The sequence below is a fragment of the Castor canadensis genome, chromosome 10, assembly GCF_047511655.1.
Source record: "Castor canadensis chromosome 10, mCasCan1.hap1v2, whole genome shotgun sequence".
Taxonomy (NCBI): Eukaryota; Metazoa; Chordata; class Mammalia; order Rodentia; family Castoridae; genus Castor; species Castor canadensis.
This window is the reverse complement of record NC_133395.1, coordinates 59,645,756-59,710,627: the sequence shown is the minus strand read 5'-3', so window position 1 is coordinate 59,710,627 and position 64,872 is coordinate 59,645,756. Positions and strand designations below refer to the sequence as shown.

The following is a 64,872-nucleotide window of genomic DNA, read 5'->3' as shown; positions in this document are numbered from 1 at the left end:
CCCACCCAGTAAGCTGCTGGAGAGCAGCATGCATGCCTGTGTGTGAATGTGTGTGTATTTCAACACCCAGCACTTGCCTACACATAACAAAACCTGAAGAAATACTTGCTAAGTGGGTAAACAAATAAATGAGCAAGTCACCTATCAGCTGGCATAGGTTACTTAGCCTGGGAAAATCAAGGAGAAGATGGTCTGAGCTGAACCTTTCATCATTTGATTCTTCAGTCCTTGAATATTGGTCCTGAATCCAATTGCAAGACGTAATGCTTAATGTATTATTTTCTTTTAACCTAGAAATGGAGTTTGGAGAACAAATCAATATTCACATTCGTGCAAAATAATACAAAAATATATGTATACAATTTTATTCATGAACAGAGATAAATGTTAAACAGTTAGGGCTTGCTCCCTTGGACTGTAACCTCTGTATTTTGTGCTTTGCAAGACCCAGGGGCCACTTTTTTTTTTTTTTTAAGTTAAAAAAGTGAAGTCTGGTGCCCTCTTGTGGTCTTTCATTTTTAAAAGACAAAAATGCAATGATGTTTGGTAATCTTGGGACATTGGTGTCCAGTAACTAGTGTCTTGGTAGGTGCCCTAAGAAGGTGCTTCACTGAACCCTGCAAGGGTCCTCAATCACTCTGTGATTTTCCTGTGTCCCTGTTGTAGAGAAACCGAGGCCTTAGGCGCTCAGATAGTGGAGGGTTGGTCCCACCTGTCTGTAATTCCAGCACTTAGGAGACAGACCCAGAGGCAGGAAGATTTGGAGCTCAAGGTCACCCGGGCTATGTAGTGAGACCCTGTCTCAAAACAAACAAACAAAAAGGTTGGGAGCAACTAAATTTGATGGCTACCGATTTGATAACAAGCCTTAATGAAGTGAAAAGAGAAAACCTTGAAATAGGCACAAGTCAGTACCCACGGGTATGACTCTTCTCAGGAGCGACAGTTGTAACTCAGGTGTTTAGACAGAAGCTTGGGCTGCTGTCTCCTTGTTCTGCACTTCAAGGTCTGGTAAAGCTACAGAGCCACAATCTCAGAGATTTCTTCTCTTAGAGAAACTCAAACCACATGGACTGACTTATTAAATAAATATGTGTCATAAGATAGTTGGGTAACTATTGGAAGCTAAAAATAAGCTGGGCACAAATCTCATAAAAACTGCTCTGCTCAGTAGTTGTCTGGTAAGAGAGTGTGCCCTTCTGAAAAGGCAGTAGTTTGTGTATGAGCAGAAGCCAGATTTGAGGGCTTAAAAAAAAGTTGTTCATGCCAAGTGCTGGTGTTTCACACCTGTAATCCTGGCTTCTTGGGAGGCTGAGATCAGGAGGATCATGATTTGAGACCAGGCCCAACAAAAAGTTTGAGATACTCCATCTCAACCAATAGCAGGGTGTAATGGCACATGTCTGTCTTCTCAGTGACGGTGGGAAGCACAATATAGGAGGATCACGGTCCAGACTGGACCCTAGCTCCAAAATAACCAGAGCCATGCTTCAAGCAGTAGAGCACCTGCCTCGTAAGCACAATCCTGAGTTCAAATTCCAGCACTGACAAAAAAAAGTCACTTTTCTCTCCTAAGCAGGGTGAAGATGAGGCTGGCATCAAGCCAGAGACCCTTGCCTGCCCTGCACCCAAGGAGGCTGAGGCCCAGCCAGCTTCTGCCTCCCTGCCAGACATTTCTGAGTGATGGGTGAAAAGCCAGACTGTCCACGTGGGAAACTGGGCCCCATTTGTTGGCTCCCTGCAGCACTGGGAGCCCAAGAAGGCTGCCAGGTTCACTGAGGAATCTTCTGCCTTTTCTTAATTGTGGTTCCTTATTCTTGAGGGGTAGCATTTACACATGCAAAAGCCCCAAGCCCCTAAGCACACTTCTGGTGTCACACGGGCCAGGAAATACAACAGCATTTATGGAGACACTTGGATGCTTGGGATTGATTAGAAGTTTTCCTGCTTTTCCTTGTTTCAGTTGCTGAAGATGATGATAGACAGATAGGTCTGTCAACTTAAAATTCACGGACAGGAATTCTCGTCTATTCTCTTCAGCTGATGCTGTCCTCTCTTACTGTTTATACAGTAGAGCAGGAAGAGACTCCACGAGGGAGGGCCTGAAGGGGAAGGTTTCAAAGAGACATCACCAGTTTTCCCAGATACTCTGGATGAATCAAGCAAATGTGGGACTTAAACATATGCATGGGATTTTAAAAACTGCTTCAGTGCAGTACAGTTGATACACAAAAAGGTATTGAAATACACATATTTAAACTGTGTAGTTTGGTAAGTTTCGGGGATGTGTACACACCCTCAAACCATCACCACAATCAAGATAACTAAACCAGGCACTGGTGGCTCATGCCTATAATCCTAGCTACTTGGGAGGCCTGGGGAAATAGCTCATGAGACCCCATCTCCAAAATAATCAGAGCAAAATGGACTAAAGGTGTGGCTCAAATGGTAGAGCACCTGCTTTGCAAGAATGTGAAGCCCTGAGTTCAAACCCCAATTTGACCAAAAAAAGAAAACTAACACCCGTGTCACCCTAAAAGTTTTCTCCTGCTCCTTTATATCTTTCCTGCCCACCTCTCCCTCACCTCTATTCCTAAGCAAGGACCAATCTTCTTTCTGTCACTGTATGGTATTTTGCATTTTCTAGAATTTTACTTAAATGAAATTGCACACTGTGTACATTTTTTAAAATGTTTTGATCTGACTGGGTGCTGTAATCCTAGCTACTCAGGAGGCAGAGATCAGAAGGGTCAAGGGAATATAGTTCTTGAGACCCTATCTTGCAAATATCCAACACAAAACAAGGCTGGCAGAGTGTCTGAAGTGATAGAGTGCCTGCTTAGCAAGCCTGAGGCCCTGAGTTCAAGCCCCAGTACCACCAAAAATGTTTTGGTCTGGCTTCTTTCACATGGACTTGATCTAGTTATTTTGAGACTGAGACTTATTCATGTTAGAGCATTTATAAATAGCACATTCATTCTTTGTTTCTGTAACATTCTGTTGTGTGGACATAATACAGTGTGTTTCTGCAATGTCACCTATTGGTGGAAATTTGGGTTGTTTCCAGTTGGGGCTATTACAAATAAAGTTGCTTTGAACACTTATGTTGTTCATGCCTTGGTATGAACATTTGTGCCATGCACTAAATGTTTGTCTCTCCCACAAAAGCATAGGTTAAAGTCCGGTCCCCCAAGGTGATGATACCAAGAGGGAAATAATTAGGTCATGAGGGTGAAGTCCTCTGGAATCAAATCAATGTTCTTGTAACATAGACCTAGAGGGCATCTTTCTCTCTGTACACAGATGACCATCTATGAACCAGAACATGGACCCTTATTCAATATTGAATTTTCTGGCACCTTGATTGTGGATTCTAGCTTTCAGAACTGTGAGAAGTAGACAAAATGCTCTCTTTTCTCTTGGGTAAATGCCTAGGAGTAAAATGGCTGAATCATGCAGCGTGCATATGTCCAAGTCTTTAAAGAAACTGTCAAAATGTTTTTCACAATAGTCATGCCATTTTATATTCCCATCAGTGTTTGAGAGTTCCAGTTCTTCCATATCTTTGCCAGAGCTGATTTGGTTGGTCTTTTTAATTTAAGCTATTCTACCAGATGTTGTCCATGAAATTTGACTGTCAGAATGTTCTGACAGGGTGAGTCATGGCGATACACACCTATAATCCCAGCTACCTGGAGATCAGGAGAATCTTGATTTGAAGTCAATGCAGGCAAAAACTTATCAAGACCCCATTCTCAACCAAAAAGATGGGTGTAGTGGTGCATATCCATAATCCCAGATGCATGGGAGGCATGGGTAGGAGTATAGCAGTCTTAGATGGGCCCTGGCAAAAATCTTGAGACCCTATCTGAAAAACAAGGGTCTGGGGGAGTGGCTCAAGTGGTAGCATGCCTGCCTAGCAAGCGCAAGACCATGAGTTCAAACCACAGTACTGCCAAAAAAAAAAAAAAAAACACAGACCCCAGAATGTTCTGACAATCTGCTGTGGATGTGGGGACACAAGCTTGGCTGTGTCAGGAGGAGGAGCAGGAGCCAGGCATGGAGGCAGAGAGTAGAAGCTCTTCTTATATACCTTTGGCCTTGAGAGATACTCCAAGTTCATGGGAAAGTCGAGGGCCTATATTCAAAATATGCCACCCTTCGCAGTTCACAATTCCAGTGGTTGGGTGGGGCTTTACAGAACAAAAATATTTCTTTTGAATTTTACCAAATTGCGAGGGCACATTGCTTCTTGAGTAATACTCAGTGTTTTAAGGTTGGGAAAAATAGCTGGAATGTCTCACAGCTCTTTTACAAAGCTTTAAATATGTCACAAGCATCTTTTTCCTCTTCTGACAGGGACACCCAAACAGAAGACGAGCAAGGAGGCTGGCAAGGACAATCAGAAACAGTGAGAAACAGATAGGGTGACCATCTGTGCCGGTTTGACAATAACGTCCCAGTTTTAGCACTGACGTGCATCCTGCATCTGTGAGGATGTGGGAACTTGGTCGACTGCAGTCAAAGTTGGAGAAAGAGTCAAATCAATAAAGCCTGAGGACTTGGATGGAGGAAAGAAGATACCACATGCCCTTTAACTGAGCAAGACTATTTCTCATTTCTCCCTAAAAATGAGAAGTGTAACTTCACAATGAATAATCTGGTACATGTGGAGAAATCATACAAAAACTCTGTGTCAGAACCCCTCACTAAATCAAAGAGTCAGTGAGAGCAGGAATGAGGCCAGGGAGAGTTTGGGGACCCTGTCCCTGCCCACCTCTCTCCATCCTTTGGTCTCTTATCCCTTTGAATACTATTGTGGATTGAATTGCAACCCCCCTAACACACACAGCTACCTTATTTGGAAATAATCTTTACTGATGTCATCAAGTTATGATAAGTTCATTCTAAACTAAGGTGGGCCCTAACCCAATGACAGCTGTCTGTAGAAAATGAGGGAAAGTTGAAGCCAATGTGGTAGTGCACACCAGTAATGCCAGCACCTGGGAGACTGAGGTAGGAGGATGGAGAATTCTAGGCCAGTCTGGGCTACATAGTAAGACCACGTCCCAAAAACAACAACAACAATGGGGAAACGTGAACAGAGAAATGCACAGAGAAGGCCATGTGAAAACAGAGGCAGAACCAGGAGAGATGCTTCCAAAGTCAAGGAATGCCAAGGATTGTTGGCAACCACTAGAAGCTGGGGGAGAGGCATGGAGCAGATTCTTAGTCGGACCTCCCCAAAGAAACCAGCCCTGCCCAGCGCCTGGATCTCAGGCCTTTGCCCTCCAGAAGCAGGAGAGAAGACATTTCTGTTGCTTCAAGTCACCCTTTGTCATGGTAGCCCTAGGAAACTAGCACAGAGGCTTCCACATTTGCAAGGGACTACCTAGGGCTGAACATTTACTTCAGAAAAGTATGCTCAGGCCGTATGTGACCACACGAGAGAAGCAAGCCAGAGGTGCGTTACAGGGACCAGTCTACTGGACTATGGCAGCCCAAATGGATCAAGACAATGAGCTTTCTTTTCTCCTGGGTAAATACCAGGTTATATGGTATCTGCATGTCCACCTTACTAAGAAAATGCCAAACTGCTTTTTCAAAGTAGTTGGACCAGTTTACATTCCCAGCTGCAGGTGGATTGCCTGGGGACAATCCAAGCCTCTGCTCAGCTGTTGCCCCTGTGGACAGCCTTCCTCATTGTAACTGCTAGGTGACTTCCGATGGGTCTCAACCACCTCAGCATCAGAGGCACCTAGTATGTGTGGGTGCTTAAAGCAACTGAGGCCAATAGGAAAAGGGGACCAGGAACTAGAGAAAAGGTTAGATCAAAAAGAATTAACCTAGAAGGTAATACCCACGCACAGGAAATCAATGTGAGTCAATGCCCTGTATAGCTATCCTTATCTCAACCAGCAAAACCCCTTGTTCCTTCCTATTATTGCTTATACTCTCTCTACAACAAAATTAGAGATAAGGGCAAAATAGTTTCTGCTGGGTATTGAGGGGGGGAGCGGGAGGGGGTGGAGTAGGTGGTAAGGGAGGGGGTGGGGGCAGGGGGGAGAAATGAACCAAGCCTTGTATGCACATATGAATAATAAAAGAAAAATGAAAAAAAAAAAAATAAAGAACACCTACTGTCCTACAGAGCTGAGGTTCTACATCTGTTATTTTGGAGTGGAGCCATTCTGCAGGTGACTAGCAGGCAGGGTTGAGGTTCTCTGAGCGGTGCTTCTTCTAAGAGTTTTCATAGTCCTGCAGCTACTTCACCCACAGCACCCTCAGTATTGTACTGAAATACAGTGCTTTTTTCTCCTTCCTCTCCAACTTCTCTTCTTCTAGAACAACCTTCCTCAACTTTGGCTGTACAATGGAATCACCCGGGGAATTAAAATTCCTGAAGTCCCTGAGCAATCCCAGCCAATCCCGGTAGAGCCTTTCCAGGTGACTGCAATTTCCAGCCAAGTTTTCCAGCTCCTTCACTAGATCTGAAACTCTTCCTGGACAGGAATGTAGCCTTACTGACCTGGGTACCTCCATGCCAATACACTGCTGATGTGTGGGGCTGGTATAGACACACTGATAAATGTTTCTTAAGTTAACACTAGTGCTATACTCCAGTGTGAGTGTATAAACCCAGAAGGGAGGCTAAAACAATCAAGTAATTTGCCATTTTTAATGTTGTAATAAATAACTTAAAACAGGTACAATGGCATTGCATATTCTTTGGGAACTAATGGGCAAAGATAAAAAAAAATTGAAGTAAATTGAGCAATAACTCTTGAAAAGCCTATAGGAAAATGCCTTGGTAATCCAACAAGGCTGGTTTTCCCAAGATCATGGAAATGAAGATTGTTTCTTCAGTGGGACACCAGATGAAGATAAGCTTGCTTTTAGGAGTCATGCTGATGAGAAGACCTGTCTCCCTGAACACTAGAATCACACTTATTTGGAGAGGACCCTCTAGAAAGGTCACTGTGAGCACCACAGACCCCCAGGAGTGGTGGGAGGGGGTCTGTTTACCAGCTGGAAACTAGAAGTCAGCTCTGCTTTCTTGTAGAATCAAATGTGAGAGGAGTCTCCCTCACTATTTAAATTGTATGCCTCCCTTTTTTGGCCAGGAACATATATTTTAACTTTTAAATGTGTACGTAATTCTATTCCTGTGAATCAATAAAATACTTCAGTTTTTAAAAAAACCCACATTGTGAGATATGGGAATGCTTTTGGAATGGGGAAAGTTCTAGAGCTACCCTTATGGTCAAATAGAATCAGGGATGGAAACAAAGATTCCTGTGGTTGTATATTGACTGCTCTTGTTTAGGTTTCTCTATACATTAGGGTTTTCAATAATCAGAAGTTTAGGACCCACATTTATAATTCCACTTCACAACTATAGTGAACACAAAATTCTTTTGATGAAACCTGCCAAGGAAGGATTCTGTCTGACAAATGAGATCCCATGGCTGCACCAGCTGAGAGATGCATTCTACGGTAGCAGCCTCCTATCTAGGCACAGGATTGGGACAAGAGAAAGAGCCACACAAAAGAGAGAGGTCATTAAAGCTGGAATGGCACTGGTGTTCATGAGGACAAAATAGAGAAACTCAGCACCTAAGTGGTTGGGTTAATAGAGAAAGGAAAGCCTTAAAAAGTGACTTGAGAGTTCAAGCCTTAGTGGCTGGAAGAGTTATAGTGCATCAAAGAGAAATGGAGACTTTAAAGAGGGAGGACCGAATGTGCTAGAATGTGCTGTCTAAACTGATGTTCCTATACAGTGAGTGAAATGTGAGGTTGGTGTTCAAGAGAAAAGTGGGCTCTTCATAAGTAGTCAGAGTTGGGATCTGCACAGAGAGAATAAATAAGAGAATGGATGGCAACATTCAAAGAGAAAGAATGGAAAGAAAAAAGAAGCAAGAAATGGCCGAACCTTGAGGGAGCACCTATGTGAAGAGGCAGAAGAGAAAGAAACATGCAATGAAAGAGCAAGAAGAAGAACCATGGGGTTCTGAATACCCACTGAGGTGCTACTAAGACTTGAACCCTGAAAGGACTGCCCAGGAAAAGGGTGTGGTAGGAGTCATAGACTTCAACTGAGCAGAAGGATGTGATATGGAGATGTTGACAGGCACTATGTCTTCTTCCCCTAGGTTCTCAAGCTTTTCCCACACCTTCCCCCATCCTCTCTGACCCTATTGCTCCTTCCCCCTGCCACAGGAGCCAGCAGATGTCAGGAGGATGGGATACAGGTCACACATGGATGCCTCAGCTGCAATTATCCTGTCTCTGACTCACTTCCTCTCATACTTACCAGCAACCTAACAGAGATCATTGAACATAATCTGTTACAGCATCATTATATTTGGAACCAGTCCTCATAAAAAAGTAGGCATCTATAGAGGTGGGATTTCCAGTGATCCATGTGACTTGTAGCAGACACCTGATATTCCATTATCAAACACCTTCATCTTGTTTGCCTAACAGGAAACAAGGACAGGATCTCACTGCAAGAACAAATACGAGTCTGCTCTGAGTACGTGATTTTGTTGCCCTATTTACACACCATCTTCTGGTTCTTTACTGGTCCATCTCCTCAGCTGAACCATGCCTTGGTCTATGAGGCTACAAACTGTGGGGTTTTTCTTTTTACCTCTGAGACCCCAGTTCTTACATGGCCAATACAGACATACAGCTGGTGAGCACCAGCTTCTAGTGTAAAATGTGCTCATTTCTTCCCAATTCTAATGTAGGTGGTATATCACCTTAGTAGCTTACTATCAACCACGAAGGGAATATTTACACCAAAGAAACTGGTAGGCACTGCAAATCAAGCCTTTTCCTCCTGACCACCACTGCACACCTTTGAAAATTTAAGCAGTTTATTTTCCTACTCATTGTACTTGTGGGTCTATATTAGATTTTAAAGTGATCTTAATATAATAGTAATGATCTCTTAAATTCCCACACTGCTTTACAGCTTTCTTCATTTGACCATCCAATAAACTTGTGAGGTGATCCAGGAAAATTAATGGAGCCATCTGTTTTCATGGTGACCTTGCCAAGGAAATGCTCAAGGAAATCTCCAGGGTGGTGTGGTAGGAGAAACAGGGAGGAATTTCTCCCTGTCTCACATAGAGCAGCTTTGACTGTTCTTGAATCCAACTCTTTCCCCTTTTCTGAGTTACATTTGGCTTTTGAAGACTAAGGAGTTGGAACTGGCTACATTGATAGACCAAGTGGCCTTCTCAGGTGCATCCATGAACAGCTAAGGGCTTAACAGGTTAAAAGATAGACCAGAAGAAAAAATGGCTACAAAGGATCACTAACCATAACTTGCTTGATTCCAAGTCTCTCAATGATCAATATTTTAGAAGATCTTATCTTACCAGGAGATTCTAAAAGTGAGGCTACCAACAAAGAGACTGTGCTCTAGACTTCCTCTGAAGGCCGAGGGGGTTCTGTCCACATGGTCTGCCTTTGTGTACTAACAAACCCCTGGACTATCGGAACATGGCAGCGTCCTCAGCCAAGATGAGCAAATCCAGCAGCATCCCCAGGAAGAAGTATGCTTTGATGTGCTTCAAGTGGTATGTGTACTTCATGGTGAAAGGTCCGCACCAGAGATCTGAGGCTTCTTTGGAGAGAAAGCAACTGGCTCAGGAAACAGAATCATGTGTCATAAATGGAGAGTTTTCTGGCTTTTCCCCCTAGCTCTGACTTATGAGATGGTCTTAAAACCAAGCCTCAGATTTCCCCCCCTTGCAGCCATGTTCCCTGATGGGCTCTGGCAAGCTTGGGCCATGGGATTGGATTAAGGTACTTCTCCAATCTTCCCAGGTAGCTGGAATCCTGGTCCTAAGCTGTGATGAGCAGCTGGACCTTAATCACAGGCCTCACTGCTGGTTCTTTTCCACCCTTGACAACTCCTTTCAGAAAGCCAGTAGCATCTCTCCATTGGTCTTTCTGCTTGCTCCTCTAAAAGAACATTTCTCATCCATCCCCAGGACTTCCCCTCTGCCTTCAAGCCATTCTCAATTATCCTGTCTTTTTTCTTTTCTTTTTTTGGTGGTAGTGGGGTTAGAACTCAGGACTTCATGCTCTATGTCTTGAACCATGCCTCAGTCTTTTTTTTTTTTTCTTGATAGTACCGTGTGGATTTACCCTTTTAGTTGTATAATTATTTACTTACCATCTGTCTTTTCTACTCCTTTGCTGCCTCCTAGAATAAAAACTCCAGGAAGACAAGGACCGTTTTGTTCACACTGGATGCCTGATATCTAGCATAGTATCCAGCTCACAGTAGGCTCTCTGGTAGGTATTGAATGAAATGAATGCATGCATGAATCCTTAGGATCATGTCTGTCCTTACTTTGTCATTTCTGAGCTGCCTTTACTTAGGTCCCCAGTACTTCTTCCATCACAGTACATATGAGTCATTTCTATTCCCACCTGTCTCTACTCTTCCCAGTCCAGGGGGAGACTCACTGTCAGGTCTCCAGAGCTCTAAGTTTCCATTCTGAAAACTTGCCAGTAGCTGTAGCTGTCTAGACCTCTGCTCCCTGCATCACCTTGACACAGCCTTGCTCTTACTGCCAGTAGCTCTGCCTATTTGACCCTTGGCTCCCACTATGACATCTGGTCTCCCTGCCTTGCTCTGTGTCTTCTTCTTCCCTTATTTTGCTCTCCCAACATTCACCTGGCCTTCCTTGTTCCACCTGTTGCCCTTGTTGCTGTAGTCCCTGGACTGCCAATCAGAAGCCAGCATCAAGACCAATGGCTCTCTTAGTCTCCATCTAAATCTGAAGGACCTTTGGGGATATCAAAGTGAGACTCTCACTTGGGTGAGCCTCGAAATGTGTCAGTCACAATATGCACTGGTCGGCATGGATCAAGTTGTAGAGCACTTGCCCTGCAAGTGGAAGGCCCTGGGTTCAATCCCTAAGACCACAAAAAAGAAAAAAAATCCAATGGTGTCCAGTCTCAGCCTTGAGAGAACGTCTGTCTTCCTAGGATGATTAAGGTCACTGTCTACTTCATATTCTCTTTTTAAATTGTGAAACAAGACCTGAAAAAAAGCATGTGTGTATCATTTAATAAATAATTCCACTGCAAATACTTTGTCTTAGTCTGTTTCATACTGCTATAATAGAATACCTGGGACCAGATAATTTATAAAGAACAGAAACTTGTTTTTCACAGCTCTGGAAACTGAGAATTCCAAAATAAAAGTGCCGGCACCTGGCTTCTGATGAGAGCCTTCTTTGCTTTATCATGCTCCAGGATAGTCCAGAAGAGAGCAAACCCACTCCTGCAGGGAGTAGGCCCCACAGATCAACACCATTGCATTAGAAGTTAGGTTTCCACACATGCATTTTGAGGGACACATGCAGACCATAGAACACCTATTTAACTACCCCCCAGCTTAAACATTACCAGCAATCCCAAACCTCCCCCATGCTCCACCCAGTCACAGCCTGTCCCCACCCCACCTCTAGTGGGAACCACTACTCTGGCTTTTTGTTTTGATGTCTTTGGTTTTTTTAATAGTGGTGCCACTTATTTCTGTCTCTCTAAAACATAGAGTTGTGTATTACCTATTTGAATTTTATATCAATAAAAGCAAACACTATCTTTTTATGTCTTCCTATAAATAAATAAAAACACAATCTTTTCATTCCTTCCATGGCAGCTCTGATTATTTTTTATTAGAATATTTTCTCAAAACGCATTCTTTGTTTGTTTCTGTCATTCTACCTGTACAACCACAGTCTAGCAAAGGTCATTATCATTGAATTTACCCTTTTCTCATTCCAGGTTTTCTTAAAGTGTAACTTGCAGTCCCTGTCAAGGCTTATGGCTGTGTTTTTCTAGGCTGCTATGTGATAGACTCACCTCTGGTGTGAAAGCCCTAATTCCCTCCCCACTATCTGGCATCACCCCTGTCACCGAAGAAGAAACACAAGATGCTTTCACATGAATAACAGAGATCAAATGCTCAGTGACTAGCTTTGGAACCCAGTATATAAGTGTGGAAGTTTTTGCTCTGTAGAAAAATAGGAGAACTACTTAGGCCTTTGCCCTGAAATAGCAAATGAATGCGGAAGTGTTGTCCAATCTTGGATAAACATGATTGGTGTGGAACAGCAAACCACCAGCTCCTTGCAAAGCAAGGTCTTTATGTAGGGCTTTCAAAAGGCGCAAACTAACTCATTTTAAAGCGCTCCAATTCTAGAGTGCATTTATATCACTTAAAACAATATTGAGATGGTCTAATTCTAGGGTTTTAAAAACTAGTGTATGAATGTGTCTTTTGATTCAAGCTAAATCTTTTGGTTCTATTTGTGCAGTTCTATTTATGTCATGTGACTGTGGTTATAGGACCTGCATGTCTTCTCTAGGTTGAAAATGTCATGCTTCGTGTTGCTACTGTTCCACAGTTGTCTTTCCAAGTGAGTGAGTTGACTAGAAATGATTTGTATACTGGGGATAATCATTCTGAGGCAAAGAATGAAAGAAACAAAAAAAAAAAAGAAAACAGGAGCAAGACAAAACAAACAAAAACTTCTCTTTTGGCAACCAGATCAGAAGCTTTCATTGTGGTGCTGAGAAGCTGCTTGAATCCACCTGCTGTTCTGAGCTCATTCACACTCTGCACTGGGGTAGACTGCACATTGTGTAGTAACCAAGGGCAGCATCTGCAGGTTCTGTTTCTTATCTGGGCCCTCCCTTGTCTGTTAGAGTCTGAAGAGCACGACGTGTGTGTGTGTGTGTGTGTGTGTGTGTGTGTGTTATTTTTGTATAAAGTCACTGGAGTCTTTTTTATTAGCAGAAATTAATTGTACAAAGGAATTTCATTTGTGATATTACCATATGTGCATATATTTTCTCTCTGATCAAATTCACCCCCTCTATTACTCCTTCTTAGCCCTTACCTCCTCCCTTCCCTTTTAAAAACAATTTTAGTAGGGCTCATTATGTTATTTTCGTACACACACACACACACACACACATACACATATAATGTACTTCAATTATATTCACCCCGTCATCCTCTCCTTTCCCCCTCCCCACTTATTTATTTATTTTTTAATAAAATAGAACTTCATTAGTGCATTCAGATACTCACTTTTACTGTCAGGAGTAAATGCCTGAAACTCAGGACACACAGACACACCTCATGCTCCTATTGCATATGTGTTTGTTGCAAGATAAGTACTTTCTCAACAATGAGACAGAGGAGGAACATACAAGGTTAACTTTCACATAGCCATTTGAGGAATATCAAATTTAGGAGGAAATCAAACATGAAGTTTATGACAACCTCATGGTGCTCAGGCCAATCTCATGTCAGGACCTCTCTTTCCTGGACAGCGGGCCCTTGGAGTGACTTCATGGCTAGGGAGTTGCATGGCTACAAAAAGCAGCTGAAATTTGTCCAGGGAAGCCACCCAGGGACAGGGTCCCATGGCTTTTGGAAAGAATTTAGTGTAAAAGTACCTTTCAAAGCATCAGTTCAGAGGAGTTCAATTTCCGAGCTGATTTCATGTGTGCAACTTGGGAACGTGTCATGTGGGGCTGTCAAGCATGTTCTCCTCTGTCTTCTCTTGACTGTCACCATATTAAAACGGGAATATACTAGTACCAAGTTGGGTAACTAGATGGCCTTTCTTCTCCCCTCCTGACCCCTTCTTAACCTTCTTCCCCAAATAGTTCTACTTCACCTCCTTTCCATGCACCTCCCCACCACACTGGAATGTAGCAAGCCTGGGTGTTTCTGATAAGGATACTGAGTTATGCAATTCATATTGTATGGGCAGTTATTTTCATTGTCAACCTGCTGTAGTCTGTTCCTGCTGATATAACAAAAGTACCTTCAGCTGGGTAATTTATGAACAATAGGAAATTATTGCTTAAAGGCTTGGAAACCTAAGATCAAGGCACCAACAGATCTGGTGTCTGGTGAAGTCTCACTCTTACGTTTCAAAGATGTCGCCTTGTTGATATCTTTTAAATTCTCCTACCTTAGTCTTCCCAGCAACTGGAATTACACCATTCTCCCCATGCCCAGCTCCAGACCTTTTCTCTTTGTAAATTAGTTGTCACTGGTAGAAGCAACAAGAAGCTGACTAATACACATATTTTATTTAAAATCAGGAATTTTATTGGCAGTACTGGTGTTTGAACTCAGGGCCTCATGCTTGCTAGGGGCAGATGCTCTATCACTTGAGCCACACTCCTGGCTTTTTTGCTTCAGCTTATAACTTAGCTAGGATCTTACATTCTTTTTTACCTAGGGCTAGCCTTAGACATTGATCCTCCTACCTATGGCCTCCCTTATAGCTGGGATGACAGGTGGACTTCATCACACCCAGCAAATTGATTGAGATGGAGTCTTGCTAACTTTTTTTTGCTGGCACTAGCCTCCTGAGAAGCTGGGATAACAAACATGATCACCATGCTTGGCCTGTTTGGAACATTTTAAAGAATTATTCTAATTCCCAAAGTGCCTAATCTATTTTCTGAGCCATTTACAATAGTGATAAAAGCAGATGTTGATAGGACCAGGAAGATAAGGTCGACTATTTTACAAACTATATCGTTCAAATCCTTGACCACATGCTACCCCAGATCTGCACAGCTGTCTCTAAAATAAGTCACTGATAACTGCTAAAGAAGCGGCCTGGAGTCCTTGTCCTTAAGGGGTCAATTGCCTCACCTTCTATGAAAGACAACAGTGGTAATGTTGGTTCCATGGTTAAGACATGGCAACTATGTGGGGAAATAGAAAGACTTCCTGTCAGTTGTTTAAAGCAAAACCCTACCATATTAAATATTCATATTTGTCTGTTTATTTTCATAATCATCCTACTGAACTACATGCTCTAATTCAGAGTTTACAGATATGCAAATGGAGGCTCAGCAATCTTAAGCACTTCCCTGTACTATCTATGGCTTTGTATATTTGACAGAGTGCACAGTTCCTCTGCTCAGAGTATATGAAGGGAGAAAATGGATTGAGCAATTTCTATATTTAGCCACATACACAGAAATCTTTTTGTCTAAAAAAAGGTTTATTGGGGCACATGACCAAGCTACTCATATAGCTAAGTATGAAAGTCAGTAAAAAAAAAGATGACATTGTCTGATTCACCAAGATTGATGAGCTGAGAGGGGTTAGGAGGAACCCCGTCTGATGCGGTGCGGTGCAGATGGCGGGTAAGGAGCGTCTTATGACAATGCTGGGGGGAAGAGAGCAGCACTACAAATGCATCTTTGTGGCACAAACAGATTATGTCATTTAGAATTCCCATTTGGATTAGGACACAGGATAAGGGGAAACTGCTTTTATTTTCCTCAAGCAGAATTTTCGTTCAAGCTAAAAGAAACATTTAAAAGAATACTCATTTTAATCTAGACCGTAAATTTGATGGTGCAAATCTATGACTGGACCTGAGGCTTTTCTGAAACCTCAAATGCTGTGGAGGTTTGTGAAACAACACGTACATTTTCCTTCTTCTTCCCTGGTATCAGCACTGATCTAGGGCTATTGCACGTGTGTGTGCACACACACGGGTGCACGTGAGGCTAGAGAAACAGACAACTACAGATACTTTTTAAAAAGAAGAAACTAATGTTCTTTAAGCTCTTATGATTTGTCAAAAATTGCACCACACAGAATTTAAGTATTATCTCACATAATCCTCATAAAAATCTATGAGAAGGTATTTTTATTTTCTTTTACAGATAAGGAACAAGCAGCATTGTTGATAGACCATATGCCTCAAGTGTTTACCTATTATTTGTTGGACTAAATGTTTATATTTTCTATTTTTTGAGTGTCACTAGGGTTTGAACTCAGGGTCTTGCATTTAAGCAATGCCCCCAACCCTTTTTGCCTTTTAGGTTATTTTCAGTCTTGCAAATTTTGTCTGGGCTGGTGTTAGACCTTGATCCTCTTACTTACGCTTCCAGCATAGATGAAATGGCAGACCTGTGCCACCACGCTTAGCTTGCTTATTGAAATAGGTTCTTCCTAACTTTTTGCCTGAGCTGGTTGCCAACTACAATCCTCCCAGTCTGTACCTCCTGAGTAGCTGGGATGACAGATGTGAACCATCTTTCCTGGCCTCCTATTATCTATTTTAATCTTCAGAATTGCCCTTTTGAAGTAGATACTCTTATCATGCACACTTTACGTATATGCAAACTGAGGCTTAGAGACCTTAAATATCTTGTCCGATGTCAAATAAACATACATCACCTATGCTATCTGTTGCTTTGAGTCCTTAACATGGTGCAAAAATTATTTCCCACTAGTGCTAAGCATATCTTTGAGATCTACATATCAATTCTAGATAGAAAAATTTTGGCCAGTCACTTTTTCATTTATGATAACCAGCAAGCATCTGAAATAAAGAGAATTCCCTATCTTCAAACCTGCATCTCAGTTTTTCCTTTACTTCCACAATAATTTGATGTTCACCAGTGTTTGCACAGGACAGCATAGGTGTTGGGGTCTGGAAGTGTCTGGTTGAACACCGTGCATTTGGAGTTTGGTCCTTGACAAGCATGTGTGGAGTGCAGCAGTAGACTGTGACTCTATTGCACAAGAGAGCTATGATTGGCACATGAATGTTAACATCTTCTCCATGCTGGGACCTGTGCTAAGATCTAGACTTCTAGCACACATTTCATAATGCTAATGCATGTCCATTTTACAAACAAGGGAATGAAATCTCAGCGAGAACATAACCTGAGGCAGGTGGCTGGAAGCATCGCTAGGAGGAAGACTGGTACTGAGCCTCAGCACCAAGTATTCAGCTCTGCTACACCTTAGAAAACGGGACTTAGGGAAGACTGTTGGCCAAGAAAGAGCCTGGGGTTACATATCAGTCTGCTTCAGATTGTTTTCATTGTCTTTTCAAAGATTTAAGGAAGGAGCCAAAATCAGAGGAAGATGAGGATTTGTAGAATAAATCAAAATGGATAAGAAACTATAAAGAAGAGAAGTCAACGCACCAAATGTGTTACGAAAACTTTAGCTAGGAATGTATCAGTTGAGGAGCATATAAAATAAGAATCCTGAAGTCACAGGGCTTCTAGAAACTATCTTCCTTATCATCCTCCTTTCTCACAGAACAATGCAAGGTACAATTATACCAATGAAGACATTCCTGGATTCAACAACCTTTAATGCTGCTAACTTTGCCATTGAGTCTAATGGACAATTGCCTGCTGAAAAAGATTTGAGAAAGACAAGGTCATTTCTCCTGTAGCTGGGAGGGTCATACAACCAAAGAAATGCTGACAACTTAGTAAGGAGGGCTGTACACTAAGAACAGTTTTATTTCTACCTCATTGTCTTTTTAGGGAAGTTCTTAAAAGCACAACAGACTTCTCTTTTCTGGTCCTATTTTATAAATCATTAGCTGGGAAAGTGTCTGTTTTTTTGCAACTGGCATGTACTCACTAAATCAGTTAGGAATGATGGACTAAATCCTCTGAAAGTGAGAGCCAAAAGGAATCCTTCCTCCTTTAAGTTGTCAGGTAGTATGATCACAGCCATGCAAAATTAACTAATACCTGGGAACATTTCATATGCAAACTACAATATTCCTGAAGAACCAGGCCATGAGTTTTGGGGGAAGAACATCTCACAGCATCTAAGAGAGAGTTTGAGGCACTCCAGAACTGAAGAGAAACACACTTGGATTCAGGGGTCCTCCCTTGTCACTGACTTAAGATAATAGGGAAGAGGAGGGAAGCCAAAGGGAAGGGGTATGTGTCATGTCCTTTCTTTAAGAAGATGTCACATCTGTGTGAGAAGGATGAGCTTGGCAGTGACAGAAGTGACTGAGGTTGAACTTATTTTTTTTAAGAAAAAGTCATTTACTCTAGCATTTTTGAAGTTAAGAACTCTGTGTACTGTCAAAATTCTGTTCAATTTCACAAATGTTTGCTGAGCTCTCACTGTGTGGGAAGCTCTGTGTTTGGTGCTATGGAAGATATAGACATACACATGATAGAAACCACCAGAATTGAGTAACTGGATGAAAGAAGCAGCACTTGGAGACAACGTGGGTGTCAATGAATCCATGAAGAAGGGAGAAGGAATGCATTGACGTGGGTGAAAAGTTATGAATGTGAAAAGGAAGGGTTTTTGTTCTGTTATAGTCACTCTTGGTGGTTGAAATCTGTTTAAGTAAATTACTTTACTGCCTTAATCCCCTGCCCCTGAGGTCTTATCATGGGAAGGTAGTTTTATTGACAAAAGAGGAAACAGAAGCCTATCTGGGTTCAATACATTGCCAAAAATACAGCCAAGACTTGATGTAAGATTTCCAATCTCATATTTCTGCCCCAACCACTGAGAAACAGGAAAAGATCTTAACACAACTATAATCAAATCTGAGACATATGAGAGCTGAGAATACAGGTGACAGGCACATGATGGGGGGGTAGTTTTATTCTTCTTGGTAAGGGCTTGGGGAAGTTTCTGACTTCTAGACAGCTTGGAAGAGCACAGACCAGGGATTAGTGACTGCCAAGAGAAGCTGACCACCGACTGATTGCCTGCTCACACTAGGGAGAGCTCAGCAAAGATGACCAACTGAAAGTTGGGTCCTCAGAGACATTTAGTGAGACACTGTGCTTAGGACCGGCAAACTTAAGAAGGCAGTCTGATAATGGATAAGGAAAAAGACAGAGTTGGTTAGAACCTGAAGGACATGGTGAGGAGCTTGACGAGGATTGTTTAAATTTTAATGATTTGACTTCTTTTTTCTAGCTTAATTCCAAACAAGATTATCGTAAGAATACACTCAGTGTCTTTGGTCATTTAAACTAATTAAAGTACAAAATTTACTTCAATTTCACCAGTTTCATAATTAATGCTATTTTAAAGATATTTTATAGTAGTAAAGCATACATAACAAAAATTGACCATTCCAATGGTAAGTACACACTCAGTATTAATGGAAGAATAACAGTCGCTGCCATTGGCAGAAATGAAGAGTGACCCCCAAAGCTTTGTGTGCTCCTGTCATACCAACTCACACCTCACATTCATGCTCTTCTCACCACAATCAGCCTTGGGACACTTGGACTAATCTCACCTTACTCTTTCTCCAGGGGTGTGCTGAGTCAGGCATTTACTAGCAACCACTATGGCTGCCCCCGCCGAAGTCCAGATTTACATCTCTCTTCCTTTCAACTCTGCACCAACAGCACCTCATTCTCTTCTTCCTCATTATCCTCCTCTCCCTGACCTTCTCCTGCTTACCTTCTTTTTCTTCTCATCCTCTCCTCTCCTCATCATCACTCACCACCATCATCATCATCATGAAAGCTACGGAGTATTTAGCATCCACCATGTGCCAGGCACTCAGTGCTCTGAACACTAACTTACTTAGCTCCCACAACATGTCTATAAAGTACGTGTTTTGATGATCCTGGTTGCCATAGGCTGAAAGTTCCTGTGTGCAAATACTGTGCTGAGTGCTTTACATTTTGGTCTCATTTATATGCTAAGGTACGTGTGTATGCTTCCCTGATCCAAAACAAAGGCTAGAGGAGCCCTGCGTTTCTTTCTCTGCAGTAGCAATTTAAAAAAATCTAATTTATCTATCAGCAACTTCTCTTTGTACCCTAAACTATCTTAGTCAAGGCACAGTGATCACATTTGTAGAATCTGACGTTCGTGGTTTGAAGTCAACTTCAAGAAATGAGGAAATCAGTGTCTCTGCAGACAACAGGAAAAGGAAGTTTTGAAGCCCATTTGGTAAATGAGCGCACAGAGAGCAAGACGAGACAGAAAGTTCTGAACCAAAAGTGCAGTGAGTCTAAGTAATGGTCCACAACAAATGAAGTGCTCAGAATAAATGACCTAATGACATTGCCACAATGTTCTCTGCCTGGGTAAATAGGCCATTCCAAGAAAACACACAGCTATTTGAGGGTGGAAAAGAGCTTTTTGCATGCCTTCCAGCTGATCCCTTCCCTTCTTGCAGCTCTGAAAAAGTCAGTGGTGGATGTTCACAAGTGATTCTGTCTAAGACTTTGCTCCTTGATACACAGTCCATGATTCAGCAACCCAGGCAGCCTCGGGAGTCCCACTGAGATCTACTAAGTCAGAATCTACATCTCACGATGGTGTCAGGGAATTCCTATGCACTCTGATGCTTAAGAAGAGCACTGCCCTAAGGAATGTCATATCACCAAGGAAGGAAACACAAATATCTGTATAACAGTCCATAGTTCAAGGCCTGCCAGCAGCTCCACCGCCCTTAGGACAAGGCCCCAGTTCCCTGGCTCTATGGCCTGGGCTTCTCATCTCCAGCCCAGCCAAGCTCAACACAAAGTAGCAATCCAAGCTAGCCAGCTTCTTTTTTGCTCTATGTGCTCACACTTCTGCTAACTGATATGCTTTTCATAGCTTTAATAAATAAGGCTGCTCGAAAGTCACAGAAATATAGCACTATCGAAACAATGGGCATTAGAAAGAAACAAATCCCTTCCCCACATGGTCCAGTGAGTGTGGCTTGTCACTGCACAGCTCAGGCCATAGGGAGCTCACAACTCAACACAAGCAGCACAACAGCTCCCCAGGAGGGTTCCTGAGCCAGGAGACTTCCACTGGTGGAACTTTTAAAGGCACATTTTCATTTTCACTTGGTTTGACTCCAACAGCAGCTTCAACACCAAAGCATGACAACAGGCCTCTGGGGAGCCCTTCTTTGCCGACCAGATGTTGTAATGGTTTGTTGATATGCTTACTTGCCTTTCCTTCTTTACATAGGACTAGTGTTTAGTGTTATCTGTGATATGGGTGTCAGATCTGTCAACCAGAATAGCACAAGCTCTTTCACCAGCCAGCCTATAAAGAACAATGGAAATGAAATGTCCTCTTGTATGAGGAAGTCATTAGTCATTACTGCCTGCCAAGATTGGGCATTGGTTTGTAAACTGAGTCCTCATTTACCTGTAAGTAGAAAATACTGCTGGATATTACCATCACAAGTTCACTTTCATTTTAAGTTCATATAATTTCATTTTCATTTTTTAAATTTTTAGGGTACTGTAGAGAAACAAAACCAATAGGTTATATATGCTTTCATCAATTCAGATTTTGCTAAGAAGCAGTAAGAACAAGAATGAATTTTCAATGAATTAAATTTCCACAGAGGTTCAAAAACTCCTAATACACCAGGAGGATGAAAAACAAAAAAAGCAGAGAGATTTTAAGTAACTGACTGTGGAGACCGTGACAGAGTGACAGAATTGGCTCATACAACTATACAGGCTGAGAAGTCCTGTGATCTGCTGTCTGCAAGTTGGAGACCCAGGACAAGCAGTGGTAATAATACAGTTCATGTCTGAAAATCTGAGAACCATGGGGGGTGATGATGCAAATCCCAGGTCAAGGGCAGGAAAAGATGAAGTGTTCTACCTCAAGTAGAGAGATGGGAAAAGGGGATGATGTCTTCTTTCCTCTGTCTTTGATTCTAATTGGGTCCTCAAAGGGTTGCGGGGGCCCACCCACACTGGGGACTTTACTGCTTCAGATAGTAGTAGCATTTTAGTAACATTTTACCAGATGCACTGGTAACAATGTTTAGCCAGATATCCAGTCATCCCCTGATCTGATCAAGTTGACATTTAGATAAAATTCACTACCACATTGGTGTTAAAGGTATTAATTAGCCAGGTTGGTGGTTCATGACTGTAATCCAGCTGCTTGGCAGGCTGAGATCAAGAGGATTGCAGTTCCACGTCAGCTGGGGCAAAAAAGTTAGTGAGACCCCATCTCTACCAACAAGCTGAGCAGGGTGGCATGCACTTGTGATCTCAACTACAAATAAGGCATAGGTAAGAGGATTGTCATCCAGGCTGGACAAGGCAAAATGATGAGGCCCGATTCAAAAAACATCTAAAATAGAAAAGGGCAGGAGGTGTGGCTCAAGTAGTTGAGCACCTGCCTAGCAAGTGCAAGGTCCTGAGCTTAAACCCTAGTACTACCAAAAAAATTTAATAATAATTAGAACAGACTCAATAAGGATGAATACATAAGCGTGAACAGAAATGTACTATTATTCATTATGAAACTGAATCGGAGAGTGGAGTAGGTGAGAATGCCCTTGCTGCTGGTCAGTGCCTTCTGTCTCTGCAGGCAAACTGACAAAAAATCTATTTCTAAGTAGAGAACTGCTTGGTAAGCATGAGATCAGAGCATCGAATCAAGCAGAATGACTTTGACAGTTGATGAAATGAATCGAGGGGACAGAAGCTTGTGGTTGAATCCATGTACCTTTATAGAGAGATGCAACTTCTATTCAGCCTAGAGACCAGTATCTGTCTGTGCTGGTACATCAGCATTTTGGAACCACTGTGGCAATTTAATTTATGAAGGAATTCATTTGTATTATATTTATTGATTTGTAGCAGTCTCTGATTCAAGAAAACCACTTGTCTCTCACCTCTCTAAGGAAGGTCAGCAGGCCCCAGGACAGTTAAGAGATGTTTGGATTTAGTTTGGGTGTGACCGTATGGTATGGTAAACAGAGGGGCAAGGGTTGGCTGAGTGGGAGGTAGCTTCCTCAAGTAGGAGCTAAGGAGAAGGAATTTTGCTTGTGTTTTGATGGAAAGAGAGCATAAGGCCTGTGAGTGAGGTACAGATTATCTGAAGGGTAAGCATTTGGATGCTGACTGACTGAACCCCCAAAGTCGTAGCAATGTATGCAGTGACACAACTTCCCACATTAATCCAGACACTGAAAATGGGGATTTCTGCAGTGATTATGATGGAACAGAGACTGGAAATCTTTCCCCAGATGTTACATAGGTGCCTGAGGGGCTCTTGGGAAGTGACAGGGAAGGGGAGTTCTCTAACACAACGAGGATTTAATTTCTCGTCATTTATTTTAGCAGGGATAGCAACTCAATTTAATTTGATTTAGAAAAAATTTTAGAAAAATTATGTGGTGCGACTTTGGATTTTGTTTCAGAGCTACAAAATAAATTTCATAGCAGCCTCAGAAGATTTCAAAAATGTTTCAGCCTTTCCTCACCAAATAGTCCACATGGAAATGATTGGGAGGCTGTCTATCCTGGCTCTTGTGCAATGAGTAAGACGTCAGGTATGAGGCACTGAAGTATAAGGGTCAGCACCAGGAGGGAAATGTGAAAGACAGAAAACACGGTCAATGACCTCAGGTGTAATCATAGGAAAATGTACAGAATGTTCCTAGGGCAACTTGTGGCCTCTGTGGATCTTAGGGTAATTGAGGCAGGGGTGAGAGAAGAGACCAAAAATTAGGCTGAGATCACATCAAAGAAGACCTCAAATGTTAGAGTAAGATAATGAACTTTGGACATTTTAACTGTTCCAGGCATGGAATAATCTTAGCTCACCGTCTTTCTGTTTTGTAGGATGGCCTTCACATCATACCCCACAAGCCATGTGAGGAGTTACAAACATTCATGGGACACCTAAAACATGTAAAGTATAAGAGGTAGGTGCTGGGGGAGGAGGGGATTTAGGAAAAATAACTTGGAAGTAAGTAGGGTTCTCTTAGTTCTGCAATCCAGTGAAAGAGAAAGAATATAAACAATTTAATATTGTTCTCTCTCTCTTTTTTTCTCTCTCTCTCTCCTATACACACAGTGCTGGGAGTTGAACCCAGGGCCTCACAAATGCCAGGAAAATGCTGTACTGCATATCCTAGCTCAATATTTTTAGTACCAATGGCAGAGTATGGTTGCATTCATGCAGTATGCCATTTTTTCTGCAGTACTGGGGTTTGAATTCAGGACTTCATACTTGCTAGGTAGGTGCTCTGCCACTTGAGCCATGCTCCCATCTTTTTTTTGCTTTACTTATTTCTTAAAGTTAAGGTTTTGTGCCTTTTGCCCATCCAGTCTGCATTCTACCATTTGAACCATACCTTTAGCTCTTGCTAAGATCCCCCTCGCCCCCTGGGCTGACCTGGAATCATGATCCTCCCAATCTCTGCCTCCTAAATAGCTGGGACTGCAGGTATGAGCCACTATGCCTGGCCTTCATGCTACATTTTTAATCATGAAAATAGGCCACAAACAGGTGCAGCCTCTGGCTCTGCTGGTCTAGAACAGCAGAAACCACACAATGAAGAGGCAGAAGAGAAAGACTAAAGGATAAACTTTACTTTTTGTTATCTGTCAGACAAAAGCAAACACCCTCCATACTACCATCTCCAGGAACAGGCGACCCTGGGTATGAGAGTTGGCCTTGAACCGTGGGGTGGCTCTGCTTGGTATTCTTGACCGGATGGAGGCAAATAGTGTTTCACCTTGGGTCTGCAATTCTTTGTTTTAATGACCTCAACCTATTAGAGGTAAAGAGCCTCTTTCAGGGTGCAACAGCTCTGAATATCCCCTTCTGTCCCCATCCACTTATTATCAGTAGAAGCATACGGTTAAAATGGCAGGACAAGCTGGATGGTGACCTGTACTTGTAGTCCCAGCTACGAGGAGGCTGAGGCAAGAGGATTGCTTGAGCCCAGGAGTTCAAGGCCAGTCTGGGTAGTATAGACAGATACTTCTTCAAAGAAAAAAAAAAAAGCCCACAAAATGTCAGGACAACTCATTCTTTCAAGTGGGGAACTGCAACAACTGGGCTCTCCCACCCCTAACAGAAAGAAAAACAAGGTGAAGGTGAGATTTATTAAAATTCAAGGAAAGAATTGACAAGGGTAGTATTCTCTCAGCATATTGTTTTCACTTGGACTTTCACGCCAAAAAATATTGCATTGTGATAACAGATTTATACACACACGCCCCACACTTGTGCGTGCAGCATGCATGTCTGTTTTTATTATGGTAAATTTGCATAACATAAAACTCAATATTTTTTGGTGGAAGTGGAATTGAGCTTAAGGTCTCATGCTTGCTAGGTAAGCAGCTGTACCAGTTGAGCCAAGCCCCATTCCTCTTGCTCTTTAGTTTGTTTCTCAGATAGGGTCTCATGCTTTTGTCTTGGCTGACCTTTGATCTCACTCCTTTTATCTTCGATTCTCAAGTAGCTGGGATTATATGCGTGTAGCTGGGATTACAAACTGAGATTACTCGGTGGCACTGAGTACATTTACAGTATTGTGCAACGTCACCAATTTCCATTTACAGAATGTTTTCATCACCCTAAACAGAAACTCTGTACCCATTAAACAATAAATAACTCCCATTCCTCATTGCCCATATCCCTGGTGATGTTTATTCTAATTTCTGTCTATGAATTTGTCTATTCTAGGTTTCTCACGAAAGTAGAAGTACACAAATTTGTCCTTTTGTGGATAATGGATGTTTAAGACAGGCAGGCCAGAGGAAAAGAAACAGACAAGACAAGCACAGTTTCCCTTGCTTGGTTCTTTCTGTCCTGATGCAGGTCTTGGCTTCTCTCACATTCAGGATTGTTGCTCTTTCTTCCCTGGACTCCTGTGTAGTGATGACACCATTAGGCTCCTTCTGGTGGCTTATTATGCAGTTCGTTTCATCCCATTTCCTTCCTGTTTTGTACAGATTGATTTCCCCTTGGCTGACTCTGTCAGCTGAGTTCTAAACCAGGGTCAAAGCTCTGCTCACAGCACAGATGGCTTCTTGTGAAGCCTGGCTGGGTTTTGGGGGGCGGCTGCCAGGCGTTTAAACTCTCCTGTGAGGTTGTCCTGGCCACAAGGGAGCTTTGTGTGTGTCTAACTGGTGCTGGACAGGAGCCTGGTTAGGCTGGCAAAAATGGTAAATTGTCTCTGACATTCATGGCTTTCAAGCCCTTGGTTTTGGAAAGTGCTATGACCTTGAGGTTGACTTTCCCAATGGGAATGAACTTTTCTGCCTTTCCTTGGTGTTGCACTGAGAATTAACTAATCAGTACGCAGCCTCGGAAAGCCCACCCTCAGCATTTAGTGCTTGTGAAATTCTACTTCTAGATCCCAGAAGGAACAGTGCAAATTTCCAGTATTTCTTAATTGAAAATTTTGTCCTTGAATCTTCCTTGGTAGTTCTAGAAATAGTCTTTCAGAACACAGGCCTCCTTTGTGGCTAGATGTTAAAGGTGTATATCAAATTTAGTAAGGTGCCCACACCATAGTGCACAGTCCAGCATTATGGCAATTTTGGTAAAAGTGACTTCAAAGTGACCTCACAGGGGACTGATGGAACTCCCACCATCTTGGCCCCAAATTTTCCAGCCACCATACAGGAATGATCTTATTTTTATTTATTTTCTTTTTCTCTTTTTTTTTTTTTCCTTTTCTTTCCTTCTTTCCTTTCTTTTCTTTTTCTCTTTTGTTTTTTTTTTGCAGGGCTTGAGATCAAACCCAGGGCCTTGTGTGAGCTAGTGCTCGCCACTGAACTATGGTCCCAGCCCATAGTTCTCTCTCCCGTTTTAAAATTAGCATATATTAATTGTACAAAGGGCTTTCGTTGTGATATTTCCATATATGCATATAATGTACTTTGATCAAATTTACCCCCTTTATTACTCTTTATTACCCCCTTTTAAAAACAATTTAAAATTTTTCTTAACTAAGACTATATGTAGTTGGCCACCTAGTGCAGTTTTTTTGTGTGTTTTTTTGTTTGTTTGTTTGTTTTTTCCAGTGCTGGGGCTCTAACCCAGGACTTTATGCACGTTAAGCACGAATTCTACCACTAAGCCACACGCCAGCTCCCAATGCATTTGTTTTTGCTTTCTCAGGAGTCGACTTACTAATTTACTTTGCATGATATTTGTTCTTATTTTGAGATTTTTTTCTCTTGCCTTCTTCCTGACTCCTCTTTTTTTTTTTTTTTTTTTTTTTTGTCAATATTCCTGAAAGGAATCCCGTATGGCTCCTGTCTCGTTATGCTTCTTTCTGGTGGCATGGTGAAAATTGAACATAAGATTTGGTGTTAGATATATCTGCCTTCAACGCCTGAATACGATACGTACTAGCTGTGTCACTGTAACCTCCATGAACTACAGATTTCTCATCTGTGAAACGGGGCAATGATTTGTTATTGCCAGGGATATTTATAGGATTTCTTAAAATTATTAGGAAACATAGCAGGTGTGCAACACATGTTAGCACTCACCACACATTTTTCTTTATAACTTTTTTTTTTTTGAGACAGTCTCCCTATGTCGTCCAGGCTGACCTCAAACATCCTCCTGATTCAGCCTCCAGAGTGCTGGAATTACAGTCGTTCACAACCACACCCAGCTCCACTTTCTGACATTTTAATGTAAACTCTTCTGAGTTGGAGTTCTGCTGACTCGAATTCCTGGAGAACCCCAAGTATCCAGAATTCTTCCAAGTCTCAACCGGTATAGGCCCAAACGGGCTGACCACTGGGGGCGACGACTTGGCAAGTAGTATTCAGCAGACTGCCAAATTGGTTTCATTGGTTTCTACCTCGTTCATCAGAAAAAAGCAACAACAAGCAAATGGGGTCTTCCCTTAACCTTTCCAAGCCAGGATGTGTCAAGTAGTGGGAGTGTTTCTGAAATAACGGACAAGGAAAATCCAAAATGCTAGTCTTTTTTTCCCCTGCAATCTAGCAACGACAAAGGACAACACCAGAGAACCAGGCGGAATGCGGTGGAGTTTGGTTTTACCGAGCAGGAGGAACTCTTCCAAGCGAGCCCAGACCCGCTTGCCTGCTAGTTATGGGCGGGTAGCTGGGGATCCTTCTCACTAAAGAAGTTGGGGTTTCTGGAGAGCGCGCCGCGCCCACTAGAGGCGGAGGGACCTCGCGCGCTCAGTCTTGCTAACAGTCAGGGTTTAAGTTTCCATCCGTGAAAACTTTCTGCATTCGTTGGCCGCTTCTCTGAGCACGATCAATCCGCGGTACACCTGTGTTGGGATCCCAACTGTCGCTGCAAGAGGGCAAGGTGACGATTGGGTTGACTAACAGTCCTCGGAAGGAGCCGGGCTCCGGCTGGAGCAGGCCACTGAGATCTGACAGCCGCAGCTCCTGCACGGGTAAATTGCGGATCCCCGCTGGCCCAGCTGATTTCAGTGCAAACATATCCAGACTGCGCGTTCTTCATTTCCAGCAATTGCACTGCGTGCTGAATCCCGCTGCTTGGGGTGTTTGGGGTTGGGAGCCCCTTTCTGCCTGGTCTGCAAAACCCGAAGACGCGGTTGCGTCTGGGTGGGTGGCGAGGACCCAGCGTGATTTCCGGAGCGAGGATGGGAAGAGGGACGCACAGGTGCTTCCTGCTGTTCCTGGCCGCGTCGCACAGGGCTGGGGGCACCGCAGAGCGCGGAGCTCAAGTGCCCTGCAGCTCGGCGTTGTCTCCGTGCGCGCAGTGGGCGCGGTGGCGGAGCTTGGCTTCACTGGGGAGAGGCTCAGGTTGCAGCAGGACTCCCCACCCCACAAGGGAGGCGAGGATGGCGGGGGGCGTGGCGGCGTCCCGGCGTCGCTTCCCCCTCCTGGCTCGATCTATGCGAGGCTCGGAGCGACTCTGTGACCCCTGAAGGCTGCCCGAAGCCACGCGAACGAGGACCCGATGCGCGGCTCTCACCTGCGCGGCTTTCCACGCCTGGGTGAGGCGGCCAGGGGACGGTGCAGGGGACCGGGGTGAAAGAGGGGCGCGCCGGCAGGGGTGTTTGGAAGAAAGGGGAGAGAAGGTTGGGGGGGCGCGAGGCTTGTGCTGAGAGGTGACCCAGGGACCTTGGGGTGAGTCAGGGCAGTGGCATTGACCCTTTGGAGACCAGCAAGGGGCTCCTTACAGAGAGACAGACTTTACGAAGCTAGAGCGACCCTGTGCCTGGCTTGGGCAGGGAAGGGCGCAGGAACTGGGCCTCTGGACACTTTTGGCTGGGTGACTCTAGGCGAGTACTGCGCCCTGCATTGTCCCAGGCACTGTCTTCCGGACTCGTGGCTTTTCTCGGTTCCCCTAACGCGCGCACAGACTTAGAAGGCCAGCGGAGGAGCCCTTCCTACATCCAACCCACGGCTATGTGGTGGAAAAAGCCAAACACTTTGCGACTTAACGGACCGAGGTAGGAGGATGAAAGAGTCGTTTGGTCCGAGCGCCCGGAGTGATGTCCACCTGCTGAGGTTGCGGCGGGGAGAAGGGGGGAGCGGAATTGCTGCGTTCACTCCCGCCCTGCCACCCGGTGACGGTGCAGTGGGGGGTTCTGTGCGAAACTGATGCTGTGAGCTTGGAGAAACGTAGAGAACCTTCAGAGGCGGGGTTATTTCGCCCTAAATGGGAACTAAGACTCAGGGCTGCGCTATCGTGTTATTACAGTGGAATTTGGAAAGGTCCTTGAAGTTGGAAGAGGGAGGAAAGGACGAGTGGGACGAGTGGGACGAGAGGATCAGTGGGTAAACGGGTTTTTACACTCAGTCGGTCCTAAGGCCAAATAGCGGTGACCTCGCTGAACTTCAGTTCCCTTGCGTGAGATGAGGGAGGATCCTCCTCCCCGACCCCACTGGGGTGGTTGAAGATAAATGAATTGGAGGGAGGGCGATGTTTTTGAAAAGTACTAAGTATGGTCTTTTACTACAAGTGAGGGTATCGATGTCTTGCTGCCCACACCCCTCTTCTGGGCCACCAACAGAACCTTTTTTGGGTCAGGGTCGCTGGGGTTTTCACATTAACCTGTCTAAAGTGTCAGGACTTTCAGTTTCTCCATCCCCTCGCAGTTCCCCTTCCCTGCCCCGACACCTGAAAATGCTCAGCACGACCTGACATCAGGGGACAGAAACTTTGCCTTTTTATCAACTTCTTTAAAAGGGTCCATATTAAGTGAGGAGGTGTTAGGAACGTTGGTGAAAATTGAGGGTTATGGACTCTAGGGTTTATATTCGACTAGACATGGTCTTCATGCAAACATTTAACTCCAAAAGCTTTGTTGGTTTTCTCATCTCTTGATTTTTGACAGGGAAAATGCTTTCAGAGCCAAGGGTAAACATTCAAGGGCAAGCATTTTCATTTGAATCGTCTTGAGTGGAAAGTAAGTGAAAGGCTAAAGAAAGAGAGCATTGACCCCTGGTGTGTTGGGGGCGGGGAGGGCCCATCTGAAGGCACATACAGAATAGCACAAATTTGAATAGTTTCGATTGTTACCAAATCTAGAGTCATGTTTCTAATATGGAAAGGAGTGACTGACTGCATGGTTGGTTGTGTTACAATTTAAGCAGTTCTTAAGCAAGCATGTCTAACCTTTCAGAGATAATAAATTTGAGCAATCTAGTGCTTGTTAGTCTTACCTCTTTTCATGGTACCCAGTAAGATCTTTGATTGGTTTTTCCATTTTAATTAAAAGGACTTGGGGCTGGTAGAGTGACTCAAATGGTAGTGTTAGCAGAAAAATGGCCTTGAAAATTACCTTGGTTCTTGAGTTTGGCAGGAGAAGAATTCATGCAAAACACAGAGATTCAGTAAAGGTAACTGTAAAGTTTATTAGGAGAGGAATACACTTTCAACACTCTGAAAGCAGGTTGTGTCCAGAGTGAGAACAATGGAGGTTGGGGGAGAAAAAGAGAGACATTTCCTGTTCTCTACACCAGGAAATGGGAGCAAAAACTCAAAAATGGTGGTCTTCATCTTTTAGTCTTAAACTGGAGAGCTGGGGGAATACATATGGTCAAAGACAACGAGTCTGGGTGGCTGAGATGACTGTTAAAACAGGCAGGTGGCCATCCTCCCAAGTCCCACCCCAAATCCCACCCACATCCCACCCAAATCACAGAGATAATAGGTGTGCTTTCGAACTTCCCTTTCATTATCTGCCCTAGCACGGATCCTTATAGCTTGTAGCTACAAGCAGGTAGCTGCTTTGGCTCTCCAGCCTTTACTTCCTTGTTCCAATGTCAGAGTTGGGCCCTTTAAATATTTGTTAAAATAATTTCCTTGTCTCCTCATTTATCTATCCTGCCTCAGTAGAGCACATGCCTAGCAAGCATGAGGCCCTGAGTTCAAGCCCCCATACCACAAAAAAAAAAAAAATTGGCTTTGGAGGATGTCTCAGTTAAGAGGTTGAGAAATAAACCTAGACTTCCTGAACTGTGCTGACTTTTACTGAACTGTGAGTCTTTATGCAGTAGTAATGATGGATAATAAAGTTAACTTTTCTAGAACATTGTGTGCCAGACTGAGATACACATGCTACAATTCTTTGGTTCTCAACAATTCTGTAAATGTAATGAAACCTAGAGGGGTTATGTGCCTTGTTCAAGGTCACCATAGCTAATAAGTATTTTCTCACAGTTTGGCATAAACTCATTCACTGATTGGGACTCTGTCTGTCTGTCTGTCTCTGCATGTTCTGCCTTGGATTTTATCTCACACAGAGGTGGCACAGAAGTGAGAAAAGGGTTCTGGAGTAAGTTTACGGGCTCTGCACCCGCCACTGCCTGGCTGGATGGTCATCACTTTTTCTGTGTATTAGTTTTCTCACCCCTGAAATATTGATGATAATCCCATGTTGAACGAATGCTTTATGTCAACTAGAACATGAAGTATGAACCGGGAAAGAAAAATACTCAATTTAAAAAGAACTTTCTTTTTGTGATCGGTAACAGGAGGAAGAAAAACGGCAACTGGAAGCTGAAATAAACTACACACTAATGTGATTTCTGAGTTATATTGAAAATTATATTTTTTAAAACTATGCTTGGGTTCTCTGATTGGATCCTTAGCTGTCCATTCAGTCAGTGAGAGAAGAACAAATTAGTCCTTCAAGGCTGTTCTTTGGCAGGTGATGTTGCAAAGGGCATTTGCTCTAGTTGGTGTCACATGATGAGAACTGGAAGAAGGAGATACTCTTCCTGCTCACACTCTTGTTTTGTTTCGACAAGTTCTAGTATATCTGAAAACAACCGAGTTCTGAAAATACACGAAGGGCACCTCCCTGTTCTCTTTCTCTATTTGGAAATTACTTTTAGAAGATGGCTCTGAGGGTGGCTGCTTTAAATCTGGTAAGGAGACTTAAACTTTTTATATGCATAATCTAAGAGTATTTTTTAAAATATGGCTCGACAGTCCAGTCAGCTGAATTGTCTTATGACCTGGGTAAGACAATTCAGCTAAGTGTTGCTCACTCTTAGTTTAAACAGTTGGTTTTGTGAAGATTTAGGTTCGCGGAAATAAATGTGTTAACTTCACTGGCATTGCCACGTTCAAGTCAGCCTGTTCCATGTCTGGTGAACATGGATGTTCTGGAGAGGCGTTTGGTCATGAGATCCAAAGGCCTTAACCTTCACCCCTGTGCCTGAGGGGTGAGGGATAGACTAGTTCAGCCTGGGCCTGGTGGATCTTGCTTATGTGAAAACAGCTTCTCAAGCAGGCTGCCTGTGTGCCTTAGCAGATTATTAAGGACTTCAAATGGCTTCTGTTACATGCTGTGAAAATGGTTTTTTGCTTTCTGTTTTTTAAAATGTTTGGACTTGTGGATTTTGCTTACATATCAACTATTTGTTTCTTCTTTATGGTCTTTTTTGAGACAGTATCTTGCTGTGACACCTAGTCTGACCTGAAATTCTCAATCTTCCTGACTCTGCCTCCTGAGAGCTGGTGTAGCCAGCCACCACACCCAACTCAACTGTTTTCTTCATCAAGAAAACTTTAATGATCTTCACCTTACTCATGTCTGCGATTCCCCTGTGAATGCTGCTCTTTACAAAACTAGAGAGTTCATTTTTATTGTGGGCTGAGGTAGAATGGTGATAATCTAAAACACCTCAGAAGAGTCTGCCTTAATCAAAGGCTACCTTTGAGCCCCACCCAGCTAGGAATTTTCTTATGGAAAATTTCAAATTTGAAAGTGGAAAGAATAAAAGCTCTTCTCCCAACTCCAACAATTGTCAACAAGGCCGGTTGTGTCCCCTCTATATTTCTGAAAGATTGCACTTAATGTTTCTGGGGCTTGTTTCTCCTCTGTGAATCAGGCCAACCCTTTCCCCTGTAGTGCTGGTTGAAAGGTAGGGTGCAAGGATGTCTGAGCTTCTCGCTGTAGGTGGAACAGTAGGTGTCCCCTTGTTGGTAGCTATCAGATTCATGGTGTTACCTTTACCAGCCCTTGATGGTCTTTCCCTTTTTCTAGATAGTTCTGCTGTGGCAATTTCACCTCTTTTCACACACATTCTCCTTCCCCATCAGTATCTTTGCTCACAGCCCGACCTGCAGTTGGTGCTCCTTTGACCCTGGTGATCCATGGAACACCAGCTCCTTCCCCTCTCCTGGATCTTTTTGAAGGAAGATGGTTATCTCTCCCCATTTCATTATAGAAAACATCATTATTGAGCTCCAGACAGAATTCACATGTGACATGGTTTGTGTACAAGTCAATGAATTTTAGTTGTTTCTAGAACATTTTCATTATCTCAAAAAGAAACCTGGTACCCTTCACTATTCTCATCCCCTTATCCCTACTCTAAGCAATCACTAATCTCTCTGTCCCTATCGGTTTGCATATTCTGGATATTTCATATGAATAAAAATATGAAAAGTCTTTTATGTCTGGCTTCTTTCACTTGGCATAAAGTTTTTGAAACTGGAGTTTTGGACTCAGGACCCAGACTCCTGAGATTTCACATGCCAGGTCCGGCCACCCACCCCTTAAAGGCCAAATAAAGAGGCGTGGTGAAGGCAGAGAAAGGAGGTTTATTGCACAGCTTGGAACATGCAGTGGGAAGAGGCAGAGTAAGCACTCAGCTTATCCTCAGCCATCTTTGGGGTACAGACATGAACTATTCTATAGGTTTAACTACTGGGGACAAGGGACAAAGGCATACATAGTTAAACAGTCCCAGTCATAGATGTGTTTTGGTTGACCATTGTCTCAGTCTAAGGGTTTCAGGAGAGGTTCTGGAGTTATCTGGATTTATTGTCAGTTGGCAGGTTGTTCATTCTGAGGAAGGTCTACTGTTGAGAGTAGTTTCTGTCCCTTGTCATGAAGATGTTAACTGTCTTTCCTGCCATCCAAGGTGATTGCAAAGTGACTAACTACACAGAGAATGGCTTAGAACAAAGACAGATACAAAATAAAGGACAGATGCCATGCTTTTCCCTTGCTATTAGCTAATTCATGGGCCCAAGAAGGAGTCAGTGCCTTCACCAAAAGCAGTTTAAGCACCTCTTCATTTTCAGTGCTCATGCATGTCATGGCATGAGTCAGTATTTCATTTGCAATCATGGCTGCACAGCACTCCACTGAAGGACATGGCACACTTGGTTTATCCTTTCATTGGTTTATAGACATTTGGGTTCTTTGCTTTTTTTAACTGTGATGAATAATGCTGCTATAATATTCATTATAAATGTTTGTATAAACACTCATTCTTATTTGTATATATCCAGGAATGAAGTTACTAGATCAAAAGATCTCTGCATATTAATTATTTGAGGAACTGCCAGACATTTTCCAACATGGCTTCTCATTTCATTTTGCCCATATGTGGAAATCCAGCCATCTTTGAAGTACAGATATATGCTCTTACTTTGGATCTATGTATAGATTAATATGTAATTTTCAAAGTCTTACTTAGCTATCTAATTATTTTCATGTGTAATTTTGTTTTTTGTTTATCTATTATTGTTTATTTGTGTATAAGGTTTTAAAGTAGAACAGTTTACTCAAGTTCCTTGAGCATGGGCCCCAAAGTGAAGGGTACGTACCTTTAGGGTGTAGGAAAAGTCACTGGAAAACAAGAACAAAATGCTGTTTATAAGTATGCTTTATACTTATCTAGTATTTCAAAATAAGGTTTATAAATAAATATTCTGTGCATGTGTGTGACATAGGGGATCAAACCCAGGGCTTTGTGCATGCTGTCAAATGTTCTACCACTAAGCCATGACCCCTGCCATTTTTATTTTATTTGGAGTTAGAGTTTCACTAAATTGCCCAGGCTGGCTTCAGACTTGTGATCCTTCTGATCCTCCTGCTTCAGCCTCCAGAGTAGCTAGGATTGTAGTCATGTGCTACCAAGCCCAACAAATAACTATTCTTATACTAGAATTTTATGTTCAAAATTGTTTTTATATAACTAGAATGGAATCATCATAAAGTCTTGAAGACAACTGTTATAGAGACATGAAGTTAAATATAGCTAGGTAGCTTATTATTATTCTTCTTATTATTTTACTTTTTATGATGGTCTCGCTTTGTTGCCCAAGCTGGCCTTGAACCCTGGTCTCAACAGCTCTTCCCACCGCAGCCTTTTAAGTGCTGAGATTACAGGCACATGCCACTGTGCCTGGCTAGCTATGGAGTCCTTTCATTTTTCTTTCTGTGCCTCAGACTTGTGATCCTCCTGTTCGGCCTCCTGAATATCTGGGATTACAAATATACACTATCTCACCCTGCAAGGAGAATTCTTAAGATTAGTTTGCTAGTGAAACTGAGGATATCCCACTAATGTCAGCTCACATGCACCATGTTTATTCCCATGGAAAGAGCTTTGGATCTGGTGTCAGAATTTTATTTTTGTCCTACTACTGCTGATTACTAACAGTGAAGCTGGGCAATTCCCCTAGTGATCCCCATTTCTATTCTCAAATTGGCATACTAACACCTGAAATAGCGTGCTTTTTATCATGCAGAATGAGTGGTAAGCATGACCTCTGTGGTCATCACAGGAAGTTAGCCATTGTGTGTCTTGGGCAACCCTGTGGTTCTTTCAGGTGCACCATCTGTTTTCTCTGATCTTTGCTTTGTTGGGTCTTCCTCCCCTTACCCTACTCTACTGATTGCTATTCATTGCGTTCTGTCCTTCTTCTGTTTTTCATCACTGAAGGCTAGATCAGTTTGAGAGAAGACCCTGTGACACCGTCCAGCCACCATTGCAGTAATGCACTGTCCTTCCTGTTGCCTTTGTTACAACACAGGTTTCACATGTACGGTGAAGTCCTGTGTGAAAATCACCATTTGCCCTGATTCCTAGCTGCTGAGTGGAAGCTGGGGAGCCACATCTCTGGCCGTCTGTGGTTTCTGTTTGATGTGATGGTTTTAAAATAGGTTGGCATCCTTGGGATGTGAGTCTTTGCTTAAAGCATGAAGGGAAGTAGATCTGGAGAAAGAAAGAGGTTCTGGGGAGCGTTAATGAATCAGCTCTGATTACACTTAGAGATTTATTTATTTTCTGCTTACTTGGATTTGTTTACCATTGGATATGCTAGGTCAGATAAAACTGGTTACCATTAATTTTATTGGCCTAGATGCTTTGCACACTGGCGATGAGAATGTAACTTCTACTGCTCATGGAAAACAATATTGGAGTTCCTCAAAAAAATTGAAAATAGAGCCTGGTGTGGTGGTGTACACTTGTATTCTAACATTTGAGAGGCTGAGGCAGGAAGATTGTGAGTTTGAGGCCATGCTGAACTACATAGTGAGTTCCAGGCTAGCCTGGGTTATATAGTGAGATCTTGTCTCAAAAAACAGAAAATAGAACTACCAAATGATCTAGCAATCCCACTTCCGGGTAAATATCCAAAGGAAATGAAGTCAGTATGTGAGAGAGACATCTGCACTCCCACGTTCTTCACGGCATCATTCACAATGGCCAAGATATGGAATCAACACGTGTTCATACATGGAGGGACAAAGACAACATGGGATACAGTCACAGTGGAATACTATTCAGCCTTTAAAAAGGGAAATTCTGTCACTTGTGACAACATGCAGAAATCTGGAGGACATTGTGTTAAGTTAAATAAGCCAGATAGTGAGCACCAGTGGCTCACACCTGTAATCCTAGCTACTTGGGAGACTGAGATTGGGAGGACTGCAGTTCAAGGCCAGCCTTTTCCAACAACAACCAGAGCAAAATGGACAGGAGGTGTGGCTCAACAATAGAGTGTTTATGAAGCCCTGAGTTCAAACTCCAGTTCCACCAAAAAAAAAGAAGGGTGAGAAACAAAGAAAAGAAATAAGCCAGACAGTAAGAAAATTACTGAATGATCTCTGTTGTGAAACCTAAAACAGTCAAGCATATAAAAGCAGAGCATAAAATGGGGGTTCCCAGAACCTGAGGAATGGCAAAGAATTGAGGAGATATTGGTCAGAGAATACAAAACTTCAGTGAGACAGGAGGAATAAGTTCAAGAAATCTATCGTACAACGTGGTGACTATAGCTACTAACTGGATGGTTGCTAAGTCGATTTTATGTGTTCTCACCACACATGCAAAAAGTCCGTATGTGAAAATACATATGTTAATTGCCTCAATTTATCCATTCCACAGTGAATACAAATTTCAAAACACCATGTTGCACACCATAAATACATATAAGTTTTATAATTAAAAAATAAAAGTGAATTTTATCTTTCATCCTCAACCCGCTTTTTGGTGATTTCTGTTCTCTAATACCTTTCTGAAGAAATGATTAGCAGACATTTCAGGTCACGATCTCAAGTTTCTTTTAACGGGTGACTTCTGTTTTTCACTTCTTTGTCAACAGAAATAACCAACATAGCCATACTTAGGTACTGTTCCTTAGTGTTTATATTCTCCATACCCTTATGTTTTGGTGTTTAGGTTCCGGGGACAGAGCAGCATCCAAAGTAAATTTAAACAGTAGTTACCCTCCTGGGTCTTACCATGTCCATGAGTCCCAGGCACTGAGGTTGGATAAAAGAAGGATTCATGTTAAGTAGAGGAATAAAGTTAGGAAAAGGAATAGGAACAGTGTAGGGAGGGTTGTCCCTTTTTATAGGGTGACCAGAGGGACCTCAATTGTAAGGTAACGTTTAAGATGGTCTTTACTCTGATACTCCAGTTATGTATTTAGTGAGTAGTTGGTGTCAGGACAGAAAACCCTAAATCTGATATGCTTGTGCATCAGAAGCATTCATGAAGTAGCTTTAAGACTGTTAGGAATATTAGGTGCCCAAGCCACTATGTCAGCCAAGTGCTGGCTGCTTATAGTGTGAAAGGCTTTGGGAAGTCACTGTAGAAGTCAGGGAGGTTGTGTCCTGCCCTGGTGACTGTTCCTCTTGTAAAGGTTGAGTCTCTGCAGTTGATGCTGTGGTTCTCCTGACCCCACTGATTCAGTCATTCTCAGTGGGGCACTGACTGATGAAGTCTGAATGACTGACCTGGAAAGTCCTGGGGTCTGTCCTCTGTCTAGGGCCTGTGTTCACCTATTGTCCCAGTAGGAAAATCTCAGGAATGATGGTAAGCTTTTGAGACTTGACTTTTCTTCCTTTAAGATGGTTTGAAAGTGCATTTTGTCTTTGAATCCCAGCCTCTCTGATTTGAAGAACATCATTTATGACAGTGGGAAGTGTGGTGAGAAGATGCCTTTCTTAGATCCTGGAGGCTTTGCTGGTCAGTCCCTGAAATGTGTGAATGGATGTAACCCTGGGTGCAGGCTCCTTGAGGGCAGGAAGCTTGTTTCAGTCATTACTGTTGTGTTATTCCAGTGCCACCAAAACAAAACCAGTGCCATACATGTAGCAGATACTCAACAATTTTTTTTTTATTGGCTAACTAACAGGGTACCAACACAGGTAGCTGTGTGATAGTAACTTGTGAGTTTTTGGTTGCCTTAAGATGAAAAAGTAGAGATGCCAGTCTCCTGTCATAAGGACTGGAATTTCATTGTGTCCAGTCATTGTTCTCCTGTGCCAGTCTGCCTCTCAGAGAAACTTGTGTTCCCTGATGACTAACTTTTGTCTCTGTCAGTGTCTTCCTGTGACCTCAGACACAGTTTGAAGCTCCATGGGCCTATTCCCGACCTAATATGATCTGATTTTATAACCTGCCATAGCCAGCACTTGCTGGTCATTTGTGTGAATCAAAAATACCTTTAGAGAAGAAAGTAGAACAAGCACTTGCTTCTGAAAACTGCTTTTTATTAGGAAGTCTGTTTTTGCTCAGTGCTTTTAGGTCAATCCCATATATAGGAAGATTGGAAATAATGTCATTCTCTTTTAACGACTGACTTTAATTTGTTTGTTAAAAAAAAAAGACTGGGAGCCAGGTGTGAGGGTACATGCTTGTAATCCCAGCACTGGAGAGGCTGAGGCAGGAGGATCACCAGTGCAAAGTCATCCTGGGCTATATAGTAAGTCTCTACCTCAAAACAAAACAAATGAACAACCACAAAAACCACAGGGATAATTCACCAGTTGAGATTGTATATTTTTCACATCTACAATCATTCCTCCACTACACAAAAGAAATGCAATGTGTAGAAAATTAACAGAGTAAACCATGACTTACTTATATACTTTTATCCTCTAAGAAATAGTGAAGTTATTATGGAGTAAAAGAAAGTCAGTTAAAGAAAAAGTCATGAACAAAGATGTTCATTGATGTATATTTGGTCTTTTGTTTAAATTTTGTTTTGATGTATATTTTGTAATAGGGAAAAGGTGGAAATAATTGCTATCAATAGTTTGCTAAGCAAACTAATGCATTTAAGCCACAGAAAGTAATAAGACAGTTAAGAAGAATGAGATATACTCTTGAGAGAACCTGCTGACAGAAAAAGAAGGCAAATTATGTAACATATCCAGTATGATCTCATGTATGTTTAAAGAATTAAATAAATCTTCAGCTCTGACATAGTACCAATTCATAGAAAAAGACCTGGAAAGAGTGAAATGGCTAGCAAGGTTATTTCTGAGAATAAAGTAGCCTTGGTGGGGTATAGTGTGATGAGTACGCTTCACTTTTTACTCTGAGCTTCTGCGTTTGGGCATTTTATAGAAACATAGTCATGATTTCCTTTTGTAATTATAAAATTCAGAATTACTGGAGAGGAAAAGATGGATGACAGAGAGAGATTGGAGCAAATCCCCTGTAGGATTGGAGGTCAGGAGAAGGAACGTGAAGCATTTTAGGTTGTGAGCTCAGGCAGTTAATGTAGTCACCTTCTCCTGTGATGTTCTGTGGATGGTGATTTGGGGTTTGTGCAATGTTTTCAGTAGATATGTCATATGCATCTATATGTCCTCCCCTGCATCACTCCAAAGGTGTGACCTAGAGTACAAGGTCCCCAAATCAAGAAAATCCAAAGACTTTTAAGAACAATTTTCACATGTAGCTTGTTTTGGTGTATTTGAATTTACATCTTATCAGTGTAAGCATTGGATGGGAAAAAATTCCTGTTTTTAAGAAACACAGATTCACTTCTATCTGCATATGAACAGTTCTGCCCCACCATTTGAACAGTTGTATCTACCACAAAAGTTTTTTCTCTGTCTCTTGACAGAGAAACCTACCCACTTTGTTGGGTAGGTTCATTAGGTCCGTAAACATTTACTGAACTTCGCCCACCACATGACCCGATGTATGAGGGGTGGAACTAGCAGAGAACAGACAAGGCCTTTGCTCTCGTAGAGTTTATAGTCAGGCCAAGTGGGAGCGAGGGTGGGAAGATTAACAGGAAGGAGCTAAAAAATAACCAGGAAGTGAGCACGTCTGTGATGAAAACGACACAGGATGATGTGATGGGGAAAATGAGGGAACTGTCTTTAGAGAGGTAGTTAGGAAAGATTTCTTTGAGGAAGTAATTTGGAAGGCAAGTGAAGCATAACAACAGAGAGCGAGATGTGTGTTCATTTGTGGGCAGAGCATTTCGGACAGAAGAGCTCAGAATTGTACCCCTATAGAAGGAAAATGCTCATAGGGTTCAAGAGTTTGCTGTGCGGTTGGGACTTACGGAGGCTGGGTGAAGATGAGTGAGAGAGGTCTCTAGGGACAGAATCACATCAAGCCTTAAGGATAAGGTAAGGAGTGTGAATTTTATTCCAAATTTGATGGGAAGCCATTGGGGGATTTTGACTAGGGGGATAGCATGCCAATTGTGTGGATGGGCAAGAGTAGAAGCAGGGAAGGCCTCTGGAAGCTATGCTGGATGTGCAGAGGGAAGAGGAAAGTGACTTGGGCTAAGGTGGGAGCTATAGTTGTGAACTTGCTGATGGATGATAGATGGAGAGCTGGGGAAGAATAGGATCAGAAATGGTTCCTAAATTTAGGATTGAGCAATTGAGAAATGTGTTTCCTGGGACGTGAAAAGTAGGGAAGAACAGATTTGGGGGGAAATCAGTATCTGAGGCATATCAGATTTAGACACCTATTGGACAAATGCCAAGTAGGCAGGAAGAACTGTTACCTTGGAGTTCAGGGGAGGTCAAGAGTAGATATGTACATGTATGTGGCAGTCATCTATACACAGCGATGGAATTTAGAGCCTTGGAATTGACTCCATGGTCTTACGTTCACTGCTGCGTCTGTGTGATGTTTAATCTTGATTGTCAACTTGGTCGGATAGAGAGATTCCCTAGGAGTTTAGTAATACAAACCTCTGGGTGTGTCTCTGATGGCATTTCCAAAGATGATTACACAGGGCCTCTGACCTAATCATGGTTTAATCCAATGATGGATTCAAAATTTGAATAGACTATTGGGAGATGGTAGAAACTACAGAAGGTAGGGCCTGGTGGGAGGTAGAAGGTCATGGAGGCGAGTCTTTGAAGGGCATACCTTGCCCTGGCCTCTTCCTGTCTTTTCTTTGTTTCCTGGCCACCATGAGGTGTGGCAGCCCCTACCACAAGCTCCTACTACCGGGTACAGAAAGACGAGCCCCAAGGACTGAGCCCTTTGAAATCTGAGCCAAAGTAAATCCTTCCTCCCTTAAGCTGCTTTTCTCAGGAATTTGGTCACAGTGATGTAAAGTTAACTTTACATCGTGCTATGCCACCTTCATTTGGGCTGAACTTGTCTGGACAGATGCTGTTCCTGGAATGGTAGTGACAGGAGTGCTTCTCATTGATACAACTGTAGATATTTTAATCATCACATCATTTACTAAAGCTAAAACCCCAGCTTCAAAGTGAGTGTGCCATTTTAAAGATGGATTCTAGGTTCACAGAGTCTTCTTTAAATATTATAAACTAATGATATGCTTCTATTATTATCAAATAAATGTTAAAAGTAATAGAAGTTACATGAAACAAAGCTTTTAGTGTATTGATTGTTCTCCACAGGTTTATACGCCACTTGCCTACTTTGTTTAAATAGTAGGAGGAACTAAAAATAAGAAAATGTGTCTTTACTTTCAGATGGCATTCCCCTTTTGGATTTGGTATATAATTTATTGGAATTAATTTTATATATAGATGTACATGTTTGGTTGATCTTTGTAGCTTCTTCAATTATTTTTATGCTTTGTAAAAATGTTTCCTATGCCAATGGCAAGTCCTCTAGGTTTGTTGCTGCTTTTTTGGGTGATTTATTTTCTTCTAAGTACAAGTTGAATTTACTGTGTTGTATAGAGTAAAGTACAAACTTTATACATGTATGTATAGATAGATAGATAGACAGACAGATAGACAGATAGATAGATATAGCCTCCTCACAGTAATTTGAAATGAAAATATATGATTGAACCTGTATTTATCTTGAGTGATTCTTGCTCACTGTAGGTAAGCTCTTCAGACCTCCAAGTGGTCCTGTGGTGAGTTCAAGGACCTTGTCAGGTGCTACGTCAGCTTCAAAGAACTTGTCCTGTTTTGAGTTGATCATAGCAGCTCCAAGCCTGGAAGGATGGTGTCACCGTCTATGGGCCGGCAAGACTCTCCTGTGGTCCTCTGGGAAGGGATCAGCCATGACTCTGGAGACACTGAAGGTTCACCCATCTTCCTGGACACTGATCACTCTCCTTCCCAATTAGACATCAGGCTCAGGAGGAACAAAGCTGCGTGGATTAACTCCTCCTGTGTACAGCAACCACTGCAGGATTTGCCCTCAGAAGTGCAGGATGCTGGGAATCATCGTGAGGTGGATGCACAGTTGTCCTCTGGGAACCCTCTGGCAGAGATGCCATTGTCTGAGGACGGTGTGGACTCTGTGAGCAGCGCCTCTGCCCAGAGCTCAGGTGAAAAGAGTAGAGGCTTCTTGATCTCCACGGAAGAGCAGGTGGCATCCCCAGGACATTCTCAGCAGCTGTCTTTGCTCACAAGCCCATCTCCTGAGGTTGGCAGCACTTGTTCTGAGTTTTTCCACTTGACAACTTCTGCTGACAGAGGTAACTTTAGTTGGTGACTTCCCTCATTCCTGTCTGTCCACATGCTTGCTTGGTCTGCCTCTAAAGTCTGTCTCTTGTCTTTCCCATGAGAAAGAAGTTCCTTTACTTCCACTTTGACCAGAAGCCAGTGCACGGGTTCATTTCATGTCGCCAGCAGATGGTGTCTGCCTTCTAGAACTTAACAGCTCATTACCTTGTCTGCATCAGACGCACTCTCAGCCCAACGTGGGTGAGAGAAGGCAGCTCTGTCTCACACCAGTGCTCACATAGGCAATGAACTCAGCTCACCTGTTCTATTTACCTGTATAGACAATGATGAGAAAATAGTAAGATTGAAAAACAATAACCACAATTCCTCCCTGTTTGTCTTAAAACAAGAGCTGTCATTGCTATGAAGTAGTGTACATATTCCTGAAATCCTAAAATTCCTAAAATGAAATGATCTATGCAAAGTGCCACACAAGAGTCAATTGGTTAGCACGGTTGTTCGTGGCATGTTTATTTTCAAACATTCATTGTGTTATATTCATGCTTTGCATTATTTAGACCCTAGGGCAAATAGTCAATCATTTTTTAAAGAATTTTAAAAGCTGTCTACCTGCTGCTGTCTGCCTGTGTGTCTATTTATATATTTCTCACCAGGAGGAACCTGTGTTCTTCCTTACTCATATATGATGTTTACAGCTGGGCGCTGGTGACTCACATCTGTAATCCTAGCTACTTCAGAGACTGAGATCTGCAGGGGGAAGAGCGGGTGGCGAAATGACCCAAACAATGTATGCACATGTGAATAAGTGAACAACAACAATAAAAAGAGACTGAGATCAGGAGGAGAGCGGTTCAAGGCCAGCCCAGCAAATAGTTTGTGAGACCCTATCTCCAAATAGTAACCAGAGCAAAATGGGCTGAATGTGTGGCTCAAGCAGTAGAGCACCTGCTTTGCAAGTGCAAAGCCCTGAGTTCAAACCCCAGTGCACCAAAAAAAAAAAGCATTTATTGGGAAATATTTGAAAAATCAAAGATGATACATTATCCATAGGCTAAGAATAGCAGATTTGGGACCATCTTTCAATGGCTAATTTTAAGATAACAATCAAATTTGGATAAAATGACTCTCATTGCAGGCTTTTTTTTTTTTAAAGCTTTTGCTCAGCTGCCTGGGTAGTTCTGAGGGTAAAGAGTGGCTGTAAGATTTAGTGGTTTCTAAGTAAGAGATTAGTCTGCTGTTAAATTGTCTCATGGACACAAGCTGCCCCTACCCCCTGCTGCCAGCCCTCAACTGTCACTGACTGAAGATGATCTTTGGAGCCTAGTATACCCCTGCACCTAACCATTTGTTGTATTCCAGTAAAAGCAGTTCTGCAACTTAGAATTATCCTGTATCTTTGTGTTTCTCCCAGAAAAACAAAAACAAACAACAAAAACCAGGTGTTGCAACTCCCAACTCCTTTTGACCAAAGACAGGGATCCCAGCATCCTTCTCAGTGCCTTTAAAACCCCCTAGTATTTCAAGAATCTCTGTCACATTGGGGAAGGGGATTCATTCCATGGGATTAAGAAAGAGAAGCCCTGAGTGTCGTCTAGTTCTTTCTTTACCTTTGGGGCAACAGGGGAGAACAGGCATTGGCTACAAAAACATGGGTGTCAGGACACAACTGGTGAATGAAGAGCTGGGATTGGAATCCACTCTGACCCTTCTTTCTGTTGTTTTCTCTGTTCTCTCGGTCTGTACCTGTGACCTACCTGTTGGCCAAAATCCTGCCAGCTTCCAGTCTTCATGAAAAAACAAGGACAAACCTTTTCTTTGTCAACAGCGGCTTTCTCACAACAGAGGCAGAGTGGAGTAAGTTGGCACAGATAGAGAGTATGGCCCCAATTCCTACAATATTCACTACCTAGACCTTTACCAAAAAGTTCACCAATTCTAGCCAAGAGCTTCTAATTTTTCTATGCTTGAATCTGAGTGACCCTTTTTGTCATCTTGGGAGATCATGATCACCAGGACATTTGCAGCAGCATTTTGTTCTAATTAAGTGGGGCAACTCGGTCAGTTCTTGTGGCTGTCTCAGAAACTTTTGCTTCCAAAGTTGCAGTAAGAAGTCACAAGACTGGAAGAGAGCTTGTTTTGATGGTGGTCATTGCCGGTAATGGAGCAGCTGAGGGTGCAAGAATGGATGACTCAGCAGAATATACCTTCTGCAGTTTCTTCTTGGTTTGAATTGGAGGAAGATGACTTTAGAGAAGCAGCACTGACTTTTTCTCAGATGATTTTGTGTATGTACGTAACAGGAAGTGTGGAGTCAATTGTGATGAGATGGCCCTGCTTCTGGACTGTTCCTTCTCTCCTTCCCCGTCTCCTGTGGGTATTTCCCATTACCCTCTCCTCTTTCTATCCTCTTTGATTTCTACACCAGTGGTTCTCTGAGCATCTCTCCCAGTTACTCCATTAGCTTCCCAAGATAGGGCTTTAGCTACAAGACCTGCCATCAGAAGGATCTTCTGTCACGCTAGTTTATTCTAGAATTTGGAATTGGGTTAGATTTTCTTTATAAACAGTATTTGAAAGCTGTGTCCTAGAACATTTTGCTTGTTTTCTGGGTTTTTTTTTTTTTTTTTGGTGGTACTAGAGGTTTGAACTCAGAACCTCGCACCCTTACTAGGCCAGCACTCTACCAAGCTGAGCCACTCTGACAGCCCTTTTTGCATTGGCTATTTTTTGAGATAAGGTATTGCTCTATGCCTGGACCACCTGGATTGTGATTCACCTATTTTTGCTTCCCTGCTGTGATGACAGGTGCACCTGGCTATTTGTTGAGATGGGGTCTCATGTACATTTTGCCCAGGCTGGCCTCAAAACTTGATCCTCCCAATCTCTACCTCCCAAATAGTTAGGATTATAAACTTGAGCCACCATGCTTGGCCTGTTTTACTTTCTTATGTAAACTTTGAACTTCCCTTCCTTCATTTTTAATAGCTGTCTACACTGACAGGTGCTGTTCCCAGAAGGCCCATTTCTTCTAATTCCTTGTCACCGGAGACGTTTGTGGTGCCCGTCGACATAGAAAAGGTGAATGCAATCCTCTTTTTTATCAACATCAAGAGTCTTAATCTCTTAGGTAGCAGTGTTCTGATCAAATCTGGAAACTTCACCCTGATGAGGCTAGCAAATAGGTTTTATTTCCGTGTTGATGGAGTCTGCCAGGAGCACTGAGCTGAGGTGGTTTCCCTGGTAGTGTCTGCTCAGCTAGTAAGATTCCATGACTGATAAATCATGTCAGCTACTGGGCCACCACCAACTGAGGGCTTCCTGTCATGAGAAGTTCAACTTGCTGACCATTGACTACAGTGGGATAAACCCATGACTTTCAATGATATGGGTTATAAGTTACAAATGACTTGTAATAACCCAGTTAAATCAATACCGATATATCTATCTGCATTAGTTTCACTTAAATGGGGTTTTTTAAAAAAGCTGATATTCTTGTATTTTAATTGACTTTTTTCTTGCAGGAAAATGCCCACTTTCATGTTGCAGATATGATTATATCAGCAATGGAGAAAATGAAGTGGACCATCCTCAGTCAAAAGCAGACAGAGAGCTGGAGCCTAGAAGAAGCAAGCAGGTCCTTTGGGACTGATCAAGCTGGCTCCGAAGTGACCTTTTATCCTCCCACACAGCAAGACCTGGGGTCCTCTACTTCTTCAGACAGTGGTTCTGAAGGCAAGTTGGGCAAGTGCTTCTCACACATCTTCCCTCCTCTGTCAAGTCCTGATGCACGGACTTCTTTCAATCCTCTGTCTAAAACTCTTGAGTAACCTGTGTAATCCTCACCATGGGGGCCATTTTGCCTTGGAATTGGTTATCATGCTCCAGCCATGCTGTGTTTCCTTTTGTTTTTTAACTTGGACTTCTTCATTTTACATTTCTTTTTTCCCAGTAGCTGATGTCTTCTGTCTTCCTTTGTTTTTTGTTACACAGTGTTCCTCCTTCTACCTTCTTTTCTTTTCCAAGAAATCTTTCATTCATTCAGCAAGCAATGATTCTGCCATGTGCTGGGAAATGAGTAGTACACAGAATGCACTCCTTCCCTCAAGCAGCAGAGGCAAGGACCCAGCACCGGAGCTGGGGGGTGTCACTCAGTAGGAGTGGTTTCCCTTATTTGGGAACCCAGGAAGCTCTTCCTGGAGGAAAGGGTACCTAAGCTGCCAACTGATGTTAGTGTTTGCTACTTTCTAACCATTTCCTAAATGTAAGTCCTAGCTTCAGTGCCCCCCCCGCTTTTTTCCTCTACATTAGCTTTATGGCAGAATTGATCCATTGTACACCTTCAGTTATTCATTCTCTCTCTGTTGATACCTCCCCAATCAGCATTTTCAGCTCTGGCTCTCTCTTCCGAGTGTTTTGTTCTTAGTGTCTAAGACCTGTCATACTTATCCACCTGCTTAGTTAGTTCCCGGGTCCTCTAGCTTGACACTTGATTTCCAGGGGACTTAAAATGTACTTCCTTTTCTCCATTGCTGATACAATCATCTCTGCAACATAAAAGTGGTTGTACTTAACTTCTAATTAACACTTTGCATTCATCTAAGACTCCTTCATGAAGGGAGAGAGAGAAAAAAGGAAGGAGGGAAGGAAGGAAGGAAGGAAGGGAGGAAGGAAGAAAGGGAGGAAGGAAGAAAGGGAGGAAGGAAGGAAGGAAAGTAAGACTGTTTTTCCATCTTTCTATCTGTGAGGTGATGGAAACAAGTCCATGTTCAAAGGTTCTAGGTGGACAAGAATTTTTGGAGAAACTACTTAACCCAGTAGAATATTAACATTTCCTGTACTGTTTGCCTCACTGCAAAGCAGAGGAAATTCTCAAACATACCTAAAAGTAGGCAGAAAACCATTATGAGCCCCCCCAAATCCTCATCCGTCTATTTCACTTAATTATAATGACTGTAGGAAGAAGACAAAATTAGCTTCCTGCATTTTTAAAGCTGAATTTTATAATTCTTTTGAAATAATCTCTTAGCTTTTTCACCACCCCCCAACCCCAATTTCTGTTTAGCTGGGTGTTGCTGGTTATAGTTTTCCCTTTTCTTCTCAATGGTGAAATCCCGGTTCTTTCCTTTTCTAGGTTGTGCTGTGCTGCAGGGCAGCCCAGTGACTGAGACATCGCCTTACTCTAAGGTGGTGAAGGAGGACTGCAAGTGTGATTTTGGTGACTTTGTTATTTTAGGTAAGATTTGGATCACATTGGAAATGACCAGCTGCCCCCCCACTCCCTCTATCCACACATCCTAATGTGCATCGTGCACAAAACTGTACAATAGTGGTATTTGAAGAAACTTTTCCCAAGATCAGATTATTTCCCTGCCACTAAAAGTGTTTTCTTGTTTCAAATGTCTTGAGAGCTAATCTTATACCTCACTTTTAGAATTGAATGAAAAAGCAGATACTCATTATGATCTGATATCTGTATGGTCTCTCAGTTATATTTTGATGAAATTCTAGATGAAATTCCATCTTCCGTGGTTCTTTGAGTCTCATAATATGTTAGTAGCTAATTAGTGGATTCCCTGAATGCAGCCTTTCAAAAGAACCTGAAGCACAGAGATGCTGAATAGCTGGTTCTTTCTGAGGTGCAGGGAGGTATTTTTGTGTTCGTATAACATTGACTATGTCTGAATGAAACAGACCAAAAGACTCACCACCCTTTCTTTCATTTTTCCACAGAACTTGGGGAGTTGAATGAGGTCACAGAAACCTGTAGATGCTGCTATAGCCCTTCTAAGAGGTATCTTTCTGCCATGTGCATTGCACATAGACCCCTGGAGAGCTTACCCTGGAGAGGCACTGTGAACACAAGTCCTTTGACACCTTGGGCCAGGTTTATAGCCAGTTCTAACAGTGAGGATTACCTCCTTGAATCAATCAATCATCCCTGTATCAGCAGCTTCATATTACTGTAACAAAATACCCCAAACAACAAACTTATAAAGAGAAAATGTTTATTTAGTTCACAGTTTTGGAAATTCAAAAGCATAGTGTCTCCACTAGCTTAATTCTGGTGAGGGCAGTGGCTGGTGACACATCATGGCAGGAGTGTCAGATGGAGTGTTCATTCCTCAAGCTAGGAAGCAGAAAGAGAAAGAACAGATGGGGTCCCACCATCTCTTTTGAGCAATTCCCTCCCCCAGTGACCTAAGGACCTGCTACTGGGCCCAACCTCTCAAGATTCCACCACTTCCTTGGGGACCAAGCCCTTAACATCTGAACTGTTAGGAGATACTCATACTCAAGCCATAGCACGCCAAAGTTACTATTTTCATAGTACATAAAAGGCTTTTGTATGCATTCTTACTTAATACCGATGGATAGACTGGACAAGTTTCATGTATGTTTTTATTTTTAAATCCCATTTTATAGCTATAGAAACTAAGCCTTATACAGGATGTGCCTCCGGTCACAATGCAGTTAAACAGTAGCAGGTCTTCTGACTCTAAATCCAGTGCTCTTTTCTCCACACCTTTTAGTCTTAGCACCCGGAATAACGAAAGAGGCTCTATTTACTGAGCATGGATGGACGGCGGTGCGTAACACACACAGTCCATGATGGGTACATGGTCTCACACCACAGCCTCCTGACACATTGGGGAGTGTAAGGAGCAGTTGGAAAATTGGGGAAGACCCTGAACTCACTCCTCATGCACATGGTTTTCCAACTTTGCATCTCTTGTGTTTCAGTGTTACTCATGAGCCAGACTTCAATTCTGCTGAGGTGTTAGCCCGAGAGTTGTTGCAGGTCTTCCAGAAGTGCTGGGTGTTAGCTAATGTTCAACTGCCAGGTTCCTTGATGGCAGCCAGCTCGCTAGTAAGTATGAAAAGAAATTGACTTTGAATTAACAGTTCTTGAACTCTTATTTCACTTCACTTCAAATATTAATGTTTCTTGAATGGTCTCTGGGGAAGACTCAAAATGAATGAGGAGGCCAGCATGGATTAGTGCTTAGTATGCCATGAACCGTGTTTACCAACCTCTAGTTAATGCTCATAAGTAACCTGTTTAGTAGATGATCTCATTACTATTATTCTAAAGGGATGAGCAGAGACCTCAGCCCATTAATGGTGGAGCAGGGTGAATAATGCATTATGTATGTATCTCTGTGTGTGTGTGTGTGTGTGTTCATCTTGCTGGGAATAAGCCTTGAGAGATATGGCTGAATTGTGGAGGGCACAGGACAGATTTGAGAAGTCTGGAGAATAGGAAAGTGTAATGGTCCAGGGCCGAGCCACTTACCAATCATAAGCTGGGGCACTTCTTCACAGAGCTGATAGGACCACAACAGGGTCTGACAAGTGGCAACTATGAGACTGTTCACTTAGGAGTAGAGGTTCCTGCTGTTCCTGAAGTACTCCAGGCTGAAAGGACTTATTTGCACTAAGACCAAAGTCTGGAAAGAAATGAATTAAAAATACTAAGAAAAGTGATCCCAACCAGTGCTGGAAGGACCTCACCAAGTCCTTTAGTTGGGTTGAAAGCGGTTTCAATTTCTCATGGTAACTTTTAATGTAGGAAAGCATTTGAATGCCTTTTTTTTAATCTCTTGAAATATATTTCCTTCGGTTGTCCCTAAATCCTCTTATGTGTCACACAGGTTGTGAATGAAGAGCATATCCAAAAAGACTTTAACTCCACGACAGAGTCAATACAGGAAATTCCGTTCAAGTCTAGGATCAGAGGGGCTGAAGACTGGGTCCCCCCTAGATTTCAAATCATATTTAATGTTCATCCACCACTCAAGTAAGTGCGGGATGCTGCCTGACCCCAGTCCACTTCAGACAGTTTGTGAGGGACCCCACTGGATTTGTTATGGATATAGGAGGGGGAAAATAATATGGGTTGAGGGACACAGGAACATTTGTTTTAGGAAAGGAAAGTTAGGCACATTTTTCTGGCATGGCTTTCTTCGCACCTTATTTATCATGGGCTTTTAGGAGCTCTGTAAGTTTTGACAAGTTGAGAATGTGACTGTGTATTCCTAATTAGGAATATTACACAGCAAATGAAAATTAAATAGGTTTAAAGGGAATTTTTAAGTAGCTAATATCAAAACTTAAAAATCAAATACAGTAATTTAAAAAGATTAGACCATTCCATTTTCCAGTGTAGTTAGTAGGTTAATAAAACTGAATAAATTTAAAAAGAAAATTTAATCTTGAGGAGAGCCCCTTCAGTTTCAGAACTAGAATGTAAATTAAAATATCTTTATTCCTAAGAAGTGACAAAGTCCTAAAAGACAAAATGACTAAAACGATGTAAAAAAGGAAATGAATCTATATATACTTACGTGTACAACCTATGTAGTAGTTTATAATTTGTTCTGAGAGCATATTACAGATTATAAACAAAGACTGTAGGCAAACCATTTTTTTTTGTGTGTGTGTGTATTTATGGTGGAACTCGGGATTGAACTCAGGCCTCAAATATGCTAGGCAAAGGCATTTGAGTCACACCCTTAACCCTTTGTTTTGTATTTTGTTATTGAGATAGGGTCTCCTAACTTTGCCTGGGATGGTCTCAAGATCCTCCTGCCTCTGAGTAGCTGGAATTACAAGTGCATACCACCACATCTGGCTTAGGCAAACATTTTAAACAGTTTTTCCATTTGTCTTGGTTCGTATGCAGTTTGGCATGCAAACTTCAAAGAGTTGTGAAGAGACCGACATGGGTTGTGAACTGTGCCCTGCGGAAGTGCCTTTAGATGGTATCTCTTTCAAGCATCATTCTTTTCTTGAGAGGATGCCAAGAAGATCTTTGGGGCTGGTTGGGCAGAAGAGCTCACTCTAAGGCATTGTGACAGGTCGCTTTCCTTAGCACAGGATATCTTTTCTCTATGGTTTCTTTAAATCCTGTCTAAGGAACAAGGGACAGAGATTTAGCACACATATATATATATGTGTATATATATATATATATATATATATATATATATATATATAATTTTTTTTTTTTTACGTTGGCCCTTTCCTTACCATGAACAGCAATCAAATGTTACCACTTTGTCCAGGTCACAGATGAAATCATGGCACAATAATTCAGTAGAAAACACTTCCATGGAGTATCTCTTAGCAGAAATATTTGGTAACTTTGTCTTGCATTATCTCTCTTTTTTTTTTTTGAGGGGTCCACTTATAAACTGCCCAAGCACATTGGCTTTTGGTGTCTGGCCTCCCTGAACTGTCTTCCAGGACAGTGTGTCTCTAGCTCTCTCTGGGGAGGCTCCTGTGCGTGGGTAATGAGAAGTCACTTGGCATAGTAGCATTTGTGATAATGACTCTGCTTTGGGGATAGCTGAGACTATTAAAGAGCTCTAGCTTTGAAAGATCCAGAAGCTGGGGTTGATGGCACACATCTGTAATCCCAGCTCTTGGAAGACCGAGTCAGGAGAATCAGGAGTTCCTCACCAGCCTGGGCTACATAGTGAGACCCTGTCTCAAAAAAAGAGGGGATTGGGGGGAAGACCCACAGATTTCACCTAGAAAACTATATTGAATAAATCGAATTTTTTCCAAATTAAAAATGACAGAATTAAAGCTCCAGGCCCCATTAGCCACCTCTGACACATAATGAATGATTACCACTTTCTGTCCTCAGGAGGGACCTGGTGGTGGTAGCCCAGAATTTTTTCTGTGCTGGCTGTGGAACTCCAATTGAACTTAGTAAGTATGGATCACGGATTGTTTGCTTGTTACTTGATAACAGAGCAAAGAATAACTGTTGGGAGGTGCACTGTTTTTTATGAAAAGAGCATCATGGATATTGTCTTTCTTTTCACGAAGAAGCCACAATGACCTACAAGGCTGTGGGACCATTCAGGAGCTGGGAGGACCAGTATCTTAGTGGACTCCCCATTGGGCACTTGGAGGTGCCAGCTCACTCCTGACTCAGGAATTTGTACCTGTGGCTTTCTCCCAAGGACCCCCTCTCTGCAGACACCCCCATGACTGAGTCCTTGGTTTCCTTCACACATTTACTCTAAAGTCTTGAGATTGTCCCTGGCTGCGCTGTAAATGCTCACCTGGCCTCAAACAATCGTGTGTATGTCACATCATCATTCTTTTTTATTGTTTTGAGACAGAGTCTCTCTATGTAGCCAGACTGGCCTGGAACTGGCAGTCTTCCTGCCTTTTCTCAAGTGCTAGGATTATGGGCATGTACCACAGCCTTCTATTTTTTTACTCCTAAATGTTCTTCATTGAATACTTTTCTATTTAATTGATTTATCCTACTGTGTCTTCTTCACTGGATCATAAGTTCCACAAGGGTAGACACATTGCCTGCTTTCATTGTTTAATCTCCAGCTCCTAGAGGAGATATTTATTGAGTGAATGAATGGCTTGCCATGGAGCTAGCCAACCTTCCCTGAGTGTTTGAAGAGAGGGCCTAAGAGTTTGAGGGCCGATTGAGGTCTAGAAAATCAGACATCTCGAGACACACAAGCTTCCCTCTTGAGAGTGAGAATTCTTTGCTCTCCTGTTCTCTCGTTCTATATCAGGAGATAAAAATTGAAAGCAGAAATCTTCTGGGCTTCCTCTAACTGGTAATGCCTGACAGGCATCCCAGTTATGACTAGTTTTCTTTAAATGACTCATTTTCCCAGTTGGTCTAGCAAGGACCAGGTCTGTTGGTTAACCACTGTATCCTGGTGCAGTGAACGTCAAATGTGTGAGTCAGAAACTATAGACATTTACTATGATTCCACTAATTTTTTAAGTGCTTCCCTAAGTTTGTCCAAACACTGAGGGTGAGTCTGCACTGTTCGTGCAGTGGTGGATCTTACAAACTTGGCCCTGCCTCTCATGGAGTACACTTACTGTCTTGGAGGGAAGACACAAACGAGTGAGAACAAGGACGATGTTTGTGATGAAAGAGAAAGGCAAGAGTGCTGTGGGGGCATGAAGAAGTAATTATCTCCAGGAAGTAGGGTGTTTGTCCTATGCAAATGGCCCGTGGCAATTGAAAACAAGAATGAAAGAAGGAAACACACTCCAGAGTAGGCAGGGCAGGTTGTGGATGACTTGTCAACTATGAAATAATTTTGGACTTTCTCTGAAAGCTTCCTTTAGCTCTTAGGATATATATCTCCTTTCTCTATATGTATATATGTGTATATGTGTGTGTGTATATGTATATATATGTATGTATATATGTATGTATGTATGTGTGTATATATATACATATACATATATATATTTGATGGTATTTGGGTTTGAACTCAAGGCATTGTACCTGCTAGGTAGATGCTCTACCATTTGAGCCACACGCCCAGCCATTTTTGCCTTAACTGTTTTTCAGATAAGATCTTGACTTTTACCCAGGCTGGCCTTGGACTGGGATTACAGGCATGAGCTACCACACCAGGAGGATAATTTTTTTAACTTCATAACTTCATATTTGAGATCATCTTAGATTTACTGAAGAGTTGCAAAAAGAGATTTGTTAATAGTACAGATTTAATAGTTGAGATTTCCCAGAACTCCTTCACCCAGCTTCCCTCAATGTCAATATCTTACATAATCATAGTATAATCATTACATCTGAGAAATTATACATCTGACACAATCCCATTAAGTAAACTACAGACTGTCACATTTCACCAGGTTATCACTCTTGACCTTTATTTGTTCTAGAATTCAATCCAGAATTCTAGAATTTAGTTGTCATGCTTCCTCAATCTCCTCCAATCTCATATGCTAAACATGTTTTACCCTCTGCTACTTCTGTATAAATAAGCATTATAAACAGTTGCCATACCAAAAACTTGACAGCAATCCCCTAATCCTGTCTCCTAGAAGATCATTTTCAAGATCATTTATGGCTAATTTTTCCCCCCAGTGTCAACTGAATTTCTAACAATGCATTCAGTTTATTATTACTCTAGTAAGCTTTATTCTAGAACTGCTGTATCCAATATGGTAACCACTTCCGTTGTGGCTACATACCATTAAAATTAGTTGAAATTTAAAACTCAGTTCTTTAGTAATCCTAGCTGCTATTTTAAGTGCTCAATAACTATGTGTCACTCATGGCTACTGTGTTGGACAGCACTGGTATGGAATATTGTGTCCCTGTAGTAAGCTCTGTTAGATAGTCCAGTTCCACTAGTAGACAGTAAAGTTCTAGAATACTCCCTCCCTATTTCTTCCCATGTCATTGACCTCACAAAGAAAGAACACTTGCCATTTAGAGCAGGCTTTCTCAACTTCAGTACTGTTGACTTTGTGCTGGGGGATGTCCTGTACATTTTAGGATGCTTAGCAGCATCACTGGATGCTGGTAGCAGCCCCTTCGCAGTGACAGCTGACAACGCTCCTCAGTATTTTCAAATGTCCCCTGAGGGGAAAATTGCCTCTGGTTGAGAGCCACTGGTTTAGGACACTTTGCTTTGTTCTGTTTTAATTAAAGGCCTTAGTAAACCAAAAGAAATGGAAATAATTTATTCTTGTATTGACAGGTTAATGTTTGGTGTGCATTTAGTGAAGTTGAGGAATGAACAAAAGATGTTAGGGAAAGATGAAGTATATTTCAGAAGCATTTATTGGCCCCTTCTGTTCTTTCTTTTCCCATCTTACCAAGTTTGATCAGGAATGTAGAGTTCAAGGGCCAGAGAATATCCTTTAGTGGTTTACTTAGTGCCATATTTTAATGCATTTCTGTGCTTTTTGTCACTGACTTTAGTTTAAAATGGTCTCAGGCATGGTGTTGAGGTATTCACTAATGTCCTTAAACACAAGAAGGCCATGACTCTTCTTATGGGGAAAATATGAGCTCTTGACCCTGAATTCAGTGTTATCAATCAAAAAAATATATCATCAATTAGAGTCCCTTTTAAACAGAAATACACAAAAAACTAGACTATGCTGGCTGGTTCAACATTCATGGCAGCCTTATAGAACAAACTACCACCAACTGTGGGAATCATCTGTATTTATTTGCTTTAAAAATCATCTCTGAGTGTGACCTGGCTGAGGGATTATGTGGAGATTGCTGAGGCAATAGCCCCCCCATATCCCCGCCCCTTCACTGAGTGCAGCAGAAGAGGAGCCGAATGTGGTGGCCACACTGGAGCTTCTGGGCAGTCCAGGCTTGGCTTAGAGTCCCATGTGCCTGTTACACTGCTTGTGTGTCACCACCATGTTATCCGGCCTCACTTTCTTGTGTTTCCATCAATGAACTAGGGAAGCACAGAATGACATAGAATATATCAAGCAGCCACTGTGTGGCACAGAGTCCAATAGAGATTTGTTCCTGCAGTCACTCAGGCCTCTCCCTCTCTTCTTCTGTCTCTCCCTCCCTCTCTCTCCCCTTCCTTCCTTCCTTCCTTCCTTCCTTCCTTCCTTCCTTCCTTCCTTCCTTCCTTCCTTCCCTCCTTCCCTCCCTTCCTCCTTTCTTCCCTTCTTTCCATTTGTGGTGTCGAGGATTGAACCCATAGCCCTTACACATGCTGTATCCATATGCTGAACCCGTATCCCTACACAAGTGCTGTAACCCTGGAGCTGCACCCTCAGTGGTACATCCTCACGGCATTCTTTGAAATTGTATTCAGAAACTAGTGTGCTCAGTACTGTAATAGCAGCTTTCCTATCCATTATTTCACTGATTCTCACAATGAATGATGACTGTAGCATCTAGCATTGCACTTTATCATATCTTAATTACAAAGAGACACATGAGTTTGATAAACATCAAACTTGCTTCATATTAGAACCTACTGTTGAGGGAGAGGCATACCTGGATTGTTTTCCTTCTTAATCTAGGTGGCGGGTACACAGATATTTGTCATATTCATACCTTTTATTTTAGCAGAGAGATTTCCAAAAGCAATGCATAGGCATATTCATTTTAATAAATTAAAATAAATGCAATGGACAAAATCATTTCCTGCCCACCCTCCAGAAATATCCACTGTTGGCTTTTTGGTGGGGCTCTAGGCTGTGTGTGTATGTACATATGTGCACACTTGCAGGCATGCATGTGCATGTGTGTCTACCTGTAATTGGATGTGCACTTCCCATGCTCGTCCACTTCCTTTATAGGCTGCACAGCATTTTGTCCTGACAGGGATGTATTTTCCTTTTGATGAACATTCTGGTTGCCACTCTTCCTTACCCTCAATTGTAAATATGCCGCAGTGAGGACCTCTGTGCCCGTGAGCATTTCTAATGATGGAGTCACAGAAATAAGATTACTGCTGCACCTGTAAGATGGAAGTATCTCAGAAGTGTCCTCTCAAAAGGTGTTCATTCCATCAACACTAGAAATGAGAACCCACCTCTCCACAGCTGACCTGCTCTGGAGCTTCTAAATTTGTGACAGTCTATGACAGAACAGAGTATCTCAGTGATGAAACATGCATGTTCTTGACTGTTGTGGAGCCTGAGTGCTTTCACACCTGCCTTGGTTGTCTGCATTTCTTCTTTCCATTTATTGCCTGTTCCCATCCTTTGCTCATTTTTGTACATTTTTCCTCTTTCACTCTCTGATAATCATGGCACTCTTCTGGATACTACTTCCTAACATTGTATATGTGCTGCTTTAGAATTCACAAAGCACTCGTCCTATGTGTGATGACACTGAATCCTGTTGAGTTGCATTTTGTGACTCCAAGACAGTTGACCTGAACAGACTCTGACCTGCCCGCAGTGCACCTGCTAGTGGCAGGCGGAGTCCTCATTTCCAACCAGGTTTGCAGTTTGTAAGTGGAAAGTTCTGCAGTTTTCTATGCATCTTCCAAATCCAGGAGTATTTGGGGAGGGTTCTATTTTTCTGACAGCTGTACACCATTGCAAAGCTCATGAATTGCCATAATTTAAGTCCTCATGTCCCTCTCAGAGCTGTGTCAGCTGTTCTGGGGTCATGCAAACAGTCATCTGAATCTGAACTTGTGTAAAGGTTGGAGCTCGGAGGTGGAGCAGGGTGCATTTTCAGAGTCAGATGCACAGCGCTGACCCTCCTGTGTGCTCGGCAGAGTTTGTGAAGAGGCTCCGGTACTGCAACTATCTGGGGAAGTATTTCTGCGAGAGCTGTCACTCATATGCAGAGTCCTGCATCCCAGCACGAATCCTGATGATGTGGGACTTCAGGAAGTACTACGTCAGCAACTTTTCCAAACAGCTGCTCGACAGCATATGGCACCAGCCCATTTTCAATTTGCTTAGCATCAGTCACAGCCTATACTCGAAAGCCAAGGAACTGGACAAGGTTAAGGTGAGCAGGTACCTCTGCAAGGAGGAAGCACATCCAGCAGGTTAAGTGTCCTGGGGCAAGAAATGCATATCCCTCTGGTTTCAGGGTGTCTAACCTCCCCTCCCTATGGAGATGGAATGATGAAGTGAATGAAGCTTGGTCTTTTGAGACCCAACTCAATTTTATATTTATATTTATACATACTTTGTGTTTTTATTGAAGAGGCTCCCAAAGGTGTGTAATCCTCAGGATCCATAAAACCTGTGTCCTGCCAGGACCTCTGTGAGTCCATGGACTCAGCTATTAACCCTTATTATGGAGGCTGTTTGCGTTAAAGGGTCATTTTATACAGAGGTAGTGTTTCACGGTGAGAAATAGAATTTAATGTGTGTGTTTCCAGTGTTCTTTATCACAAATCACACCCTTCCCATTTGATTTCTTGTGTTAGGACATCCAGGAGCAGCTGTTCCATATCAAGAAGCTGTTGAAGACTTGCAGGTTTGCCCACAGGTAGATGCGTGGCTGGGACAGTCCCCTTCCCCCTCACCTCTCATATCTGCTCATCCCCTGAATCCCCCCCACCCCGCCCAATGTGGTAATTCTTAGCACAGTAATTAAACCCTGTAGCTTCCCCTGGGGTTACAAACAACCTCTTTGAAATTACTCAACCTAGGGATGGAAAGAGAAAGAGAGAGAGAAAGAATGAGAATGGGACAGGATAAGGCTGAAAATGAAACAACTGTAGCCAATGGCCTTTATAATAACAATAATAATAATAATAAATTGTGATAAATACACATAATGTAAAATTTACTATCTTAGCCATCTTAAGTGTGTGGTTCAGTGTTGTGCTACCCTCACCACCATTTGTCCTCAGAACTCTTTTCATCTTGCAAAACTGAAACTATACCCATTAAGCACTAACTGTCCATTCTCTCCTCCCCCCAGCCCCAGGCAACCACCTTCCTAATTTCCTTCTCAAGAATTTGACTACTCTAAGTACTTCATATAAGTGTGATCTCATAGTATTTGGCTTTTTATGACTGGATTATTTCACTTGAAATGTTCTCAGGGTCTATCCCCATTGTAACATGTGTCAGAATTTCCTTCTTTTTAAAGGCTGTGTCATATTCCATAGTGTGTGGATACCACATTTTGTTTATCCACCACCAAAGGAAAGTGAGTTGTTTCCACCTTTTGTGAACAGTGCTGCTGTGAACATGGGTGGATCCATGGCCTGTTAAAATCCCCTTACAGAGAGCATGAGGCATGTCATGTTGGGTGAGATCATAGCCTCCAGGAATTTCTCAAGGCTTCCCCTAAGGATGTCCTTACAGAGATGTAGTTTTAAATAAGAAATAACATTGAAAATCTACTAGCTGTTCAGTAACATAATGTTACTTAAATTAATACTACATGCATAGTATGAAATGCTAAATAACCAATAAAAATTTAGACATGAATTCATTGAGAGAGATATTTAAGTGGAGAAAGAGTAGGTGACTCAAGGAGGGCTAAGATTATTTCTCATAATAAATGTGATCATAGGCTTTTTATCTTTTTTGAACTAAATGTCCAGGGAAGGACCATGTATAGTGTAGCCAGTGGGTCTTGAGCCCTACCTCGTGGCCTTGGCACAACGGCTATGGCATCAATAGAGTGCCATGTCCAGTGTAGACTGTGGCTGGTTTGGTAATATAGTGAAGAGGCTGTCAGTAACTGATTTGGGGACCTCAGGAGGAGATGAGAGGGGTTTCAAGAAAGATAATTAAGTTTTGAATGCCCTTTGGACATCTAAGTGCCAGGACTGCCAGCACTTGGATACATGAGTCTTAAAATGCAGTGTCAGATTCATGGACTTGGAGTCATACACTTGTATGTGAGCAGTATCTGCCTTCCCAGCTGAGACAGTGGTCACCCTGGTGGGAATGACATTTAGCTGGAATGAATAGGGTAGTCATTTTTTTCTTGTAGCACTGGGGTTTGAACTCATGGCCTCACACTTGCTAGGCAGGTGCTCTTACTACTTGAGCCTCTCCACCAGCCCATGGAGACACATTTTTAAGATTTGAAAATCAGAGCCAGGTGTAATAGCGCCTGCCTGTAATCCCAGCACTTGGGATTGTGAGTTCAAAGGCAAGTTTGGGGTTCATAGTGAGACTCTGTTTCAAAAAAAAAGACTTGAAAATGAAATATTCCATTTCATTTTATCAATGTGGACACGGGCAGCCTGCAAGAGTTGCATTTCCTGGCTCACTCCACAACTCCAAGTCAGCTTTTCTGGAATTTTAACTTCTTCCTGGCTTCCAAGCAAACTTGCAAAATGGAGAGTGGGGAGGAAGTTTCACTGCTGTTCTCAGGGCTAATTGATTTTAAAAAAGAGTTTAAAAAATGAAGTGTGAGAGTCAAAACATATGGCCATGTCCTCCCCCATCTTGTGTGCCACATGGGTGGCTTTCTGAATTCCTCTGCTTCCCCTGGCAGCACGATGAAGGCGTTTGAGCAGCTGCCCAGACACTTGTCGGATGAGCTCTACCTGTTCTCCCTGGAGGACCTTGTCAGGACCAAGAAAGGGCTGCTGGCACCCTTGCTCAAGCATGTTCTGAAAGTTTCCCTCATGCACGTTGCTGACTGTGAGGTGAGGGGTCCCCTGGAGCAGGCGTGTGTCCCTGAACCATTCCTGTGCTGGTTGTTCTGCAGTAGCTCTCAGAACCCTGGAGGGCAGTGCGGGTGATGCTATTTACAGATGAGGAAAATGAGGTTCACAGCTGTGACTTAAGGGACCAAGATCATCCCACTGACAACTGGCAGAGCTGGGTCATAAGCTCGGGTCCTGCAACTTCAAAGTCGGGGTTCCCAGCCCCGCTTAGAGGCCACTCTGCCTTGAAGCAGCCACCTGGGCTCTGGATCTAATGGAATAGGAGGCTAATGCAGAAATCAGAAATGAAATTCCATCATTAAATTAATTATTTATTTTTTATGTTTTGGAGACAAGGTCTTGCTATATTGTTCGGGCTAGCTTTGAATTCAGGATCTTCTTGGGTAGCTGGTATTACAGGCATGTACCACCATCCTCAGCTTGAAATGCTATTATTTAAGAACATATGTTGGCTTAGGCATAGTGGCCCATACCTGTAATCCCAATTATTTATTTGGGAGGCAGAGATCAGGAGGATAGAAATTTGAGGCCAGCCTGGCCAAAGTTATCAAGACACCCAATCTCAAAAATAAACTAAAAAAGCAAAAGAACTAAGGGGAGTGGCTAAAGCATTAAGAGTGCTTGCCTTGCAAGCAGGAGGCCCTGAATTCAAACCCCAGAACCATACACAAAAAGAAAATATGTTGAAAGCCAGCTGCCATGACGCATGCTACAGTACCAGATGAGGCAGTGAGATCTCTTGGGCCCAAGTGTTTGGAGCCAGCCTGGGCAGCAAAGCAAGAGCCCATCTCAAAAATCAACCAATCAATCAATCAAGGAAAAGCACATGTTTATCACGATCTTTCTCTGGTGTGTTTTTAACTGCCTTGATGAGAAATAATGCATGTGTATTTTTTGTTATTATTCTGATCCATTTGTCTAGAGGCTAAAATATAGACATTCAAAAATCACTGTATTTAAATTTCTTCATCAAGAGAAGATTGCCTAGTTCTAACTATTTTTTCTTTTTTTTTTTGGTGGTACTAGGGTTTGAACTCAGGGCCTCATGCTTGCTAGGCAGGTGCTCTACCACTTGAGCCACTCCGCCAACTCTAGTTGTAATTTCTTGATGTGTTCTTTTATAGCTGTGCCAGGGAAAGGGCTTCATTTGTGAATTTTGTCAGAGTACAGCTGTCATCTTCCCATTTCAGACCACAACATGCAGAAGATGTTCAGGTATTTTAGTCACTCAGTAACATAAGCCTCATAATCGCTTAGCTTAATTATAAAGGTGATTTGAGTTTAATAACTGTAAAATTAACTTAAACTGAGAAATAGTTTAATAGCTTAAGCACAGCTCATTCTTTAAAGTACAATGATGCTGTGTGTGCCTGTCTGGTAGATTGAAGATGATACGGTTTTGGGCACACCAGCAAGGGGGGATACTTGGATTGGGCAGGGATAAAGAACGCTGTTTCATATCTAGAGGAGATGGTCCCATTTCTACCTGTGCACAACCCTGTTTTGTAATTGGATCTCAGTCACACCCAACACCGAAATGTTGTCTCTGGCTGCTTTTGTGCCATGATGGCAGAGCTGAGTAGTTGTTATAGAGACCATGTGGTGCCCAAGCCTACTTGACTCTTTATAGAAAAAGTTGCTGATCCTTGGTTTAGGGGATTAGTACTAGGACATCGTGTGCTTTCTAAATTCTGTTTCATAGGAAAAATTTTGGCAGTGAATCCTGCCTTTACTCTTGATGTGGACACCCCAAGCTGTCTTCCCCAACCCATAAAACAGTGTTTCAGGACAAATTCCCCAATACAGAGACAGGAGGAAGGATTTGCAGAAGGCACAAGATTGGGGCAGTGGGAGAAGTTGAACTGTTGTGTGGTTGCAGTGAATCTCCCAACTCATCTCATGGGAGCTGTTTGGCCTTTCAGCATTGTCCCAATGTGTGGACAGAAGGCCAACCAGGTGTACAAACCCCACAGTAACCAGTTACTGGTTGCCAAGAAGGGGAATGACCTTGGGTGAGGCAACTCTCTCCATTTAAGGCCATTTCCAGAGAATCAATTCCATCTCCTAAGAGCCATCAGACAGGAGCTCTCTCAGAGGCTAGGGGAATTTGTGGTCTGGAGCTTAGGCAAATCTGGAGGCAGCTATACTCATCAGGCTCACTGAGTGTCATGTCATGGTCATGGTCATGATTTGTTGGGTAATTTATAATCCCTGAGAGTTTTCACCTGGCTGCTTTCTTTTTGCAGTACTGTGGGTTCTAGATTCAGATTCCTTCCCTCCCTAGGATGGGAATTAAAGTCCATACACAAGTGACAGAACTAGTCAGTACATTTGCTGATGACTGGTCTCCTTGCTTGCAGCCTGCAGAGCTTGCTATCACAAACAGTGCTTCCAGTCCTCTGGGTGTCCCCGGTGTGCGAGGATCATAGCTCGGAGAAGACTTCTGGAAAGTTTGCCCTCTGTGGCAACCTGACGCCTTTGAGTATTGGAGAAGAGATTGTTCAATAGTGTTATGAAAATAGCAATTTAGTCTGTTATTGATAACCTTGTTTTAGGTAGTAAGTATTGTATTTTAAGAAAGAGATGGCCAACATTCTCTTCACTGTATCTGTTTTAATGTATTAAAATAATACAGAAGTTTGTTACTAAGTATAGGGTTGTTGGTAAGGTTTTGTTTACAAATGTTGGATATTTTTGCTGCTACTTGTGAATTTTTTTATAATGCTTAAATTGCATTGGAATAGTTTATCTGGCTAATATTAGAACCTATCTTTTTTTTTTATGAATTGTAACTGACAAAATGAGTTACTCAATTCCTTTTCTTTTAAAGCTTGTTTGTGAAACTGATTGGTACATTCAATGAACAAAAATGCAACCAAAAATCTGTTTGCTCAGGCTTTTTTTCCTTCAAGAATCAGACTTCTACTAATGCCATTTTGTGATAGTGTCAGTCTTATATATTTCACTTATTCCAGGGTTGGCATAGAGAGCACATGTTACTTAGTTACCTTTAGTTAGAGATGAATTTGCCTTAGCCTTGCATGGAGGTCCAGGTGGAAGTCCAGTTGAGATGTAATTTGGTGCATTCGCCTTTAGGTGGCACTGTTTCAGATCCACTCTGCAGCCTGTTTGTCACTAGTGCACACTAGTCCATGCTAAGTCAAGGGAGGCAGGGTGAGAAGTCATCTCTGTCTTTAGTACCGTACCTTGCCTTATAGATATGAAAAACAGAATACAAGGAACTTGAAGACTTACACAACCTGAGATAAAATCTCTTTTTTTAAGACAGGGTCTTGCTATTTAGCCCAGGCTGACCTTGAATTAACTGTGCAGCCAGATTGGCCTCAAACTCTCAATCCTCCTGCCTCAGCCTCCAGAGTTCTGGCATTACAGTTGTGTGACACCACATCCATGAGAAAATACTCTTCACCAATGTGATCCTGGTAATAATATTAAAATCATAGACAAGGTTCACGGAATCACAAAGTTTTTGTGAATTTCTCTTTCCTAATATTTCTCATATTTATGCGCTTTCTGGAAACACATAAGCCTATTATTTCTTTCTCCCCTATGTACTTTCTTCCACTTGAGAAAGGGACTGAGCCCCTGGTCTCTTCCTAGGATGTCAGGTTGAATGGTTCTCAATTTAGTTCTTGGATATCAGTCTTTGACACCGCGTATCCAGACTAGGCCTGCTTTTCAAGCAATACAAGCAGGCAATAAAGTTATTCCCTACATCTTGTGTGTGGGGGGTGAGTGTGGGTGTATGTGTGCGTGCGTGTGTGATTCAGTGAGAAAATATTGAGCAGATTGAAAGAAATGGGTGTCTTTTATCAGTCTGGTGTCTTTTTCAATCTGTCATTTGTTTTCTCATCCCTGATGCCTCTGCCAGTGCTATGTCACATTCACTATTTAAGCCAGACCGCTTTGAGGTGGAAATTTAGACACATGGAATAAATAAGTTCAAATTT

The 64,872-nt window shown here is 42.4% G+C and overlaps 1 protein-coding gene across 8 annotated transcripts; it reads left to right on the top strand.

The window, feature by feature from the left end:
- The first annotated feature begins 27,756 nt into the window (after positions 1–27,756).
- Rubcnl (rubicon like autophagy enhancer) lies at positions 27,757–64,371 on the top strand. Of its 8 annotated transcripts, XM_074043375.1 has the most exons (16): positions 28,205–28,562; positions 31,552–31,947; positions 42,408–43,009; positions 44,775–44,852; positions 46,000–46,076; positions 46,520–46,730; positions 48,130–48,231; positions 48,729–48,789; positions 49,740–49,866; positions 50,651–50,796; positions 52,651–52,715; positions 58,025–58,263; positions 58,691–58,752; positions 60,727–60,880; positions 62,026–62,116; positions 63,262–64,371. In XM_074043375.1, exons 3-16 carry the CDS (start codon positions 42,529–42,531, stop codon positions 63,372–63,374), a joined length of 2,007 nt encoding a protein of 668 aa, XP_073899476.1. In that variant the 5' UTR covers positions 28,205–28,562; positions 31,552–31,947; positions 42,408–42,528; the 3' UTR covers positions 63,375–64,371. The 8 variants fall into 8 exon arrangements, with proteins under 8 accessions (XP_073899475.1, XP_073899476.1, XP_073899473.1 ...); XM_074043374.1 differs by lacking the exons at positions 28,205–28,562; positions 31,552–31,947 and adding an exon at positions 27,757–27,995; XM_074043372.1 differs by lacking the exon at positions 31,552–31,947.
- The last annotated feature ends 501 nt before the right edge of the window (positions 64,372–64,872 follow it).

Bases quoted from the DNA above. Each gene is read 5' to 3' on its own strand.
- Rubcnl (XM_074043374.1), top strand. From the start codon at position 42,529: ATGGTGTCACCGTCTATGGGCCGGCAAGACTCTCCTGTGGTCCTCTGG. The intron at 46,731-48,129 runs GCAAGTTGGGCA...TTCCTTTTCTAG, and splicing joins TTCAGACAGTGGTTCTGAAG to GTTGTGCTGTGCTGCAGGGC. The intron at 50,797-52,650 runs GTAAGTGCGGGA...TTCTGTCCTCAG, and splicing joins AATGTTCATCCACCACTCAA to GAGGGACCTGGTGGTGGTAG.